The sequence below is a fragment of the Amblyomma americanum genome, chromosome 4 (assembly GCF_052857255.1).
Source record: "Amblyomma americanum isolate KBUSLIRL-KWMA chromosome 4, ASM5285725v1, whole genome shotgun sequence".
Taxonomy (NCBI): Eukaryota; Metazoa; Arthropoda; class Arachnida; order Ixodida; family Ixodidae; genus Amblyomma; species Amblyomma americanum.
This window is the reverse complement of record NC_135500.1, coordinates 4,092,125-4,164,213: the sequence shown is the minus strand read 5'-3', so window position 1 is coordinate 4,164,213 and position 72,089 is coordinate 4,092,125. Positions and strand designations below refer to the sequence as shown.

Below are 72,089 nucleotides of genomic sequence, written 5' to 3'. Positions count from 1 at the left end.
CCCTCTCGGCTCATACCGCCAGCATAAGTGTCTTTCTGCTAGAGAAAGCCTTAAATCAAGGAAGCGTAGTGACCCACTCTCAGGTGTCTCATGTGTCAACATGAGAGGTGACAGGCACTGCTCAAAGGAGGAGAGAACACGAGAAACAGTACATGGAAAGGAGCAAACATTGTCAGCAAGTAATACTAAGTAATCGTCTACAAATCTAAAAACTTTTGTGACAACTGAAGGGAGTCGTTAGCAAATTGTTAGTGCCCTGCTTTTTGCTCCCTAGTTTCATTCCTCGCCTTGTACTGCGGTTTAAGGCCCTTTGGCTCTTGTTTTTGTGTTTTTGTTGCAAAATGCCGGTGCCTTGTCTTATCGTTCATCATTGACTTGCACGGCGTAGTTGTTTGTTATTAGCAGTCATCCTTGTGCGCTGTTGCAGCCTCTTCTTTTCGCCTGTAAATATCTTATCCCGCGTATCAATTCCAGCAGTAGCGGCATCATGCGTTCCCTTCCATTTCCTGTATAAATATCCCCTTTCCGCAATAAAAATTCAGTTGAAGTCAGCGCTGTGGTGTCTTGTCTCGCTTCGTCCCCGTCTTTATTCGCGCTGTATTGCATTATGTTAAATTATACACCGTCTACCGAGCATTAGTTCCCCTTCTCCAACCCACTGTTCTTTTTTGGTTTCGATTAGGCGGTCATTAACCTGCGTTTCTTAACTGACCAGCCCTTAGTCAAGAACAGATGTTCGTTAGCGGTAAAGGAGTGGATACCATGCGAATGTTGCGTAGCAGGGGGTGGCAGAAACTTAGGCGGGGGGATAATATTAAGAAGTTTGCAGTGATGAGGCGGCCACAGCTGGCAAAGCACAGGGTTAGTTGGCTATATATAAGAGATGCCTTTGTTCTGCAGTGGGCGTAGTCAGGATGATCATTATGATGATTTCACAGTATTTAGTTGACCTTGTTATGATAGACGCCATCCACCTAGCACTTCATGCCATTCCCGAACCCAATTTCTAGCTTTCTTGATTTCGTTTAGCATGTCATTAACCTCCGTTTATTCCCTGGACAACTCTTGCTCAAAAACCGATGATCGTTAACGGTAACGGAGTGGATACCAAGCGAAGGTTTCTTAGCAGGGTGTGGCAGACACTAGGCGGGTGGATAAGATTAAAATGTTGTGGTGAAGAGTTGGCCACATTTGGCAAAAGAAAGGGTTAATTGATGATATATGAGAGAGGTCCTTTTTCTGCAGTCGGCGTAGTCAGGATGATCATAATGATTATTTTACAGTACATAAATAACCTCCTAAGAATAGACGCCATCTACTTGTCATTATATGCCCTTTCCAAACCCACTTTTCCGTCTTGATTTTCATTAGGATGTCATTAACCTGCGTCTGTTTCCTGACCAACGCTTAGTCAAAAACTACTGATAGTAGTTAAAGGTAATGGAGTGAATACCAAGCCGAGGTTTCGTAGCAAGGAGTGGCAGAAACTTACGCGAGCAGATAAGATTAAGAAGTTTGCGGTGATTAGGTGGCCACAGCTGGCAAGGGAGAGGGTTAATTGGAGATATATGAGAGAGGTCTTTGTCCTTCTGTGGGCATAGTCAGGCTGATCATAATGATGATTTTACACCAATTAGATTACCTTGTTAAAATAGACACCGTATACCGAGCATTACTTGCCGTTCATCAACGCATTTTACTTTTTTGATTTTGGTTAGGATGTCATTAACCTGCGTTTGTTAACAGACCAGCTCTTAGTCGAAAACAGAAGGTCGTTAACGGGAAAGCAGTGGATACCAAGCGAAGGTTGCATACCAGGGAGTGGCAGAAACTTTGGCGGGGAGATGAGATTAGGAAGTTTGCAATGCTGAGGTGGCCACATTTGCCTAAAGGCAGCGTTAATTGGACATATATGAGAGAAGCCTTTGTTCTGCAGCGGGTGTAGTCATGCTGATCAAACTGATTATTTTACAGTATTTAGAAGACTTGCTAAGATAGACGCCCTCTACCTAGCATTGTATGCCCTTCCTAAGCCCATTCTTCTTTCCTGATTTTGATTAGGATGTTATTAACCTCCGTTTATTACCTGACCGACTCTTAGTCAAAAACCGATGGCCGTTAACGGTAACGGAGTGGATACACAGTGAAGCTTGCGTTGCAGGTGGTGGCAGAAACTTAGGCGGGCGGATGAGGTTAGGAAGATTGCGGTGTTGAGGTGGCCACATATTGCAAAAGACAGGGTCAAGTAAAGATATATCAGATAGGTCTTTGTCTTGCTGTGGTCGTGGTCAGGCTGATCATAATGATGGTTTTACAGTATTTAGATTACCGTGTTAAAATATACACCGTCTACCGAGCATTACTTGCCCTTCCCCAACCCATTTTTTTTATATCGATTGGGGTGTCATTAATCTGCGTTTGTTAACTGACCAGCTCTTAGTCAAACAGAGATGGTTGTTAACCGTAAAGGAGCGGATACCAAGCGAAAGATCCGTAGCAGGGGATGGCAGAAACTTAGGAAGGCGGATGAAATTAGTAAGTTTGCGGTGATGAGGTGGCCAGATATGGCAAACGACCGGGGCAATTGAATATATATCAGAGAGGTCTTAGTTCTGCAGTGGGCGTAGTCAGGATGATCATAATGATGATTTTCAGTATTTAGATGACCTTGTTTAGACAGGCGCCATCTACCGAGCATTACATGCCATTCGCAAACCAATTTTTCTTTCTTGATTTCGATTAGGATTTAATTAACCTGCGTTTCTTCCCTGAGCAACTCTTAGTCAAAAAGTCATGGTAGTTAACGGTAACGGAATGGATACCAAGAAAAGATTTCGTAGCAGGGGGCGGAAGAAGCATATGCGGGCGGACGAGGTTAAAAATTTTGCGGTGTTTATGTGGCTACATTTCGCAAAAGAAAACGTTAATTGGAGATATATGAGAGAGGCCTTTGTTCTGCAGCGGGTGTAGTCATGCTGACCAACTTTTAGTCAAAAACTGAAGGTCGTTAATGGCAACGGAGTGGATAACAAGCCAAGGTTGCTAGAAGGGGGTGGCAGAAACTTAGGCGGGCGGATGAGGTTGAGAAGTTTGCAGTTATAAGGTGGCCACATTTGGCAAAGGACACGGTCAATTGGAGATGTATGAGACAGGCCTTTGTTCTGCAGTGGGCGTAGTCCGGATGATCATAATGATCATTTTACAGTATTTTGATGACGTGTTAAAATAGGCGCCATGATTTCTTGATTTTGATTAGGATTTTATTAACCTCCGTTTATTACCTGACCAGCTCATACTCAAAGACAGATGGTCGTCAGCGGTAGACGAGTGGATACAAAGCGAAGGTTGCGTAGCAGGGGTTGGCAGAAACTTAGGCGGGCGGATATTATGAAGAAGTTTGCAGTGATGAGGTGGCCACAGCTGGCAAAGAACAGGGTTAATTGGAGGTATATAAAAGAGGCCTTTCTTCTGCAGTGGGCGTACTCAGGATGATCATATTGGCGATTTTACAGTATTTAGATGGCCTTGTTAAGATAGACGTCATCTACCTAGCATTACATGCCCTTCCCAAGCCCATTTCTCGGTCTTGATTTTGGTTCGGATGCCATTCCCCTGTGGTTGTTCCCTCACCAACACTTAGTCAAGAACTGATGGTCGTTAACGGCAACGGAGTGGATACTTGTTTGAACTCATATTTTCTAGCGCTTAGTGAACACAAGGCATAAGAACACAAACACACAGGACGTACGCCAGTCTTCAACTGTCGTTTATTCGAAAAAACATTCGATATAAGACATCTCAATTGCTGATATTCACACACGCGCAGTAGCAACGCCACGTTGCAAGAACAACAATTATTTTTTGATAGATAAACAGATGGGGTGCTGACACATTTTGAACCTTCTTTATCAATGCACTTAGCTTCGAAAATTTCCCATTCCGATTGCGTTTTTAGTGTTCCTTGAATGCTTGTTTCATGCAAGATTGGTGTGCAGGGTACAGGGTCAGGGTCGCCAGGGTACCGTTCGATGAGTCAGCGTTTGCAGTGCACCGCGAGATTCCCCCCCGCCGATATGGATTCTGTTGCCAAGCGGTGCTCTCTCAGCCTGTCATTAACGCATCTTCCTGATTGCCCAATATAAGCCTTGCCACAAGTGAGCGGGATTTTATAGACAACACCGATTTATGCATGGCACGAACTTGCTTTGGTGGTTCGTAGTGCACATTGGCTTCCTTGCCTCGCTGTTCACGAGTGGGCACAAGCGCACTAGTTTCTTCGGGGCAGTCAAAACAAGATCGATGCCACACTTTTTCGCCACCTTTTTTAGACGGTGCGACACGTTGTGAACATACGGCATAGCCACATGCTTAGTCCGCCGCTGGGGATCGTCACGGTTTTGTTGCCTCCCAGTTCTCACTTCCTTCAGCAGCTTTTCCGCAACAGATGTCAGAGTTTCCCCTGGAACCCCGGCGTTCTCTAGGCGAAGCTTTTGCAGTCTCACACTTGGTGTGATGCAATGCTCGCACGACTTATTGAGAGCAGCGCGGAAGACATTCATGGCAATACCCCTTTTTACAAGTTTCGAGTGCGCCGATTGATAACTCAGAATTTCTTTTTTTGTTCTGTGCTGATACATCCAGCAAACACGTGCCTTTTCAAACCTAATGCATATATCAAGGAACAGCAGCCTCTCGTCGTTTGGGATTACTGTTGTAAAGGCTAGACCCAGGCTACAGGAATTAAAAAACATCAATCACACTTTTCACCACATCGTTCGGTTTGTCAGACTGTGTCAGATTCATTACTACAAGGTAGTCATCAACATATCTAAAAATGCGTTTAACTTTGTCAGTGTTAATCCGTGCGGCAATGCGTTGGTCAATGTATGCTAAAAAGACAGAACTAAAAACGGGGGCGATGCAGGACCCGATGCAAATGCCATCCTGTACATATTCTACACCTTCATGATTTATGACAGTCGATGACAGGTAAAGTGAAACAAGGCTTAAAAAAAGCTTTCAATTGACATGCCAGTAGAATTCTGAAATGACAAAGGGTTTCCACTTTCAATGCAGTCGCGCAACGCAATCAAGATTTCCCCCTGCGGCATCGAGTAAAAAAGCTCTTTTACATCTACTGAAAAGGCAAAATTAACGTGCCTAGAATCTACGTGGTTCTTAAGATAGTCCACTACTTCATTAGAATTACTAACCAGAAACGGGTCCTCAATATTCAAGAGACTTAATTTATCTTGCAAGAATCTAGAAAGGACGCCTTGCCATGACCCTTTCTCCGTTACAATTGTCCTCAGTGGCACATCCTCCATATGCGTTTTCGCGGAGAAGAAAACGCTTGATCCCCCTTCCTTACTGGCACCTATCTTTTTGCCTAAATTATCCAGTCCCTTCTCTTTACATAGCCTTAATGCCTGTTTTTTCGCTTTCTGGCTGGTCACCATCGGAGCTACAAAGTTCTTACTTAATGCCATTTTTATCTTTTCATTGTATACACTGTTTGACATGACCACAAATCCTCCCTCCTTATCCGCTACTAGAAGCTTCAGATTGTTAGTTCTTAGATACTGAATAGCATCTTTGACGGGTTCACTCACGCTTTTCTGAGTTCCTTTTTGCCTCATAAGGCAATCGAGGCCTTCGGAAATGCACCATCCCTTGTCATCGTCCTGTGCTTTGCTGGAAATCCTACTCACTTCTGACAGTTGCTCGACAGAAGTCATCTTGGGCTCTGTGCAGAACTTGGTACCGTAGTTTAGGACCTTTTCCACTTCCTTGGGCACCGACGTACCGAGGCACAACACTTGCCCTTGCTGGCATCCCTTCTTTTGTTGGCGTCTCTTCCATTCACATAGTTGTGATACACATTTTCCCCAAAGGTACTCCGTCTTAGTAGATGCTTCACGGTTCCACAATTTGAATGCATCTTCTCTTACTCCAGGGTATAAATCCTTTGTTGTCGCTTGCATTCGTAGTATACCTTGCAGGTGACGTCCTTGCCTCCACAGTTCCCCTCGCACGATCTTCATAATCCTAACAGCATGTCTTCTGGAAGCAGTTGCCGGGTAGAAGAAGGAAGAAACCTCCGGAAGGATAATCCGATTCTTAAGCGCAAACGAGAACATTCTTGCGCGGCACGTTGCTACGGCGATGTAGTTGGTGATCACAGCTGAAAAATTCTGAGTTAGGAGAGGATGAAAGAAAGGGTGCATTGTACTAAAAATGATATTTAGTAAGGCAGAAACTTGGGCTAGTTGGATATTGTTTGAACTCATCTTTTCCAGCGCTTAGTGAACACAATGAACAAGAAGACCCTGTACCCTGCACACCAATCTTGCATGTAACAAGCATTCTAGGAAAACTAAAACGCAATCGGAAAGGGAAATTTTCGAAGCTATGTGCATTGATAAAGTAGGTTCAGAATGTGTCAGCACCCCATCTGTTTATCTATCAAAAAACAATTGTTGTTCTTGAAACGTGGCGTTGCTACTGCGCGTGTGTGAATATCAGCAATTGAGATGTCTTATATTGAATGTTTTTTCGAATAAACGACTGTTGAAGACTAGCGTACGTCCTGTGTATTTGTGGTCTTGTCCCTTGTGATCACTAAGCGCTAGAAAATATGAGTTAAAACAATATCCATCTAGCCCAAGTCTCTGCCTTACTAAAGAGTGGATACTAAACGAAGGTTGCCTAGCACGGGGTTACAGAAACTTAGGCGGACGCATGAGATTAAGAAGTTTGCGGTGATGAGGTGGCCACACTTGGAAAGGACACTGTTAATTGGAGATATATGAGAGAGGAATTTCTTCTGCAGTGAGCGCTGTCAGGATGATCACAATGATGATTTTACAGGCTTTAGCTGATCTTGTTAAGATAGATGCCATCTACTGAGTTTTACATGCCGTTCCCAAACCCATTTTTCGGTCTTGATTTCGATTAGGATGTCATGAACCGCGTTGGTTCCCTGACCAAATCTTAGTCAAAAGCGGATGCTCGTTAACGGTAACGGAGTTGACACCAAGAGAAGGTTTCCCAGCTGAGGGGGCAGAAACTTAGGCAGGTGGATGAGCTTAAGAAATTTGCACTGATGAGGTGGCCACAGCCGGCAATGGACATGCTTAATTGGAGATTTACGAGAGAGGCCTTCGTTCTACAGCTGGCGTAGTGACGATGATCATAATGACGATTTTCAGTATTCAACTGACGAATGGATTTATTGATTGTTTCATTGATTCATTGATTGATTGATTGATTGATTGATTGATTACTGATTGATTGATGGATGGATGGATGGATTTACGGATGATTGAACGGACGGACGGACGGATGGATGGATGGATGGATGGATGGATGGATGGATGGATGGATGGATGGATGGATGGATGGATGGATGGATGGATGGATGGATGGATGGATGGATGGATGGATGGATGGATGGATGGATGGATGGATGGATGGATGGATGGATGGATGGATGGATGGATGGATGGATGGATGGATGGATGGATGGATGGATGGATGGATGGATGGATGGATGGATGGATGGATGGATGGATGGATGGATGGATGGAATGCCTCGTGCGGAATGCTGATGCCGGTCCAAGAAGAAGGCCTCCCATTTTGAAGACGGCAAAGGCGATTCAGCGTAGCGGTGTCACCGTACTCCAGGCTTAGAAGGAAGGGGGATTTGTCTAGATGCCTGAATCGCTTTTCAAAGACAAAGCGCAAGCAGCATTAAGTAAGAATTTTAAGCAACTAGAGTTTCAACCGAAGAAACAGAAGTCCACTGCTGTGCAGATGCTACAGGCACTCTCCCTCGACAGGATGAAAAGAGAAATAGAAAACTCAAAGAAGAACTTCTTGGAAGTATTCTTTTCTGGTAAAACCCATAAACCTGATTGTCCCCTAAGGACTATTGTTTCTGAAAGAGGGACCTGACAGGCAAGTAAGCAAGTATATACAGCAACAACTCAAGCGCCTGACCCTCGAGGATCCTTTTCTAGTAAAAAGTTCCACAGAGGCCATCACTGCTTTTCAAGGCCTTCACTCTGCCACCTCAGCGTTTTTCATAGACGTCGAGGATCTATATTACTCCGTTCTACATAAAAACCTTCTAGAAATGGTTTGGGAGAAGATTTCAGCACCGATGAGATAAGTTTTCAAAATTCCACTGGAAACAGTACGGAAAACTTCATCACCTCGCTGTAATTCTGCCTGCAATCGACAGCCATCTCCTTAGTAGATAAATTTTATGTGCAGAAATATGGCATTTGTATAGGCTCTGCAGTCGCACCGGTGCTCTGTGACATATACCTATCTGCCGTGGACAACCGTATCAAGAAAACCTGACAGGGACGGCCGTACTCAAAATTATGAGGTTTGTGGACGATTACCTGGTCATACTGAACGCTCCGTCAGAAAGCAGCATTGAAGGTTTGGTGCCAGATATTGTTAAGCTGTTCACCACTGAGTCTAGAGGCTTGAAGTTCACCTGGAAATTCCCTCAAGGCAACTGTATCTAGTCTTTAGATCTGCAGATCAAGTTTGATCAACCTGATTGCAATCTGTGTTACATGTACAACCCACGTACGAGAAAAATTCTGCTTCCTTATGAAAGCGCCCATTCTAAACTGATAAAACGTGGGATTTTAGGAACACTTTTTCAAGCAGCGCTCAACAAAAGCTGCCCGCACTTCATGGAACACATTTTTGGAAACCAAAATTGCCCGTCTCGAGAAAGCAGGATATCCCACTGACGTTATCAGCAGTGTCACCGTCAGTCTTTTACAAAACGTAAAAGAAGGCAACAAGAAGACTTCGAGCCCCCAATCCCTAGACAAAGCATGAAGGTCATACCACACATCCATAGAATGTCCCACAACTTGAAGATAGGCCATAGATATGACTTAAAGGTTTTTTTTCCGCCCCCAGTAAGCTTTCTAGTATTTTTACTGCCCTGTCCAAGAAGCGAGAGTCATGTGAAAAGAAGCACGATAATCATTACGTCCAATGCGCCACCAACGTCGTGTAGCGGATTCCGTTAACCTGTAGTAGCGTATATATCGGACAAACGGGAAAGTGCGTCAACGAGAGACTACGGGAGCACGAGAGGGCAATAAAAAACAATGAAAGACGCCGCCTACCAGAGCATACTGTGGATCATGGATGCAAGCCAATCTTTACCAATACCACGATTCTGGCCCATGCTAAGACTAAACTTCGGACAGAAATAATTGAGGTTTTTCATATTGCGAACACCGGTGACGAATGCGTTAGTACTGCTTCAGTTGTTCTGCTCGACAAAGAGATAACATTCTTAGATGGACATGTGTAAATTCGATGCCCTCTAGGTTGCTTTACGTCGGTAAAACTCGGTGCTGTTATTTCTGTGGCTTAGTGTTTTAGCGTTTGACACTCACTTTATTGACACTGCTTTTGCAACAAGGATAGTTTACCCGTTGACAGGTATCACTATCATATTTGACACTGCTTTGCTAAGATATGTCATATCCCCTGCTTTTATTGTTCACCTCATGAAGCTTCAGTTTCTTTTTTGGTATTTTGTTTTGATTGTTATGTCTGGAGTATCATATCAGTTGGACAGAATGATATCTGGTTTTACCCCTGGCGGCGGTATGCTGGTATGAACTGCGCACGTGGCATATCTTTCTTTTGGTTTTGTAATCTTTCTGTTGGCCAACACTGGTATATAATCAAGCTGCGTGCTCTTAATGAACTAGTTGGAAGTTGCGCTCTGTGCTTGTCGTATGTGTTACTTTGTTGTGTCGTGTGTTCGTTGCGCAAGTACGTTTTTTTCATACCTATTGTAATTCTACAGTGCCCTATTTTTCATGACAGCTGCATTCCTGCTATCTTTATTCATTACATATTTTTCATGCTCTGTCAAATACTCAACACTGTTAAATACCCACACCCCAAGATGCTAGTACTCATCCACTACTTCTAGCGTAAACTCCTGTATTCTATGCTCGCCGCCCTCATCATTAAATGTCATGACTGCAGAGTTTTCCTTTCTAAACTTGAAACCTACTCTATCTCCCTCTGTACTACATATGTCTATCAACTTCTGCAAATCTTCCTTGATGTCAGCCATTAATTAGTACTATATCATCCGTGTACATTAGTCCCGGTAATGACTGTTTAATCCTTACCCTTTGCTTGAAAAAAGAAAGGTTGAAGCCTAGTCCGCTCCTCTCTAGCTTGGTCTCTAACCCTTGCAGTGACAACATGAACAGCAAAGGAGACAGAGGACATCCTTGCCTAATCCCCCGCTGTATATCTACAGGCCCTGATACATTTTTTCCCATTTTATTAGCACTCTAGTACTTTTAAATATATCTTTTAAAAGATTTATTGCACCATCTTCCACATCCAATGTGCCCAGTATGCCCCACAGATACTCTTGAATAACGTTGTCGTAGGCTTCCTTAGTATCCAGAAATTTTAGCCATGGGGGCCTGTGTTCCTTTTCAGCAATCTCTATACACTGCGTCAATGAAAACAGATTGTCCTTCAACCTCCTTTGTTTCCGGAACTCATTTTGTAGCTCCCCAGCACCCCCTCGTTCTCCACCCAAGTCTGCAATCTGTCCTTTATAATCTGCATCACCGCCCTGTAAAACACAAACGCCACTGTTACGGGACGGTAGTTAGTTACAACAGCTTTGTCCCCCTTTCCCTTATATATCATGTTCATTCTACTTTATCGCTATTCATCGGACACTTTCTCATATACTGTCATTTTATTCACCAGGTCTATTAATGTGTGCTTGGATTTTGTTCCTAGCTTCTTTATTAACATAATCGGAATACCATCTGGTCCTGCTGACGTGCCACTGGGAACCTTCTTTCCTTGTTCCCACTCTCTTTGCTGAAGTGCAGCAATTGCAGTAACCAGTCTATCCTCTTTCGATAAGTTATGTGCAACATTTCGTTCTTAAAATTTTTCTGTCATCTTTGTTCCTATGTGTTTCATTGCTTCATCTCCTTCTAGTGCAATACCCAGATTTGTAAAAATAAACCTTTGCTCTAGCCCAGTCTTATTACTCTTGCATTTAGATGTTTCCAGATTTTTTGAGCTGCTTTTCTATCCTTTTTATTTACTTTTGACATCCATTTGGCACCATTTCTTCTAATTTTCTCATTAATCAAATAGGATGATTCCCTTCTACACTTCATGAAAGTATCCCATTTTCTGTCTACTTCAACTTCTTGTTCCCCCTATTTTTGAATATCTGTGTTCCCTGGACGCTTCCTGACGTTTCTCTGTCGTCCTCTCGACCTCCTCATCCCACCAACTCTTGGGCTTGCATCTTTTCCCTTTTGGTTTTACTCGCACCTTAGCTAGATCTATCTCAAGTAATCGAGTTAATTTGGTATAAGTCAATTCTGTTCCATTATCCTCAGAAATCACTTCCTCAATTTGTTTGGCTGCTGCTTCCAATTTCTTTTCTGAGTAAAATTCCCCCCTCACTGTTCATCTCGCTTCAGTCCTACATTGGTTTCTCTTCTGAAATTCAAATTGATATGCTTGTGGTCGCTATCTAGACTTCTGGAACCATATTATTCTATGGTCATTTCCCCTAATCTATTATATATCCTCTGTGACATTAGTGCATGATCTATCGTCGAGTAAAGACTCCCTGCCTCACATGTTATGAGCCCTTCACACTTCTCGGTACCGTTGCATACAACGAAATCATGCCTGTCACACATATCCTGCAGCATGCTTCCTATCGAATCTGTGTACACAACCATGTCTTCTATATGTGCGTTCATGTCGCGTAATATAATTATCTCGCCTTGTCCTCTTAGCTCATCAATGTCGCTTGCAATACATTCTAACATTTTCCTTATTTCCTCTTTGACATTAGCTCCTGTCCACAGCTATACAAACCCAAGGAGTGTTTGCTCCCCTGCCCCTTTTCCTTTTAGCCATAAATGTTCCTTGCATCCCAGTTTAACCCTCTGAAAATGCATACTTTTATGAATCAATGCCCTAATTCCACCCCTATTTCTACAACTCTCTGTTCTATTGCAATATTCCCATGAGTAGTCTAGGTTACAGGGTGGTTGCTCCATGTCTCTAAGATGCGTTTGCACTAAACAATATACCATTAATTCCTCCTGTCTTAACTGTTCTTCTATTTCTTTCCATTTCAGTCTATTTCTGCCACCTTGCATGCTAATGAACCTATGTCTGAATTAACTTGGCCTTGGAGCTTGCATCTATTTCTTCTCCTATAGTTCTATCATCCCTTTGATCTTGGTTCTTCCTTCTCTACACTGGTTCCCTCAGAGCTCTGGGTCCCCCCTAAAAAACTGCTGCCTGGCGACCTATCCTACTACCCACCCTCTTGCCAGTGGCACCACCGTAGTGAATGCCATCCTGTGCAATAGGGTGAGGCCTGACCTCGTACACTTCGCTGTTAACTTCCTTTACACCGTATCCTAATCGTCGACACATTAATCTAATTACACGGTTAGTCTCAACAACCCTCCTTTCCGTTTTGCTAGCCTGCCTCTGGACCTCTGGTATTGTCCATATGCTCATATGCACACTCTCAGAGGCCTCTGTAAGCCTACGCATCCCTACTTCTAACTTCTCGAGATTCTGGCTCCTCCCCTTCCGCACATTGTTGAGACCAGCATGGATAACGACAAGGTGTTCGCCATCCATGTTGTCCCGTACCACCTCCTGGGCTTCGGCCATTGCATCTGCTATGCACTTCCCTGACCGGGCCTCCACCAGCACCCGCCTATCCGCCTCCACTGCCGTCAAAACGCCTCCCCCAACCCTCACTACGTTCGAGTCACCGACTACGAGAACCCTCCTGCGCTCGAACAGTTCGGTTCCTAAATGCGACTGTTGCCATCCGGATCGCACTAGCTGTCTCTCCCGCCGCCATACGCTAGTGTCGCGTGTCTCCACGCCCGTTTTTACCTCGCTATCATCCCCACTGAAAGCTTGATGCGCTACAGCACTGTAGGATCTACGAGCCTCGTTCCCCACCTCACACTGCTCCGAACCAAAGTGCCCTGCCAGCCGCGACCGGAGCGCTTCTACCTGCTCTTCTAGCTGGGCCCGCTTTTCCCGCTCCTCTTTCAGCTCGCCCACAATTAGCTCCGACAGGTCGGCATTAGCCTCCTCCCTCTTAAGCGACTCGCCGACCTAAGTTCCTAGCTTAATCCGTTTCTCTTGCTCCACCTTCAGGTCCCCTTTGAGTTTTTCAACCCTAGCTGCCCATTCCCCTTTCAATGTCTGAACGGCGTCCTCAAAACGCTTACATATCTTGCACGCGAAGCTAGCCCATCTGCCTCGGCTAATCTCCTGAACTTCGTCTCGTCTAAATAGCACCAATGGTCGCACTTCTGGCACTGCACAAACTCCCCGTCCCCGTCCACCTTGACTTTCCTAGCTTGCCGACCCATCGTCCGGTCGACTACGCAGTAAAAGCCCGCCAAAATTCCAATGGGAAAACCTTCGGCACTACGCAACGTAAAAAAACGCCAAAATTCCTACACCAAAAACCGTCGGCACTACGCAACGTAAAAGCCCGCCAAAATTCCTATGCAAAAACCTTCGGCACTACGCAACGTAAAACCCCGCCAAAATTCCTGCACAAAAACCTTCCGCACTACGCAAAGTAAAAGCCCGCCAAAATTCCTATACAAAAGCCTTCGGCACTACGCAACGTAAAAGCACGCCAAAATTCCTACAGAAATACCTTCGGCAAAACACAACGTAAAAGCCCGCCAATATTCCTACACAAAAACCTTGGGCACTACGCAACGTAAAAACCCGCCAAAAATTGCTACACAGAAACCTTCGGCACTACGCAACGTAATAAGCCGCCAAAATTCCTACACCAAAAACCTTCGGCACTACGCAACGTTAAAGCCCGCCAAAATTCTTACACAAAAACCTTCGGCACACACACTTCCACTAGCCTTCCTACCCTTAACAGGGTTTAAAACTACCGCCCCTACAGCATTTACAGATGCAAAAACCAAAAAAGCACTTAGCTTCGGACGTAGTCGATGGATCTCCGAAAAAAGCGTCCTCCTCCGACGGCGCCACGAGCCAAAAGCCAATAGTTAAAATAGACGCCTTCTTCCGAGCGTTACATGCCCTTCCCAAACCCATTATTATTTCTTCATTTCGATTACTTTGTCATTAACCTGCATTGTTCCCTGACCAACTCGCAGTCAAAGACCGATGGTCGTTAACGGTAACGGAGTGGATACCAAGCGAAGGTTGCGTAGCAAGGGGTGGCAGAGGCGGGCGAATGAGATTAAGAAGTTTGCGGTGACGAGGCGGCCAGCGCTGAGAAAGGACAGGGTTAATTGGACACATGAGAGAGTCCTTTGTTCTGCGGTGGGCGTAGTCACGATGCCCATTATGCTGATTTCACAGCATGACCTTGTTAATAAAGACTACATATACCGAGCATTACATGCCCTCCCCAAACCCATTTTTATTTCTCGATTTCGATTAGGATGTCATTAACCTGCATTTGTTACCTGACCAACTTTTAGTCAAAAACCGATGGTCGTTAAGAGTAACGAAGTGGATACCAATACTGGGTTGCGCAGCAGGGAGTTGCAGAAACTTAGGTCGGCGGATGAGATAAAGACGTTTGCGGGGTTAGAGTGGCCGCAGCTGGCAAAGGACAGGGTTAATTCCAGAGATTTTCTGGCAGCAGTGGCAATGGCAGAGGGACGTCACCTGATTCTTCGACTGTTTCTACCATTTGCAATCTATCCCTGCCGCTGATAACTTTTTTTTGGTCCTGCGTAACCCCAGCCTGGATTTCTGCCGCATTTTGCTTTCTTCAGCCTGACGCACCGATAGGCGTATCAAAATTTTCCATACTACGCCACCGATATTCACCGCCCCTCGGCGTTATCGACAGAATCCCCTGAAAGGGAACTGTTGGACGTGTTCTGCCACGGAAAATTTCATTTCTGGAGGCTGTGGCAGCAATATAGAGACGTGGCCTGATACTTCGTCCATTTTTACCTTTTTACAGGTTCTTCATATTGTTTTTGGCACATTTCGAGCAGTGCTTGGAAAGTAGACTTCGCAGATAGTAGAGTTCGCCGATAGAAATAATTTACATATCATGAACACCTTCTTCGCAAAAGAGAGAACAGGAAATGGACCAGGAAAGCCTTAATGGTGAGACTTAAAATAAAATCGGCTTCCTACTATGCGCTCAACCTGACATCGTTCAGGATGTGGACGTGCATTGTATCGAACACATAATGGTAAGGTCTCTAATTAGCTTAGACTTGAAGAGGAAACGGAAGAAGCTAACGAAGAGGAAGTCCATTAACGAGCTAACGATAAGAGGTAAAATAGAGGTATTCAGGATATCGCTGCAGGAGAGATACTCTGCTTTAACTGAGGATTGTTGTTGTTGTTGAAAACTTTTATTGTCCAACAGAGAAAGGCCACACCACCTGGGCCGCTCTGTCTCACCCCCCTTTACAGGGGAGAGGACTTAGGAGCGGCCCAGCCGCACGGGATGGTCGCATTCGATACTGGCCGGGTTGGTTTCGCCGGCGGCCTCTTCTGCCAGTTGGACGGCGGTGATTTGGAGCTCAGGGTCCGAGCTCCGCAACAAGGTTTCCCAGGCTTCCCTACTGCTAATGTTTTGCGCCCTGCCTGGGGAGTAAGCGCACTCCCAAATTATATGGTAGAGGGTTCCTCTCGCCCCACACTTTTTACATTTATCATCCTCGCAGTCCGATCGGAAATGTTTGTTTAGTACTGGGTTTGGGTATACTCCAGTCTGCAGGCGTCTCCACGCCGTCGCCTGACTCCTATTTAACGCCGTGTTTGGTGGGGGAAAACACCTCCGGCATTGCTTGTAGTGTTCTGTAATCTCTTGATACGAGATTAATCGCCCTCCTCTATCATGTTCGGCCTGAGCCGACCCATCCTGTACAGCACGGAGGTAGAGATCTCAAGCTGCACTGTGGGCCGCCTCGTTACCGCTGACAGATTCGTGCGCCGGGGTCCAGATGATGTTGATCGTCCTATCAATCACTCCTTGTGTTAAAATTTTGGTGGTGAGGGGGTTTATCCTCCCTCTGCTGAAATTTTGGATTGCAGTCTTACTGTCGCTAATAATATATCTAGCTTTGGTGCCAGCGCAAGCGATCGCTATCGCGGCTTCCTCCGCTATCTCGGTTTCTTTCCCTAGTATGGTGGTCGCCGTGATGAGGGTGCCCTCCCCATCTACCGCCACTATGGTCATGTATCGACTGTGTCTGTCCCCTGCCGCATCTACGTAGGCGACTTCATTTCGGGGTTTACCCCGATATATTCTTTCAATCGCTTCCGCCCTTTTCTGTCTCCTTTCCTTATTAAACTCAGGGTGCATATTCTTCGGTAGGGGAGGGATTCTTAGGTGCGCCCTGATATCCCTGTCAATGTCGACCCTTTCCTTTTGCCCCCTGTCTGTGGCCATTCCAAGATTACTTAGCGTAGCTCTTCCCACTCGCGTCGTGCTGAGTCTTTCAAGTTGCGAGGTTTTAACCGCTTCCGCGATTTCTGCAATCGTATTATGCAGTCTTAGGGCCAGTAGCTTCTCCGTCGATGTACAGATTGGGAGCCCTAGTTCCTTTTTTACGCATTTCCTGATGAGCGCGTCTATCTGGCTCCTCTCATCTGCCTTTAGGTTCAGATATGGCGTGGCGTAGCCCACTCTACTAATGATGAAGGCCTGTACCAATCTTAGGAGGTTGTTTTCCTTGAGGCCGCCTCCCTTACGTGAGACCCTCCTGATGAGGTTTAATGTCTGGGTCGCGTGGTTTTCTAATTTGTGAATTGTGATCGTGTTCCTCCCATGTGTTTGTAAGTGGAGGCCCAATATTCGTATTGTCTCTACCTTTGGTATTTCCCTTCCTTCCACGTACACCTGTGGGTCAGAGGGAGGTTTGTTCCTGAGTGCCTTGTCATTATACACGAAGATTTCTGATTTTTCAGGCGAACATTTAAGTCCTCTGTCCTCCGCGTACTTTGAGATGACGTCTGCTGCCGCCTGCAGCGTTTGATTGATCTCTGCGTCGCTCCCTCTGTTGATCTAGAGGTTGATGTCGTCCGCGTACAGGCTGTAGTTTAAGTTGTAGTTCCCAATTTTTCGCAATTCCTTCGGGAGCCCTCTCATGGCCATGTTGAAAAGAGTGGGTGACAGTACCGATCCCTGAGGTGTCCCCCTGTTACCCAGCCTGATCACGCCGGATTGTATTTCCTGGAAAGTTATAACCGCCGTGCGGTCCGTTAAAAAATTTCGGATATAACGATAGGTTTTTAGCCCTATTCCTGCCTGCTGGAGCCCCTCCAGAATGACTTCGTGCTTGACGTTGTCGAAGGCCTTTTTTAGGTCTAGTCCCATAATGACTTTGGCGTCTTTGGTTCTGGAATGAATTATGTCGTGCTGCAGCCGCAGCATGACGTCCTGTGTGCTCAGATGGGGCCTGAAGCCATACATCTCGTGTGGCCATTTCTCTGTTTCCTCCATATAATTTGAAATTCTGGTCTGAATGATGTGTTCCATTAACTTTCCGACACATGACGTGAGTGATATAGGCCGGAGGTTTTCCAACTGCGGTTGCTTCCCGGGTTTTGGAATCAGGATCACGGTAGCCTCTTTCCACAGCGGTGGGATCTCCCCTTTTTCCCAGCAATCCTGCATGTAGCTGGTAAGGGCCTCTATCGAGTTGTCATCTAAGTTCCTGAGCATCTTATTCGTGACTCCATCTGGCCCTGGAGCCGACTTGGTTTTGAGTTTCGCTATCTCCGCCCTTACTTCAGCTGTCGTGATGGGCGCGTCTAACTTCTCATTTGGAATCCCGTGGTAGTCGGGTAGCTCTCTAATTTCCGTGTCGCCTATGTATGTCTCGACGAGTTTTTTCATGAATATGTTGTCGTCCTGTTCTTCGCATGCGTGTCGAACTTTAGCCATTTTGACTCGTGCTTGTGTTTTGGACGTGTCAGGGTCTAATAAATGTCTTAGGATATTCCACGTCTGAGGGAGATTCATATTCCTTTCCATGTCACTACATTTGTTAGTCCAATTTTGTTCACACAGCTTAAAGGCGTAATCTTCTATTTCTTTGTTATGACGCGCCAACCTTCTTCTGAGGTTTTTGTTGTTTCTACCTTGCCTTTTAAGTCGACGTTCCATGCCCTGTTTGGCCTCCCACATGTGTAAGAGTCGGGCATCCTTAATGTTCATACTATGACCTTAATGTTCATAATATGAATGATAATCTGACAGCCATCATTATGGAGTGCGCAGTAGAAGTAGACAGTAGGACGGTTCGACAGGACACCAGCAAGGTATCACAAGGGGACGAAAGATCTGATTAAGAAATGTCAGCGCATGAGGGCGTCTACCCTACGGACAGAATATAACTAGCAGAGCTATCAAAGTTAATGAATAAGCGCAAGGTAGCCGATATAAGGAAGTTTAATATGGAGAGAATCGAGCATGCTCTAAAGATTGGAGGTAGCCTAAAAGCGGTGAAGAGTAAACTAGGCATAGGTAAAAACCAGATGTATGCGTTAAGAGAGAAGGAGGGCACTGCCATTAGAAACATGGATAAGATAGTTAATGTAGCCGAAGAGTTGTACACAAATTCATACAGAAGCCAATGTAATCAGAACGTTAATGATAGAGACAGTACCGCACAGCAATGCGTCATCCCGCCAGTAACGAAAGAGGAAGTAAAGAAAGCCTTAGAAGCAATGCAAAGGGGAAAAGCAGGTAGTGATGATCAGGTAACAGCAGATCTGTTGAAGGACGGTGGGGAGATTGTGTTACAAAAACTAGCCAACTTCTATATGCAATGCCTCATGCCCTCGACCGTACCGGAAGCTTGGAAGCACGCAAATATGATCCTAATTCAAAATAAAGGCGACGCCAAGGACTTGAAAAATCACAGACCGATCATCTAACTGTCCGCTTCAGACAAGGTATTTACCTAGGTAATCTCTAGTAGAGTCAATTTCACAGTAGATCATATTCACACTATCAATCAGGTTACAGAGAAATGCGCAGAATATAACCAACCTCTGTATATAGCCTTAATTGTTTACGAGAAAGCATTAGACTCAGTGGAAACCTGAGCAGTCAGACAGGCATTGCGGAATGAGCTGTCGAAGAGCCTAATGTCAAAATACTGGAAGATCTATATAGGAACTGCTAAGCTACCATAATCCTCCATAAAGAAAGAATAAATTCTCAATAAGGAAGTGCGTCAGGCAAGGCGACGCGGTCTCGCTAATGATATTCACCGCCTGTTTACAGGAGGTATTCCGGGGCCTAAATTGGGGACAGTTGGGGATATGAGTTAATGGAGAATGCCTAAATAATCTGCGATTCGCTGATGACATTGCCTTGCCGAGTCACTCACGAGATGAACTGCAAATCAAGATCAATGAGTTAGACAGACAGAGCAGAACGGTGGGTTAAAAAATTAACATGCAGGAAACGAAAGTAATGTTCAACAGCCTTGGAAAGGAACAACAGTTTACATCTGGCAGCGGGGTGCTGGAAGTGGTAAGGGAATACGTCTACTTAAGGCCGGCAGTGGCCGCAGGTCTAAATCACGAGTGCGATATAACAAATAACAAGAATGGGGTGGAGCGCAAATGGCAGGTTCTCTCAAATCATGAATGGCAGGTTACCAAAATCCCTTAAAAGCAAAGTGTGCAACAGCAGTATCTTACCTGTACTCACCTAGGGGCCAGAAACATGGAGTCTATTGAAAAGGATTCAGCTTAAGTTGAGGACAACACCGCGAGCCATGGAAAGGAAAATGATAGGTGTAACGTTAAGAGGCCGGAAGTGGGCCGACGGGGTGAGGGAGCAAACGTGTGTTAATGTCATCCTAGTCGAAATCAGCAGGAAGAAATGGGCTTGGGCAGGGCATGTAATTTGAATGCAAGATAGCCGCTGGTCACTAAGGGTAACGGAGTGGATTCCAAGAGAAGGCAAGCGTATATATAGTAGGGGGCGGCAGAAGGTTAGATGGGCGGATGTGATTAGGAAGTTTGCATGCATAGGGTGGGCGCATCTGGCAAAGGACAGGCTTAATTGGAGAGACATGGGAGAGGCATTTGCCCTTCTGTGGGTGTAGTGAGGCCGATGATATTGATGATGAGCAATGCTCGCTTGTCTTTTTCTCCCCTCTGCTGCGAATTCGCTGCCAGTGTATTTTTACTTTCTTCTGTTGACTTGTTGAACACTGTTTTGAAAGGGACCGCTCCAATATGGTCCACTGAAAATGATTAAGAATGCCTGGCCTGCAATGTCCTTTCAGAGACCGGGTTTCTAAATTGGACAGAGTGTAATCAAGTCATCGCACTGGAAAAAATCTGGCGTGACCCAGGCGACGTTTAAGTCGAAAAATGTTTCCCCAAATGATTGGTGGAAGTGTCACACTTGTAGTACAGCAAGACTGCGCGGTGGCATTGCAAAGAAATGAAGCTGGAGTCTTGAAGTTCAAGCTGCCCTTGCTATCATTATCACTACGCTTGAGTACCTGGGACTCCTGTCGCGGAAGGTTAACAATACTGAATCTTCTATTGCCCTGATATCTTCCAAATACGATGGAATTCTCGCAACCATGAGAGGCAGGACCAAGACCGTAAGCAACTTAATAACGAGGTGAACAAACAGCGAGGAACCGCATTAGTGGAGATATTGCTGATCTTTGTGCAACTGTTGACGAGCTGGAAAGGCGAGGAAGGTGCATGAACCTAGATATTCATGGGCACCTTAAAATTGATGGCGAGAATGAGGACTTAATAAGTCAGGTAAATAATGTTGCTAAGGTGATTAAGTGCCTGAACTGACTGCTACTCGCATAGGGGCACTGCACAGGTTTCCTACGAAGGAAGGGAAGGGGGCGAGTGTTAACCTCCCTTTTCTGAATCAGTCAAAGCGTGAAAACTGGATTTCCAAATAAAAATTCTCGCGGAAAAGGAGTGTTCTGTGTTCATGACCGAGAACTTGTGGAATTCAACCAGAAAGCTACTCTTTGCTACCAAACAGTGGGCAAAACAAAATGGTTATAAGTAGGCCTGGTGAAGAAAGGCAAGGTTTCTACTGGTTAATAAATTGCCTGTGTCGCCTCTTACATTTGTGCATTTGAATATGCATTCAGCGCAGTACAAATACGATGAATTTTGTGTTTTATAGAAAACATGAATAGTGGATTCACATCCATTACGTGACCGAGACATGGTTTGCAAATTATGGGGATGCGTTTCATCTCGAAGGATATTTTTCTTAAATAGGAAAACAAAAATTGTTGGTGGTGTTTGCTTATATTTGAAAGAAGGGATAAGTTATGAATACGTTGAATAATTTTCTCATTCCGAGCCTGATTTAGAAATGGTTTGTGTGAAATAAGGAAGAATCATTCTTGTTGTCCTTTACACGCCCCCTGATGGTAGCGTTGAAAGTGTTTTATTGCTGCTAGATGAACCTTTTTGATTTGTCTCGACCCATAACTATACATTAGTGCTTGGTGGAGACATCAGTATTTATAGGATATCTTAAGATTGTCAATTTATTTAACTATACCGTCAGGATGGATGCCTACAGGGTACATTGGGATGAAGTTGTTATGAGCCAGTTGAGGGAAATCCGTAATTACACCACTTGAAAAAAAGCTCGAACATACATCAATCAGTACATTTGCACAAGCAGTACCAGATATAGGTTCGTCACTTGAATTCGTTGGTATTATGCTAGAAGTTTCAGAGGGGTTAATGACGCTCCAAAATTTTCTTGGTTTATTGAGCGACATACCCGGTAGAGAGCTTATTCCGGTAATTTGCTTTAGCGTTCTTGACCGCAGAATTGTAAAGGTAAGCTGCAGAGCGATAACGGGACCAATGATGTTCAGTGCGTGGTTCTTTAGCTGAACGGAAGAAGCGTTTCTTACGCATAGACAAGGGCTTCAGATGCGCGTTATATTATGGCGCAGGCAGGTGATAAGATATCACGCGAGTGGGTATGAAACAGCTGGTGAGATCATAGAGTTTGTTCTTGAATAAGAGCCAGTTTGCGTTCACCGATCGCGAATCGAATTCGTCGCAAAAGGTGGACGGGAAAGGACCTAGTTCATTATTAACTTTTTTGAAATCAGCGCGATGATACACGCGTATTATATTAGTGTGACTTGCAGATTGTTGTATGGAAATGTTCACAGAAAAATTTAGCAAAGAATGGTCGCTTAACTGGGGCATGTAGGTTATTTCTGAACACAGTTCTGGGCATGTTGTTAGTACGTGGTCTAATGTACTTGTAACTTCAGTAATTCTTGTAGGCTGAGTAACAATTCGGGTAAGATTAAACAGTGAGCATAAATTAGTGAATGCCCTGCATAGAGCCGAAGAGGAAGATGGTTGCACCGAGGGCCAGTCGATGCCTGGAAAGTTGAAATCGCCCAATAGAAAGATAGATGACGAACGTTAACGCGTTACTATGACACTAATGGTATCATGAAGCTCTGCAACAAATGTAGGAGGTGCGTTAGGCTGTCGATAGCATGCGCCTAGGATTACTCTGCGGTGGCCTAGCTGAAGAGGTGCCCATATAATTTCGATGATTCATGTTATGTGAAGAGAATATGACAATTTTTTTTACTGACTGCTGTTAGTACGCCACCACCTTGCCAACATTTCCTGTCACAATGATAGAAGTGGAAATGATTTCATGAATCGAATATCTCGGAATCACGTATGTATTCATGCAGCCAAGTTTCACTTAGGACGACGATCTCAGCGGAGCACGCATTTATGGCAAAGGAGAGTTCCGTACGTCTTTTAGTGTTACTTCGGATATTAGTAAATAAAAGTGATGTTTGAGCTGCGCTTAGACAACGGTCACTGCCACTCGGTAACCGTTAGGCATATTTACAGGAACGAAATGCAGCGGGGAGAGCCGAAGGCGCATCCTGGGTTATCGGCTTGATGCGTTCTGCGGTAATCTCAAATGTTTTATTGTTTACAGGGTCATACATGTAGTATCTGTCGTTCACGACCTACGTACTGTATTTTAGCTTAAAATATGGGGAGCCGGGCAGTGATTTGGCGATGCCAATAAGTTTTTTGCGTGCTTGGCGTGTGGCAAAGGAATTATCATCTGTCACTTGAATGACTTCTTCATTTGTGCCTTTTTTACACTTCAGAATTTTTTCTGTGGTTTTGAAGGTTTTGAAATTCACAATCACCGGACGGCATCCAGAATCAGAATACCGCCCTAATCGACGAGCCCTATCTATGGCATTCGGCGAGAGTTCGGGGTCAACGTATTTGGACATGACGTTTAGAAATATTTTTTCGTTCCATCCAATGTTTCATGGTCATTCTCATCAGCGATACCATGAAAAACTAAATTATTTCTACGACTCTGGTCTTCTAATTCATGAATTCTTGTCTGTAGCAGTTGATTTTGTTTCCGAATATCAAGAGCAGTGCATTCGAAATCCTGCTTTACTTCTTTAATCTTTTCAAGTGAGTGTTCAGCTGTCGTAAGCCTTGAATTCATATTGGCGAGGGCTGAATTAATACTCTGCTGTCAGCTCCGTTGTTCTTCCTTGGTTTTCTTTATATCTTCGTTACTGGCTGAAAGCGCTACTGACTGTGCCTGCAATTCCTAGGAGATACAAAGTATTTCCACCCGCCGCGGTGGCTCAGTGGTTAGGGCGCTGAGCTACTGATCCGGAGTTCCCAGGTTCGAAACCGACTGCAGCGGCTACGTTTTTAAGGAGGCAAAACGCTGAAGCGCCCGAGTGCTGTGCGATGTCAATGCACGTTAAAGATCCCCAGGGTCAAAATTATTCCGGAGCCCTCCACTGCGGCACCTCTTTCTTCCTTTCTTATTTCACTCCCCCTTTATTTCTTCCGAAACGGCACGGTTCAGGTGTCCAACGATATACCAGACAAATACAGCGCCATCTTCTTTTCTCAAAAACCGATTATTATTATTATTATTATTATACGAAGTATTTCCATGTTTTGCTTCAATTTTGTTAATATGACATTAGAGCCAGGGTTACTATCCGCGCTCGAGGTGCCTGTGCTCGAATCACCACCGATAATTTTGGAATGCGTGCGAAAGGTACCTGGACTTACACATCTCCCGACAATAACAAACGAAGAAAGCTGCTGAAGCATTCAGTCAACACACTCAAAAACACCTGTGGGCATGGGAGCAGCAGTAAGCATCGAATGTCACCTTTCTTAGCATACAAAGGAATGCAGTTACGCACCTGGATACAAACAAAGGTCGGCTGTTAGCCATTGTCGCTGCAACGCTGCTCTCGTGCCCACTGAAGCGGTCCCACGGACCCCAACGCTTAATTACTGGCGTTGAACTTCCTCTCGATGACCATGCCGCAGCCCTAGAGTGATAAGGACTGTTCACAAATCTTGAGGGCGCCGCCTGATTAACGAACGGAGGTAATTGACAGGAAGCAAACTACGTCACTTGGTGCAGAGAAGCATTGTCACGGGTAGGATGACAGATATTGTAGATGCTGTGCGCCACAAGTGAAAGCAGCACCTGGACGGCAAACAAAGGTGGTCTGTTAGCAATTGTCGCTGCAACGCTGCTCTCGTGTCCACTGAAGCGGTCCCACGGACACCGGCGCTTTAATGCTGGCGTTGAACTTGCTGTCGATGACCGTACCGCTGCCCTGGAGTTATAAGGACTGTTCACAAATTTTGAGGGCGTCGCCTGATGAACGAACGGAGGCACATGACAAGAAGCAAACTGCGTCACTTGGTGCAGAGAAGCACTGTCACGGGCAGGATGGCAGATATTGTAGATGCTGTGCGCCACAAGTGAAAGCAGCACCTGGACGGCAAAGTAGCACGGTAGATTGGGCTAGTTGGTTGCTATTCATAATGCAGACAAGTTTCGCAGCATGAATAAAACGCACACAGAAGACAAGAAACAAACAAGCGCACTGTCCTGCAGCACAGTCCTGTCTTGTTTATTCCTTGTCTTCTGTGTGCGTTTTATTCATGCTGGGAAACCTGTCTGCATTATGAATGGCAGACAAAGGCGGTCTGTTAGCCACTGTCGCTGCAACGCTGCTCTCGTGCTCTCGTTTCAAGGGCAAGCTCTGAAACGGTGCACAAAGTAGCGGCTAGGCGGCTCATCATTTACCGCATAGGTTTCTACAGTGCTCATTTTTAAGAACAAGGGGTCCGCAAGAAAAGCTGGGCGAAAGACAAGGTCCAATACTGCTGCATCATTATGTGCTGTAAACAAAAAGTGATGTTAAAATGCAGTAGCATGAGAAGAGACATAACAATGTTAGTGCGGCTATTGTGTGAGGAACCTTGTGTTCTAACAAATGATTTGGTTTGCGGGGCGGCTGCAGAGAGTAGAAAAGCCTGCAGCTTCTGCATGAATCGAATAAATTTCGAAGTTTAACATTAGTGCTGTGACACGAGCGCTTCAAGAATAGTCACAGAATAAACAAGCAGCGTTGTTTTGAGCTGATCCCAGGACATCAGCACACTTAGACTTTAGTCACATAAGGTACTAACACACCCCGGCTGAGTTTGTGCCTGAGTTTTGCAATCGAGTAACTTAGTAGGTGATGCTCAAAAGATTTACAGCGTAACTATCCTAGACTGTGCATGTTTTCTTTTCAAAACCAACAGTTATTGTAGCCGAGGAAAGCATAGGAATGGTCAATATTTTTTTCCTGAAAAGAAATGCTCCCCTATGCTCTTCTCTGCTCCACTGATAGTTGCTTTATTCATGTATGTGTTGTCATGAGCAGCATAATTTCCTACCCTTCTCTACTAATTAGATTATAAGTGGTCGTACACAGATTACTATGCTCAAACCATATTACATGGTAAAATCAATGGCTGAGTACTCAAGCAAGTATGCAAGTATCTTCGGATCAATAGCGCAAACAGGACGAGGGACCCAGAACGAGTAGTCACAGACAGCGCTAACTTCCAACAACTTTTTTGGAAAAAAGTACAACAATTTATACATGCAAATATTGCCGTGTCATCACAATGCATGCGTAAAACTTAAGGCGAATGTAGGTATGCAATTTCTTTTTTTTTTTAGAGTCTGACAGAAGGAGTGCTTACACAACCACTTCTTACTCTGGCTTTTTTTTTTTCTGCTTCAATAATCTCTCAAGTGCGCTTGTCCTTACTTTTCCGAACTAAAAAACACTTGTCGAGTAACGGCCTGCACTTTGCACATGCGTTGCTATGTTTCACAAGTTTTCATGTGTAAGTTCTCATGTGCAACGCATGTGTAAAGTGCAGGACGCTACTCGACAAGTGTTTTTTAATTCGGAAATGTAAGGACACGCGCCCTCGAGAGATTATTGAAGCAGAAAAGATAGCCAGATTAGGAAGTGCTTGTGTAAGCACTCCTTCTGTCAGACTGTCAAAAAAACAAATTGCATTCCTACGTTCGCACTGAGTTTTGCGCATGCATTGTGATGACATGGCAGTAATTGCATGAGTAAAATGTCGTGCTTTTTTCCAATAAACTTGTCAGAAGTTAGCGCTGCGTGTGTCTACTCGTTCTTGGTACCTTGTCCTGTTTGCGCTATTGCTCCGAAGTATGAACCAACAAGCCCGAATTTCAACGTTGCTTATGCAAGTATCCTTTTTTCGGAAATGCTTTATAGATAGGCTAAATATAGCTATGCTGACAGCAAAACTATTTGTGCAGTCCTACTAATGTTGGCAAATAGGTCATTCTTGTGCATGCACACGGTTGTTCTGCAGGATTGCAGACCACATAACAATCAATGAAAACTTGGTAAATGAAACCATGAAAGGAAGGTGATCAGTGCATGTAAGAAAAAGGGACGGCCCAAGGACAATACATCTTGGGTTTGTCTGAAATTCTAAACATGAGAGGCAGGATAAGTAAGAATTAGCATGGGCCAACTGCTGACAGCCGTCTAGGATCCCTTGGATTCAGTTCACAATAGTACAATGCAAGTTAAAACGTGAGAAATGTTTTTCAAAAACAATGCCAATTTAAAATAAACAATTTAATGGGCCACATGTTTTGAATGATTAAAACACATACGTACTAGTCATAGAACTGGCACTGCAGTCGATGTGTGCTGACTGGCATAATGCACAAATTTACTACGTACGTCAGGTGGTTAAACAACAATCCTTTTGTACTTGTGACGTTATCAGAACCGCAATTTACCACATATCCTGTATACAGCCACGTAATATCCACCCTGTAATATGATGACTCGAATTATGGACTGTTTTTCTGGGTACGAAATTTTTTTCAAAGCACCTACGCCCTGTTAACATAGCAACTTGGTGTTTGGGCAATGAAGAGGTTGAAAATGCACGAAACCTACTGGAACCTGCATATTTCTGTCGTGTAATTTGGGTAGCAATGTGTACAACATATCAGCTGGGGTAACCAGATACTAATACAGAGAGCAATTACTGTTAGAATTATTTATATTTCAGAAGATAAACCAAATACAGACGGAATCACATGGCTGTTGCACCTTGGAATTGCCATCATACCACATGTAGAGCAGCATGCAGTTTTTTGTTAAACCGTGAACTATCAGCTACGCCGACACTCTCCGCTCACACTTTCTGATAGATAAAGCACTTCTCTTTCTGGTGTCAAAGTCACTGGTAATAAAATGTTCGGCGACTTATTTCCTGGCGCACATTGCTCAGTGCAGAAGTTTAATTAAACCGCCCGCTTACACTATAAACATTTTTATAATTTCGCATATGTCTACTTGAAACACTAAATAAAGTTCTCTTTTAAACAGAGCACACGGCAAGAAGAAAAAACTATTTGAGTTCAAAGCATGTCAAGCAGGAGAACTCAGCCCCGGTACAAAGCAAGGAACCTGCTGATGTGATCTGAGCAATAATGAAATCGGTACAAATAAAACGTCCTCCCAGCCTTGACAGGTCAATAGCTACACGGACACTGCAGAACTTTCAAAAACGGCTGAACGTCAGCAGTGCAAGCCAACCACCGTGAAATAGGGCGTGTTGCATCTGGGTTGCAAGCCCCAAGGGTAGCGTTGGCCTGGCGGCCTGGGGCAAAGCAGGAAACATCCGAAGGTCCCGGCAAAGGATGACTCGACTGGCAACAGAACAACTTGTTTATTCTGGCATCTCAAAAGAGCAGCCGGTCAGGGCGACCACGTTACTCGAAGGGCGAAATCGAAGTCTCTCGTTGGCGTCCGGGGCAGCTCTCTTTATATACCCTCGGAGTCGAGGGCAAGAAGGAGCGGCTTGGGATGAGTCGCACAAGACGGCGACGCATGAACATGTTCAGGCGTGACGGGCGCGTCCGCCAGGCCGGCGCCGGTCAGACCTCCTCGCCTCCCAGTTGGAGAGCTCCTCTCCCCGGCTGCCGCGCTTTGACAAGCGTGGGCAAAACATGCACACACACACACACGCACGCACGACGACACGTGGCACTGAAACCTGCCTGGACGCGCTTGGCGGGAGGCGTTGCGGCCGCGATGAACGAAGCCGCGGCGTCCGTTGCATCCGCGCCGGCTATACCGCGCGTCGAAGGCGAGACGTAACAGACCGCCCCGCCGGGAGAAGGAGATCCCGATGGTCAGGGGACTGCATCCGCTGTCCAGAGGGATGTCGCTCGATGATGCTCGTAATCGAAACCGATCGTCCCTCGACGTTGCTTGAGCGCAGCGCACAGAGAAGGCCTCGTTCTCGGGTTCAGGATCACATAGGACACTGCAAAGTCACTTCGGGAGAGTTGCCATTTTTGTGCTCGTTCCCAGCAAGCGTTAGAACTACGCCGAAACGCAACCGCTCAGTCAGCAAGCACGAGACAACCCTCACTAAGCTCTGCCAGGCTCTTTCCCCTTTTATACTACTGCCTAGTTCCTTACAGTAGTCAAGCAGCACTCAGAACGCGTCCACAAATTGGAAAATTGCACTAGAAAGCACATAATCACTTTGAAACACTAAACAAAAGCAATATGTTAAAAATCCTGCCTCAGGAAGAAAACATCAGTAACCAACAACTTTGAGGCGGATTCCTACGTTAGGGGCTTCGACTTAAGCCATCGGCGTTACCGTTGAGACTCCCCTTTTTGTAACGCACCTCAAAGGAATATTGTTGCAAAGCGAGGCTCCAGCGCAGGAGGCGGCCATTTTTGGGAGATATGGTCTGCAGCCATTGGAGAGGGCAGTGATCCGTCTCAATGATAAACCTCGAGCCGGCTAGGTAGCATGACAATTTCTGAACGGCCCACACGAGACACGCACACTCTTTCTCGGTGGCGCTGTACGCCTGCTCACGACAGGTCAGCTTACGACTAGCATACAGGACGGGGTGTTCCACTTCTCCATTGTCCCTTTGGCACAGTACAACGCCCATGCCTCGCTCACTAGCATCGCACTGAACAACGAACCTTTTTGTGTAGTCTGGCGATCGTAGCACAGGCTGGCTTGTTAGGGCGCTCTTTAGGGCGCTAAAAGCTCTTTCCTTTGTCTCGCTCCAGACGACTGTTTGGGGCTCTGTTTTTCTTAGAGCATCCGTCAGGGGAGCCGCGATATCGGAGTACCTGGGGATGTACCTCTGATAGTAGCCGGCGACACCTAAGAACGACCGAATATCGGTCTTCGTGCGCGGTTGCGGGAAGTCTCGCACAGCGGCCACCTTTATTTCAGAGGGGCGGCGACGACCTTGTCCAATCACGTGACCGAGGTAGACAACCTCGGCCTGTGCTAAATGGCACTTGGGAGCCTTGACTGTCAAGCCCGCTTCGCGCAGGCGGGTTAGCACTGCCCGCAAGTGTGCCATATGCTCAGACCAGGATGCGGAGAATATCGCTACGTCGTCTAAATACGGTAAAGCGAATTCTTCCTGTCCTCGCAACACTTTGTCCATGAGGCTTGAAAAGCAGTATGGCGCGTTCTTCAAACCAAAACTCAAAACTTTAGGACGGAATGTTCCCATTGGTGAAATGAACGCCGCATACCTACTAGCCTCTTCTGTAAGTGGAACCTGCCAATAACCCCTGACAAGATCTAGGGTGGAAATAAACTGAGCGCTACTAACTTTCTCAAGGCGCTCCTCGATGTTAGGGATCGGATAAATTTGATCCTTAGTGATGGAATTAAGCCTGCGGTAGTCGACGCAAGGACGAGGTTCCTTGCCCGGTACCTCAACTAAAATCAAAGGGGAGGTATAATCACTCTCACCCGCCTCAATAACACCGAGCTGTAGCATTTTCTTTACCTCCGCCTCCATAATATCGCGCTGGCGGGGTGACACCCGGTACGCCTTGGATCGTACTGGCTCTGGGGAGGTAAGTTCTATATCATGAGTAAGGACAGAAGTCCTACCAGGCCTCTCAGAGAACTGACCTTGAAACTCTTGTAAGAGTTGGTGTAGTTCGGTTTTCTGCTCAGGCGACAGCGGTGCTTTAATGATTAAGTCACTAATGACCTGATCAGTGTCTTCCCTGTTCGTCACTGAGCTTAGTCCCGGAAGCTCGACCGGAAGCTCTTCTAACTTTCCCGTGTCGTGCATTTCATCTCCAGTACCTGGTGCATTCAACGCTACAGGCTCAATTTTATCCAGTTCTGACGTGCTCGGAATATCAGCTTGCTGCGCCTCCGACCCTTTTTCATTGTTCGACAACGTCGGCCCCGCAACTACCGCCTTTGCAGCGAGCTCCTGAACTCTCGGTCTGGTTAAGGCCTGAACGCTAGCCTCACCAAACAAAAGCCCCTTCTCGCGCAGGAGGTGATCGGACCTGTTCGAAAATAGGTACGGGTACTGGGGGGGCAGCCTAGATGACACTACGGCCTCCGTCTCAATTGCTCCGAAAGGTCCTTCAATAACCACTTTTGCTACGGGCAGACACACGCTGTGAGCTTCCACTGCTTGCTTGATCCATGCGCACTCGCCCGTGAACATATCGGGTTCTACGTAAGAGGGGTGAACTACATCCATTGTAGCTGCGGAATCACGAAGCACTCGGCACTCTTTCCCGTTCACGAGGAAGTCTCGCATGTAAGGCTCGAGAAGCTTCATGTTCTCGTCAGTGCTACATAATGACAAACACACGACTTCTCTTTTTGTTTCTGGACACTGCGCCGAAAAGTGACCCGGCTTCTGGCACGTATAACACACGCGCGCTTGCCTCCTCTCGAACCGCTTTCTGCGTTCGGCTTCGGCTGCCGCCGTCTCCTTACGTTCGGTCGGACTGCTTTCACTCGCATCCGCACTACGCGTGTCCCCCCTTGCTCTCATGGGTGTGAACTTCGGCCTCTCAGACTTGGAGCCAAATTCACCCTTTTGACCGTCCTTAGCTCCGCGAGCCCGACGCGTCACAAACTCCTCGGCTAGCTCGGCGGCTTTAGCCACTGTACTAACGTCTGGCCTATCCAAGACCCAGTACCGCACGTTCTCAGGTAACCGACTATAAAACTGTTCCAGCCCGAAACACTGCAGAATTTTCTCGTGGTCACCAAACGCTTTCTCTTCTTTGAGCCACTCCTGCATGTTTGACATAAGCCTGTAGGCAAACTCTGTATATGACTCATTTCTGCCTTTTTCATTTTCCCGAAACTTCCGACGGAACGCCTCCGCTGACAGCCTGTACTTTTTTAGCAGACTCGATTTCACTTGGTCGAAATCCTCTGCCTCCTCTCTCTTCAAGCGAGCGACTACGTCGGCCGCCTCGCCGGGTAACAAAGTGAGCAAGCGCTGTGGCCACGTTTCCCGAGAGAACCCCTGCTTCTCGCACGTTCGCTCAAAGTTAACCAGGAACAAACCAATGTCCTCTCCAAGCTTAAACGGCCGCATCAGGTCAGTCATTTTGAACGATACCCGTTCTCCTGCACCGTGTGCCTGACTTCCATTACGAGCGCGTTCCATCTCTACCTCGAGACGCTTCATTTCCAAAGCGTGTTGACGGTCGCGCTCTTCTTTCTCTTTATCTTTTTGCTCTTTACGTTCGCGCTCCTCTTTCTCTTTTTGTTCTTTACGTTCGCGCTCGTTTTTCTCTTTTTCTTCCCTCTCCTCAATCGTCTCAAGGCATTCCGACAGCTCGTCATCATCAGCCTCCAACTCAAGAATAGCCCTTAGCAGTTCTGGTTTTCTGAGTTTGTCTGAGACATCCAGACCCAACTCTCTTGCAAGCTCCAGCAATTTCGGTTTGCGCAACGACTTCAAATCCATGGCTGCTCCGAATGCTGCTTTCTCTACTGCCTACTATTGTCTTGCCGCAAACTAACCCGGCAGCAACGACAACCACAATTACCAGCTCTGTTTCTGACACTAACAAAAGCCTGGCAAAACTCAGAAGAAGAAAGTCCCGCACTCACCAAACCTCGCAGCCAAGAATTCAGCGCAGTCGTTCCGCTGCAGGCAACCAGTCATCACACAGGGCTCGTTGCACTGCTCCCGGATGGTCGTTGTGCTGCTCAGCATACAGTTGAACGCATATCTTCGCTGCTGGCCTCCGTTGTCGGGATCCCACCGCTGGCAACCAGTTGTTGCATCTGGGTTGCAAGCCCCAAGGGTAGCGTTGGCCTGGCGGCCTGGGGCAAAGCAGGAAACATCCGAAGGTCCCGGCAAAGGATGACTCGACTGGCAACAGAACAACTTGTTTATTCTGGCATCTCAAAAGAGCAGCCGGTCAGGGCGACCACGTTACTCGAAGGGCGAAATCGAAGTCTCTCGTTGGCGTCCGGGGCAGCTCTCTTTATATACCCTCGGAGTCGAGGGCAAGAAGGAGCGGCTTGGGATGAGTCGCACAAGACGGCGACGCATGAACATGTTCAGGCGTGACGGGCGCGTCCGCCAGGCCGGCGCCGGTCAGACCTCCTCGCCTCCCAGTTGGAGAGCTCCTCTCCCCGGCTGCCGCGCTTTGACAAGCGTGGGCAAAACATGCACACACACACACACGCACGCACGACGACACGTGGCACTGAAACCTGCCTGGACGCGCTTGGCGGGAGGCGTTGCGGCCGCGATGAACGAAGCCGCGGCGTCCGTTGCATCCGCGCCGGCTATACCGCGCGTCGAAGGCGAGACGTAACAGGCGTAACCAATTTTGAAAAATTGACCAAATAAACCTCTTTAACGTCGTTTGGCAAAATGCACCAAAGTGATCCTGTCGCGGCCATACGACAATTATGCGCAGTTAAGTCTTCCAAGAAACCTATAGCTGATCATGGTGGAGCATGCAAGTAAGCATCTACGCTCAAGCAAATCAAATTAGGCGTGCAGCAAATGCGAGCAGGTCTATGGAAATCTAGGAAGCACTCTACATTTCTGACAAATGCAATCTCCTCATAGGCCCAACATCGACTTCACGCAGCAGGCAAATAATGTGCATTGCAGGCAGTCGCAGGTAAATGACCACAGCAGATGATCGTGTGCATGTGCATTGACGACATACGCTTCTAAAGGCTTCGAGAATCTCTCGAACAACGTGGTGCAGCTAACAGCTATTCGACATCAATAAAATTGAGTTGTCGAGCAGCTCGGTGACAGTAGTGTAGCGACAAAAACAACACATATGGCGTCAGATGCTGATCAACGAGTACAGTTTCTACCCCGGCTGTGATGGCTCATGAAGCCTTCAAGGAGGAGGAGGAGGAGGACTTTAATGGAACAGGAAAGGTCTGCCTGGCTGTCGTCCTGGCATGCTACTCCAGGGAACCTTCAAGATTACTGCATTTTACGAATTACCATGGCAACAACCATAATTAATTTAATATTGCGAAACATTTCCTTAAAATACAGCTTCACTCCATGCTGTTCAAAATAAATTTAATCTCAGCAGTTAATCTAGCAGTTTTCTGCGAATATGTTTCTTCGTTTTTAGCCACGATTCGCTATTACGGAAAACTAGGTCTATGTACAGATTTGATCCGGAACTGGTTTTCATGTTAATAAGGCACAACTGTACAACCGGCGACAAAATAAGTCGGGGCACGCGACAGGCGACCGGAATCAGATGGATGGATGGATGGATACGGCTGAACCCTTTACATCGGGCGGTGGCTCAAGCCACCTAGCCATGTCTTGTGAAATTTTACTCCTGTCTTGCTTTTAGCCACCAATCAGATAACCTTCGCTTGGTTACTTCTAACCTCTTAAAATCCACTTTCCCTTCACTATCCCTAAACCCCAATGCCTTGGGTAAGTCAGCCCCGCTGCCTTCCACTGTAGGGCGAAGCCCTTTACAGAAAAGTATCAAGTGTTCAGCCGTTTCCTCCTCCTCTCCGCACGCAATGCACAAAGTGTCTATATCCTGGTACCTGACTCTATACGTCTTAGTCCGCAAAACTCCAGTCCTGGCCTCAAACAACAAAGAACTTCCCCTACAATTATCATAGAAATTTTCTCTGACAATTTCCTGTTTAAAGGTTCGGTATGTTTCTAGTGCCGATTTCGTCAGCATCCCTGTTTTCCACAAAGCTCTCTCTGTTCCTTTAACCTTTTTCTTAACCGATAATTGCTGATTTGCCCCCTTACTGCTGTCCAGATATTTGCTTGTCAATTTTCTAGTTCGCTTTCTCCATTTCGTGTCAACATTCTTTATATACAGGTATCTGAAAACTTTCCTAGCCCACCGCTTTTCCTCCATCCTTCTCAATCGTTCCTCAAATGCTATCTTACTGCTAGCCTCTCTGCTCTCGAAAGACGCCCATCCCATATCACCCTGTACCCCCTGATTTGGTGTATTGCCATGTGCTCCCAAAGCTAACCTCCCTACTCCCCGTTGCCTAATTTCCAGCCTTGCTTGAACATCTGGCCTCATACACAGGACCGCATTCCCGAAGGTCAGGCTAGGGACCATCACCCCTTTCCAGATCCCTCTTACCACCTCATACCTATTGTAATTCCACAGTGCCCTATTTTTCATGACAGCTGCATTCCTACTAGCTTTATTCATTACATATTTTCATGCTCTGTCAGATACTCAACACTGTTATTTATCCACACCCCAAGATACTTGTACTCATTCACTACCTTTAGCACGAACTCCTGTATTCTATGCTTGCCGCCCTCTTCATTAAATGTCATGACTGCAGATTTTTCCTTACTATACTTGAAGCCTAATCTATCTCCCTCTGTACTGCATATGTCTAACAACTTCTGCAGGTCTTCCTTGTTGTCAGCCATTATCACTGTATCACTGTATCCAAACCTTGCAGGTACAACATGAACAACAAAGGGGACAGAGGACATCCTTGTCTAAGCCCCCGCTGTATCTCTACAAGCCCTGATACATTTTTTTCCCATTTTATGAGCACTCTGTTACCTCTATATATATCTTTTAAAAGATTAATTACTCCATTTTCCACATCCAATGTGCCCAATATGTCCCACAAATGCTCCTGAGCAACGTTGTCATAGGCTCCCCTAATATCCAGAAATGCTAGCAATAAGGGCCTATGTTCCTTTTCCGCAATTTCTATACACTGTGTCAATGAAAATAGATTGTCCTCCAACCTCCTTTGTTTCCGGAACCCATTCTGTAGTTCCCCTAGCACCCCCTCGTTCTCCACCCAAGCCTGCAGTCTATCCTTTATAATTTGCATCACCACCCTGTAAACCACAGACGTCACTGTTATGGGGCGATAGTTACTTACGTCTGCTTTGTCCCCCTTTCCCTTATATATCATGTTCATTCTACTTAATCGCCATTCATCGGGGACTTTCTCATCCACTATCGTTTTGTTCACTACCTGTATTAATGTTTGCTTGGACTTTGGTCCTAACTTCTTTATCAACATAATCGGGATACCATCTGGTCCTGTTGATGTGCCACTAGGAACCTTCTTCTCTGCCCTTTCCCACTCTCCTTGCTCAAGTGAAGCTATTGCTGTAACCGGTCTATCCTCCTTCGATAAATTATGTACCACGTGCTTTGCTGAAAATTTTTCCGTCATCCTTGTTCCTATGTGTTTTATTGCTTCATCCCCTTCTAGTCGAATACCCTCATCTGTAACAATAAACCTTTGTTCTAGCCTAGTTTTATTACTCATTGCATTTAGATGTTTCCAGAATTTTTGGGCTGCTTTTCTATCCTTTTTATTTACTTTTGACATCCATTGGGCACCCTTTCTTCTAATTTTCTCATTAATCAAATAGGAAGCGTCCCTTCTACACTTTATGAAGGTATCCCATTTTCTGTCTACTTCGGGTTTTGGTTCCCCCCTCTTCTTGGAATATCTGTGTTCCCTGGATGCTTCCTTGCGCTTTCCTATTGCCCTCTTGACCTCCTCATCCCACCAACTCTTGGGTTTGCATCTTTTCCCTTTTAGCTTTACTCCCACCTTAGCTAGCTCTAGCTCCAGTAATCGAGTTAATTTGGTATAAGTCCATTCTGTTTCACTATCCTCAAAAATTACTTTCTCGATTTGTTTGGCTGCTACTTCCAATTGCTTTTCTGAGTAAAAATTTCCCCCTGACTGTTTATCTTGATTCAGTCCTACATTGCTTTTTCTTCTGAAGCTCAACTTGATACGCTTGTGGTCACTACCTAGACTTCTGGAACCATCTTCATCTATGCTCATTACCCCTAATCTGTTATACATCCTCTGTGACATTAGTGCATAATCTATTGTCGAGTGCAGACTCCCCGCCTCCCATGTTATGAGCCCTTCACACTTCTCGGTGCTGTTGCATACAACTAAATCATGCCTGTCACACATGTCCTGCAGCATGCTTCCTGTCGAATCCGTGTACCCATCCAGGTCTTCTATGTGTGCATTCATGTCGCCTAATATAATTATCTCGCCCTGTCCTCCTAGCTCATCAATGTCGCTTGCAATACATTCTAACATTTTCCTGTTTTCCTCTTTGGCATTAACCCCTGTCCACAGGTATACAAAGCCAAGGAGTGTTTGCTTGCCTTCCACTGTTCCTTTTAGCCATAAATGTTCCCTGCATCCCAGTCTAACCCTTTGAAAATTCATACTTTTATGAATGAATGCCCCAATTCCACCTCCCTTTCTGCTGCCCTCTGTTCTATTGCAATATTCCCATGCGTAGTCTGGGTTACAGGGTGGTTGCTCCATGTCTCTAAGATGTGTTTCCGCTAAACCATATACCATTAATTCCTCCTGTCTTAACTGTTCTTCTATTTCCTCCCATTTCAGTCTATTCCTGCCACCTTGCATGTTAATGAAACCTATATCTGAATTAACTTGGCCCTGGCGCTTGCGTCTCTTTCTTCCCCTATGGTTCCATTGTCCGTTTGATCTTAATTCTTCCTTCTCTACACTGGTTCCTTCAGAGCTCTGGGTCCCCCCAAAAAAGCTGTTGCCTGGCGACCTATCCTACTACCCACCTTCTTGCCAGTGGCACCACCGTAGTGGATGCCATCCTGTGCAAAAGGGTGGGGCCTAACCTCGTACACTTCCCTGTTGACCTCCATCACCTCGTATCTTAGTCGTCGACTCAATAGCCTAATTACCCGATTAGTCTCCACGACCCTCCTTTCCGTTTCGCGAGCCTGCCTCTGGACCTCTGGGATTGTGCATATGGTCACATGCACACTCTCAGAGGCCTCTCTAAGCCTACGCATCCCCACCTCCAACTGCGTCTCAAGATTCTGGCTCCTCCCCTGCAGTACATCATTGAGACCAGCATGGATGACCACAAGGTGTTCGCCATCCATGCTACCCACCACCACCTCCCGGGCTCTGGCCATTGCATCCACCATGCACTTTCCCGACTGAGCCTCCACCTGCACCCGCCTGTCTGCCTTCACTGCCGTCAGAACGCCTCCCTCAACCCTCGCTACATTCGAGTCCCCGACCACCAGAACTCTCCTGTGCCCCAAACGTTCGCTTCCTAATTCCATCTGTTGGCCTCCGGATCGCTCTAGCTGACTCTCCTGCCGCTGTACGCTATTGTCGCGAGTTTCCATGCCCGCTTTAACCTTTTTCATTTCGTTCGCATTTTTCTCACTCAAAACTGCATCGCCGCGCCATCTGACGTGGCACTTCTGGTGTCGAGACATCGCAGTGGCCGTTCGCCTCCTTTCATGCTCACAGCCCTGTCTTTTGTTCTCGCCTGCAGGGGACTATCTGATTACACCCACTTTTTGGCGTTAGGCATCGCTTTCTTCATTCACAGCGTGACGTTCGCAGTTCGGCGTGCGCACGGCGAGGGAGAAGCGTGTGCTGCCCTACTTTGGCCGGATAACATATCTTAACGTTTCTGGCTGACAAACCGGTACCTCACACAGGATTACTCCGCTTCTTTGCATTTTTGCGCGAAAGCATTTTTCCGATGGGCGCTAACCCCTAGGAAGATTTTGCGGTCTTTGTGTGTGCCAAGGCAACAGCAACTGCGTCATAGTAACGCTATAACATAAGTGTGCGGCGATTCAACTTTAGAAAAGGGCAACACCGCGCTCAGTTCGATGGCCATCACCAAAGAATCCCCGGCCACCCCCAAAATTTGGCCCTAGTTACCTGAATATTGACGTCGGCCAAATTGATATCTAGTTATAATTAACCGCGCTCAGTTCGATGGTGGCACCCAAATTTGGCCTGGGCCACTCGAAAGTTTACCAATATAAATGCACCGAGTGAACCATGCTTCCGCTCGAGTTACCGGTGTATGCACGTTCAGCCGCTGCGATTTTTCTTTTTTGGTTTAAACATTCTGTGGTGTGTCGAAATAGGAACGAGCGCGCACAAACCGAAGAGTGAGCCGAAAAATCGTTTCATTTATTGCCATCAAATGAAACGGGATAGGCAGGTCACTTTGCACATAGAATAAAATGAGTAAGTAGACGAGTAATAAATGCCAGGAGGTATCGCCGTAGCCATAAGTTCGACGTGAGAGAACAAAAATAAATTAAGGCAGAAGTCAAGCAAAAAAAAATGCATCGCCGCTAAATGTGTCCTTTGTGTCCCCTGGTCATTATACAGACTTAGTAGCGGGTGAAGTTACCGTCCGCTGAAATGATTTCCGCCATCCGCCTTGGCATCGAGTCGCACAATGAGACAACATATTCGCGATCAGTTCGAAGAACTTCCCACTCTTCGTGAATGGCGTTCCACAGCACATCTGCTGTTGCTCTGGACAAGTTTCGTGTGGACAGGCACGACTTCATGCGCGCCCACACATTTTCAATGGGATTTGCGTCCGCGCCATTCGGAGGCCACATCAACGTGCGCACGCCAAGGTCTTCGAGAAGGGCTGTCACCTGACGAGCCATGTGCACGGGGCTTTTGTCCTGCAGGAACAAGAAGCACCCGTCAGGAAAGGGCCCATCCAGCAAATAAGGAAGCATGGTATCCTGTAGTACAGCACTGTAAAAGGAGGCCGTGAACCTCCCATCAATGCGCACAAGAGGCCCTAGCCCATCTTTGCTCATGGCCCCCCACACGGAGACTGCACACCGGCCACTTGAACGAACACTCTGTGTAGAGCCAGGGCGGTATCTGCAGTTGTAAAAGAAGCACAATGGACAGGTAAAGATGTAGAAAAGTCATTGTGCGAACGGTAAATTAGTCTTCAATGCGTCTTTTTTTTTGCTTATACATCATTGCATCGTGCAAAATCCTTCAAGTATGTGTATTCGACCTGGTGCTAATAAGAAGTTATTGATGCACATTGCTCTGACTTCTAGTGCACTTAGTTCTTTATTAAGGTTTTCAGATAAATACACTGATGTTAATATTTTAATAATTCCTGAAATATCAGATACCCAAAAGCTTTCGGCTTATGCAAAAGCAGAAAATTAGCCAATGTCACCAAAATGTGAAGGCAGTGGTTACCTGGAATTCAAGGGCCGCCACACACGCCTGTGTTGATCCCACCTTGTGCAAAATATGGACTCATCCGAAAGAATAACATTGTGCCATTCATCCAGGGTCCAGTGCCGACGCTCCTGTGCGAAGCTCAGGCGTTGCTGGCGCTGTCGTTGAGTCAGGAAAGGCTTTTGTGCAGCTGCACAATTTAAAATCCCAGCTTCTTTCAAACGGCGGCGTACGGCAGCAGAAATATCCAGTGACAGCTCGTCGCGGATTTCTTTAGCGTTCATGAAAGGGTCAACGACAGCTGCGGCAACAATCAATATGTCGTCATCATGGTTCGTGACTCTTGGACGGCCAGACCGCTTCGCATCCGCAAGTGTCCCCTCATCTCGAAACGCGGATAATCCTGCTCACCGACGTCTTCGACCTACCAGTTCTTCGGCATATCTCACGCTGCGGTACACCCTCCACAAAAAGCCTGGCGATTAATCTTCGGTCTTCAATTGGAACACGTGGTGCCATTTCGGTAGAAGGCGTATTTTTGTTCGGCCTTACACGCTTTTATACCTTTAAGAGGTATCACTGGCCAATGAGAAGTCCGAATACATGACGAGGGGAAAAGGTAAAGGAATGGCGTGACAGCCGCATTCTAGTAAGACCAGTGAAAACTAGCTCGGTCACTGCGTAGATGAATTTTTATGCTGCTTCGGTGCCCTTCTTGAGAGCCTTTATATGTTTTGTGTTTTTTTTGTTCAGCTGCTATGCGCTGTCTGTTTCATGAGGGCAACGCGAGCAGGGAACGCTTCACCCTTTCCATGCGCCCGCCGAAGTGCAAGCGTGACGTAGGGAAAAAGGAATCGACGCCTAACACCAAAAGGTGGATGCAATCAGATAGTCCCCTGCAGGCAAGAAAAAAAGACAGGGCTGTGAGCATGAAAGGAGGCGAACGGCCACTGCGATGTCTCGACACCAGAAGTGCCACGTCAGAAGCCGCGGCGATGCAGTTTTATCTGATTCCGGTCGCCGGTCGCGTGCCCCAACATATTTTGTCGCCGGTTGTACAGTACATACGGTACTACCTTTGAGGAGCGTAAGCGATTGTTTGCGGCATTTTTTGGCATAACATGAATTGATATTTTCATTAAAAAAGCTCGACGAGTCGGCGCATATTAGAGATTTTTGCATTGTGAAACACTCGTGGTTTCAGTTGTTTTGTTCCCACATAAGAGTTCCGGAGCTGGCGACAATATGTATCTCAGGTACTCGTAAGTGACGCGAGTTTAATTATAACATGATTACAAGTTACTGGCCGACTCGGCCGTGGGTTACATAGAACACGATTGAGCAAATGCCGGCTGGGCGGTGGTGCCAAAGGGTAGTGCAGCCATTCTAATGGTGATAGCGATAGCTCCAGCCACGGTTGCCCATTAACAAACACTACCCGCCCCCCTCCCGGTAAGTGACATAGACGAGAAATCTTAGTGGGGATCATCGTCTTTGGCGCTGCGGTCGATGTGAAGTCACCACTGTTCCGCATTCGCTAAAAGACGACGTATCGGTCGGACGGTCGGTGTTCAGCGTATTCATGGTACCACTAAAGCTTTCAATAATTCATTTTTGCCAACTGTTATATCCGGGTGGAATGTACTCCCTGACGATATTGTCAATGAAACCAACTCAGTAAAATTGAAACCCTTATTGACTGCTTATTTCTCTCCTCAATTCCTGTAGAATGCCTTTTATTTACCTATTTATTGTCTTGGTAATTTCAGTGCGTTTACTGTGTTTATTTGTGCTTGCCATTTATATTTGTGTTCTATCTTTGTGACCCGTTATTACCATTTGTCCCCCCCCTCCCCCTTATGTAATGCCCCATTGGGGCCTTTAAGAGAAAATAAATGATGATGATGATGACTGCGTCCAGCTGGCTCAGAGGTACGGTGGGCTGGAGCTATCGCCATTGCCATGAATATGGCTATACAGCCCTTTGGCATCGCCGCCCAGCCGTCAGTTGCTCACTCTTGCTCTAGGTAACCCACAGCCGAGTCGGAGGTATTACGCGAAGTCGCGGGACCAAGCCAACCAAGTGGCAGCGAAAGTGAGTTGAGGGGCTGGGAACTACGCCGAACAACAAGCAAAGCATCGGAAGCAGGAACAAACGTCATCATGGGTCGGTTGGGTAACCTTGAAGAGCTTATTTTTTTAACTCAAACCGTACCGAGGCCTCTCCGGTATATCTGGAGCGGCTCCAGTTCTATTGTACGGTGAACGGCGTGGTCAAAGAGCCAGAGCGGGCAGTGTTGTGCAACGCTTTCGCGCCTGCTACATACGCTAATATGCGCGCACTCCGAAATCGCCGACAGGGACGTGCTGCGCCGACATCGATTCCAATTTGACCACCCACTTCACGCCGAAGCCCTCCGTGGTAGTTCAACGTTTTGCGTTCTATAAGCGATTACAGTGGCTGGGGGAGACTTTCACGACATTTGTCGCCGATCTGCGCCGACTGTCGCGAGCACTGCGACTTAGGCGACACGCTGCAAGATATGCTCCGACACCGTCTTGTAAGCGCTGTTCATGAAGATGCGCTACCGCTTTCATTTTTATTTACGAACATGACGCTTATCCTACAAAAATGGATATTTATTAATTGATATTGTTAGAACATAATCTTGATGAGTCATCACAAATTATTCACAAAGGCCACATATGTTGTGTTTTCGCATCAGCCCGACATCATAAATCTTTAACAAGTTTTTGCACTAACTTTTGAACCTGACTGACATCATAAATTCTCGACGAATTTTCGCATTAACTATATGGATCAGACTGACAGCATAAATTACTTATGTGTTTTTGCGTGAACTTTTCTGATGAAATAAGCATTCATTCTGATGCGTGAAGACATCAGAGCAGTATCTTTTTCAAGCACCATCTCAAACACTTTTTTCTAATTTCGCGTGCAGCAATCTGACACATCTGCTAACAGAACTACGCGGTTAAATCTTCATTTGTACCTGCCGGATATTGCGTATATGATGCCAAAACTATCTTAGAAAACAACTCATTAACAGCTGCTTCCTAACACTTGTTAGGGGTTATCGTATTGACAGTATAGAAGCATGAGACCTTGCTATGAAGAAGTACAGATCAGGTAAGCGTACCGGTGTGGCGTGTACTTCCAGAGAGTGCGATGTCCTATTCTCGATCTTGTTACTAGCTCCTTTCATAAGGTTGATGGAAGCTGTTTGCGGATACGATATTAGTAAGTCGCATCGGCCAAAATAATGATGGAATGACGTTTTGGCTCCCACACGAGAGCCTTGTTCACAATGAGGCATACACTTGTGGTGGTGCCTCTTATATACGGAGTATATATAATCCCAGGCATCTCGCGTAGATAGCTGGGAAATTCCCGTCATTGAGATTGATAGTATGCGCTGTGATTTGAATAATCAGCGACTCAAGAGAGAGCCGTGATTTCTTGTCTTTCTCTTTGGCGACCACACGTGCCTTTGCCCAGTTGATATTGTGGCTGGCAGATAATGTATGCTCAGCAAGCGCATTTTGTTCTGCGTGCCGGTTCTTCACATCATTCATACGTTCACCTAATCTGCATGCATTATCTCCTGCTTCGCCGACGTATACTGATGGCCAGTCGGCACATGGAACCTTATATGGAACCTCATACACAACGGTTGGGAATTTTTCTTTCTTCAGTCCGTTCTTGACATTGAGAAGCTGGCTCCTCAGTTTTTGAGATGGTACATGAACAGTGTGCACACCATAGGAGCATAATATATGCGCAAGTGCATCACTGGTGCCTGGGACGTATGGAAGTGCCTATCACTTTTCAGTGCTTTCAGTTGGCTGCATCCAAGGGTGGTCAAGTTTTCGCTGCATGGAGTCGATCATGTGCGCCGGGTAACCACAGGTCGTCAAATCACGTCATTTGTGCTTCGATTCATCCGCTTTGTCTTCCCGCCTGGAGCTCACTTTCATTCGTTGGAGGGGTGATGGACAACCGAACCTTCTTCGCAAAATAGGTGAACTGATCCGTAACTGAGGTAATGGCTGGTATGTATGGGCTTCCGGTAAACGCTGAAATTTAATCTTGAGGACTCTCTTATGACAAGCAGATCAAAAAAGAGAGACGGCCATCAATTTCTTCTTCCACGGTGAATTTTAGGGCTGGCTCTATGCTGTTCAGTTGTACAATAAGATATTTCAATGCTTCTTTCTGCAACACGCAAAATCAGTCATCAACATACGTTAGGAAAATTTTGGGGGCAGGCGTGAATGCAGTACGCGCGCGGTCTTCGATTTTTTCCATGGTGAGGTTTGCGACCGTGACGGAGATGGAAGCTCCCATTGCAGCACCGTGACTCTTGTAAGGGACTTTCTCAAAGATGGAATAGGTGTTTGTCAGGCGAAAACGGGGAAGTCGAGTCAGGTGTGGAACGTCGATAGGGGTCCTTTCTAGTAGCTTTGGGTCGGCTTCAAGGGCAGCGGTGCGTGCAGACCTTCACGACAAGGTCTACTGGAACAATTTTGAAAAGAGATTTTACGTTAAATGAAAGCATTAATTCGCCGGTTTGCACTTTAAGGTGTCGACCTTTTTCCATGAAGTCCTGGGTGTTGTGTATGTATGTAGATTTTTTGCCTCCGAGAGGAGAGAAAACGCGGTGCAAAGACTTTTATAAATTCTGAAGAGGCGAACAGGTGAAGTCTACAATAGGACTCAACGGGACATCAGGCTTATGAATCCTCGGCAGCCTGTAGATCGCAGGGGGTGAACCGTTGTGGCATAGCAGGTAGTAATAGAGGGAATGTTGCTGCGGGGAAACCATCTGAAAGACATCGGAAAGAAGTTTTAGCAGTTCCTTCTGAGCTTTTGCCGTGGGATCCCGAGCAAGTTGGGCGTAAGCGCCTTCTTCCAAGAGAAACAGCATTTTTTCCTTCTATTTACTTCTATCGAGCACCACAGTTGCATTCCCCTTGTCGGCCGGGACGAGTACCATGATGTCTCGATTATTGCGAAGGCTCGTGAGCGCTTTTTTTTACGTGTCAGTGACGAAGTCGCGAGATGCGAAGGTAACTTAGAGCGCCAACAACTCGTGTACGCGCTTCCTCTCGGCGCGACGGCTCAACCTGGGTGAGAGAATTTTCCGCCGCACATATAATCTGTCTTTTGTCGAGGGCCGGTCCAATGTTGAAAGTTAGGCCCAGGCTCAAGACGGATATTACCACCTGGTTCGGTTGGTAAGAAGACAGGTTCCTCACAAACCTAATTGCGGTGTCCAGAGACCTGTCTCTTCGGCGTAGCGTTAGCCTTCCCAGTTTGTTTTCATGAGCATCCTCAGCTTTTCGTGAACGGAGGCCAGCTTGTAAGTTCGCGTGGAATTGAATGCGGGTGAAATCCTCGAGACAGCTGAATTCCACTCGTCGCCCTGCGAAGAATGCGTCATTTTACAGATTCTTGATTGTGTCCTTAAACTAAAAAATTCTGGCCTGTAGAAGCTGTCGCTTCGCCTTCGAGACTACAGATAGTCCGAACCTTGTGTAAAGCGGCCTGTGGAGCGTCAATGAACGAGAAATTAAGCTTCGGGCTTTGCAGGCGGGGCTGAACTTGAGGTGCCTCTTGAATGCAGCAATCCGAGTAGTCAACGAAACGAAGCGTCGTGTCTCAGTGATGATGGGTTGATCATACGTCTGGTGAAAATGCTTGTAGTGAAGGGTCTGACGGAATCCTCTCTGGTCGATATGGTACATGATATCAGAAAGTTGCGCAGACCAGAAATAATGATGGAATGACGTTTCGGCTCCCACACGGTAGCCTTGTTCCCATCTTCAGGAAGTAGTCAAGCAGCCAACCTAAAATGTTTGTCGCCACACGCCTCTAAACGTAGCCAATTTGGAGGGAAGCCACAAAACCTGGCAACCCTGTAGGGCAGTGTGACAACTTTAGAACACTCTAGTGACAACCGCTCTAAGGCCCTAGGTTGGCTGACCGCACCTCAAATACAAGGGAGTGACGGAGGCACCCAAGCGCAGAGGGCGCTACCGGCAACAGGAAGGCTACAAGGAAGCAAATCTGGTAATAATCTGTTGAACAGATTAGTCTCAAAGCTTGCTGTGCAACGACTACCGGGTTTAATGTATGCGGACGATATTGTACTGCTAGCAGATAGCCAGGAGGATATTCAAACTCTGATTAATTGTTATGGAGACGAAGGAGAAAGTCTACGTTTCAGTTTAGCATAAATAAGTCAGGTGTTATGATTTTCAACCATAAAACTGATCAGAATCTTACAATACAAGGCTATGAAATATTCCGAATGACCGAATAAAAATATTTAGGGATATAGGTAAACGAAGGGCAGATGCACACGGAAAAGCACGAACAGCCTCTCATAGCAAAAGGGTGAAGAGATGCCGGGATAATAAACATAGAGCATTGTGGGAGTACAACTGATATGAAGCACTCAGAGGTATTTGGAAAGGAATAATGGTGCCGGGGCTTACTTTCGGGAATGCGGTTCTTTGCTTAAGGGCAGAAGTTCAGTCGAGATTAGAAGTAAATCAGAGAGCTGTTGGAAGATTAGCACTAGGTGCCCACGGGAAAACCACAAACGAGACAGTACAGGAGGATATGGGCTGGGCATCGTTCGAAGCACGGGAAGCTCAGAGTAAAATAGTAAATGAAGAACGACTGACGAAATTGGATGACAAAAACTGGGCAGCTAAGAACTAGGAAGCTGACCAGTACTTATGCCAGACACGCGGACAGAGAAAAAAAGAGCATCAAACGACAGGTTAAAAATGTGGAAGGTAAGAATTGCATAATGCAATAAAAAATAAGCATAGTGTAGAACTATATCAATGCTGGAAAAGGAAGATCAGGAAGAAAGGTTTTCCAGCATCGATTTAATTCTACACTCTGCTTCTTTTTCCATTGAATTTATCCAATTTTTACCTTCCGGGTTTTTAACCTGTCGTTTGATGCTCTTTCTTTCTTCGTCCGCGTGTCTGGCATAATTACTGGTTACCTTCCTAGTTCTTTTCCACCATTGTGAGTCAACGCTCTTTCTGTGTAGGTGTTTATTTACCTATTACCTTAGCTGACCACTTTTTATCGTCCAGTTTCCTCAGATGTTCTTCATATACTATGATAACTCAAGAGTCAGTTCCCTACTCTTTGAAGCTAGGTCAGGATGTCTTAGAACGCGCCGCTCCAAAAAGAAGTTTAACGAAGAAGAGGACTCATGTGCTGTGTGTGGTAAATCGGTAGGAACAACAGAACCGCTCATAGTAATATGTGATGGTATCCATCCCGATGTCGATGCAGGCACAGTCACTGTTTCTGAGGATCTAGGGTTTACAGATAACAATAGTCATGTAAATGAATATGCGGTGGAAATTAGAAAAAAGTGATTGGAAGATCGGTGGCTCAAAATGAGAGAGGTGACATATAATTAAAAGTGTAGGAAGACGTATTTAAAGCAAACGGCGAATTTTAATAACTCACAACATGGTTAAACAAAAATAAAAGAGAAAAAAGCTGAGCATGGCGGCAACTGCCATCACCCCGTTTCAAAGGGGACGTTCCGTCCGTCCGTCCGTCCGTCCGTCCGTCCGTCCGTCCGTCCGTCCGTCCGTCCGTCCATCCATCCATCCATCCATCCATCCATCCATCCATCCATCCATCCATCCATCCATGACAGCCGGATGAACGTCGCCGTGAGCGTGCAGCGCATGCGGGGTAGGTACCGCTGGCTCTCCGCTGATGTTACCATTTATTACTTGCGACACCTTGTAATAAATGTAAAGGTTAGCTGTGCGCCCTGTGGCTTATGCACATCGACTTTTTTTTTCTTTCCGGGCCATCAACACAGCGCGGGAACGCAAAATCGCAGTTAGGAGTTGAGCGCCGGAGAAAACCGCTTGCCAAGAGGCATCCGATGAGACACGTATAACGAGCCTGGGCGCCAACAGCTGACGCTCATGCAGCGAACTATTCGTGCATTGAACTGCGGTGGCAGAGCATCCTTACCTTTGACGATGTATTTTCCGCCCCGGAAATGCGCAGGAAGTCCACTGATACAGGCGCTGGCCTGCTTCGGATCAAGACTCAGACGCTGACTTCCACCGCGAATGCACCCGTGTCGTCAGGGTAACTCGTCTACAATACGTTTACGCGCGGCGAAACAAGAAAGTGAGATCGATTTTGGGCTCGCTCGGTGGCCGTCACACCACAGCAGCGGTCGTTGGCCGCCGCCGCCCCGCGTTACGCTCTGCGCGGGTTCCGTTGGGAAAAGCGATCGCCTCGTGGATGCTTTTCGGCATGCTTCGCAACAAAATATAGGCGTGTTTGAAGAAGTCAGTGCATGAGAATAATTTTCTTGTTTGTAAAATTACTCCGTCACGCGCAAGCAACTAGATAGACGTACGTATCGCCTTCAGCACGCTTAACTGGAATGCTTGGCTTCAACTGGCGCCAGCGTCGCGAATCCTTGGCCGCTGAGCCGAGACAATAAAGATATTTAGCATACCATGTTATCGCTAGCATTACTAGAGTACCGGGAGCATGTCCGCCGCCACTGCGTATGCGCAGATCGCTTTGAGGGCATCAGATGGCGGCAGGCACCCAGCAAATGCACGTTTACAGAAGCTCCCTATTGAAAACATTGACATCTTTGAGATGTCTCCATGTAATCATAGAAAGATGTCCAACCAGTATTCAAGACATTCTAAATGAAGCTTGATACCGTTTTTAAGCGTTAGCATGATGTCTTGACAAGGAGTCTAATTAATAGCTCGCAAGATATTTCTACCTATCTTTCAGGCACTCTGTAAATGTCTCCAGCTAACCTAATGCTCCGCCTAGCTGAACTAGAAGTTTTTACTGGACGTTTCGTAGCTAGCTCAAAGATAACTTGGGAATCTTGCAGATCTCTACAAGGCTGCTGCCAGGAATATCAAGTTTGCTTTGAAGTTTCTTAAAGCTGTCAGTTCTGTTTTGATCTACATGTCTTGGAATGTCTTATGCACGCCAGTTTAAGACTGCTCCTAGACAATGAAATGTTGTTACAAATGTCAACTCACTTAATAGGGATCGCTCGCTGCCCTCTGCGCTGCATGGTCTTGTCATGCGGCAGTGTTCTCTTCGATTAGAATGCAGGCGCAAGCAGTGCGGTTCCATACACTGGCAGACACTGTTAGAAGTATACGTACACCCTTACATCGAGTGATGTTATAAATCGTAATGTTAATACATGGCAGTGACTAAACCCACTACTTGAGAGCTGTAAAACTTTAAATCTCATGAATTATGGCATACAACTGCATCTGCACAAAAAGCCAGTAGAGAAAGGCTTTTTGAGGTCAAGATTGTGTTTATATAGATATATAAAATATAAAACCTAAAATGTCTAACTGCGACCAGGAAACATCAGGAATATCACATACAATAAAAATTAAAATGTCCATACTTGATTAGAAAACGCGACAAGGCTATGCAGCATTCAGGATGCCGAGGGGGCACATTGAGGGCTGATGAGCTGCTTCCTGCTTGACTAGAAAGCGAGACCAGGTTTTGCAGCAGTCAGTAGGCCGAGGTGGCATATTAAGGGCTGATGGGTTGCTTCCTGCAAGGAGTATAGACAATCTTCCTCAATGAATAACAAATTTGATGCAATCCAGCTTCAACACCAGCGCAAGGTTTTAATAAAAATACATCTCAAATTTAGTTTTCTTCGGGCTAGTCATGTCTTGCACTGGTGGAACATTAAGGCATGTAGCAAGTAGCCTAGTTCAATAGAGTACAGAAAATAAGCCAAGAGGTGATTAAACCAAGAAATGGGAATGCAAAAGGCGCCCGTGTGCAATGCGATGTCAGTGCACGTTAAAGATCCCCAGGTGGTCGAAATTATTCCGGAGGCCTCCACTGCGGCACCTCTGCCTCTCTTTCTTCTTACACTTTTTCCTTCCTCCCATCCCGTGCGGCGCAGTTCAGGAGTCCGCCGACATATGTGAGGAAATTACTGCGCCATTTTCCTTTCCTCAATAACCAGATTTCATTTTAAGTTTCTCATTGTTTCATTGAAGTGGGGGGAAGACAAGTACTGATTAAAGTAAAATTTGGGTAATCATTTTAAACCATTCCTTATAAAGAAGAATATGTTTGAAGCTGGTAAAGTCCAAGCCCACGACTACTGCTTGCCGTGTATGATTCTGAGTCTGGTCAACAGTGCTACATCCTGTGTCCTGTTGTACCAAAATACGAATGAAGACGGAAGCCCTAGCTGCGTGGAAACCGTTTTGTCCTCCCTGTGGCATCAAGATTTATATGAAGCTCTGACTGTGCTGTGAGCAGACAAGAAACTGAGGTGATGGAGTTGTTTAGATATGTTTTAAAAACAAATCAGTGGTCCTGGTTTCAACTTAATTTCCAAATAGAGGAACGTGCAATGCATTCAATAAGCAACTAAATGTTCAGCAGCTTTAAAACGCTCCAAAACCTGAACCTATAAATAAAACTTCTACAACGCCAGCACATCTCTTTATATCATTACATCTTCAAACGCTACCATAGCACTCTTTGACTCGCACATTTTCCCTGAATCACATCTCTCTCCATACTTGCCTCCCACTGATAGCATTTTACTTATTTCCAGATAGTACTTTTCAAAATTGATTAATACACTTTCTGGACCTTGGGCACAACATGAATAATCCTTATAAGCCCATTCCCCGCTTCTTGTCGTTTATTCACGCACAATAAATTTCCAGATAGTACTTTTCAAAATTGATTAATACACTTTCTGGACCTTGGGCACAACATGAATAATCCTTATAAGCCCATTCCCCGCTTCTTGTCGTTTATTCACGCACAATAAATTTATGCAGGTGAAACGCAGAAGGCTCCCACGACAGCTAGACTCGAGCAGACGTGAACTGGTGTTTCATGGAAAATATAAGATATCCATCTTATCAGGAACAGGGATTATTAACACCATTCTCAGACTTCGGGATGTGAAAGGGCCCGGAAGAGGCTAGCCAACCTGCGTGTACTGTTGGAAACACTTAGTCTGGGCGTGCGATATGCGGAGGAGTTTTCACAGGTTCGTTGTCGTGGTGACCGGCAAAGTATGAAAGCACGAAAGTCGGCTCCAGAAGTGGTGTTCAACTCACAGGAGTCAACTTCGCTCGGGAAAACTTCATTGCATCAACACTGCCTGGCCGCATCTGGAGCCAAGACAGCTTATGAGGGACCCTTTTTACATGCAGCTATGCCAGCTAACTCTTTTTGATCAGCCCCCGCAGGGGGGCGTCTGCAGCTTGCAGGCGTTGGTGAGGGGCGACACCACTTGTCCCGAGCATCCGCAGGGACACGCAAAGGGATAATGGTGAACAGTGCATAACCACGGACCCGAGCACCCGCTCCTAGCCGTGCGTGGCATCGCCGTGTCTGGGGAAAAGTGGATCCTGGTGGTTGAGCCGATGCCGAGCATTTGGTCATTTAAGGCCCTAGGCGGAGGCAACACACCACTTTGGCCCCAGCTTCCTGTAGACGGCACCTCCGGCCTGACCCGACTGGGGGAAATCGGCCGCCGCCTGTTCCTCTCCTCGCCACTATCTTTCACTTTCCTACCCTTTTCTCACAACTATCCTGTCTCTTACTCACTTCTTCGTTTTTCCTTTTTTCCTGGCGGTGAGGGTTAACCTTGTGGGGCCAACCACCCTTATACCCTAGTTACACGGCCGACTTACCCGCGGTTAAGTTTGCCTCAGTTAATATTAACCACAGTTGTGCGCTGTTAGACGGAGAGCCTAATCGCAGTTATGCCACTAACCATGGTTATCGGTAACTGAGGTTGGCTACCTCAGTCAAGCGGCTGACAAAATGGCTGCCACCATGTCGGCTGAGCTCGCGATGCCCGCTGCCACATCAAGTGAGCAGAAGCGTGTGAACTGGTCTGTTGCCACGACAGAAGCACTCATACGCACCTGGGAGGACAACCTCTCGGCTCTGCGGTCAAATACGCGCAATGCGATACTCCCTGAACGCAGGCCTGCCGGTAGGCGAAGGGCCGTATTCAGCAAAACAGATCCGGCAGAAGCTGGAAAATCTCAATAAGCACTACCGGTAAGTACGAAAGCCATTTCATATAATGGTGTAGTTTACAGGCTATTTTAGTGCTTTTTAACGCTGGTATCCGGTGCGCTGCACGTACGCACAAACATTCGCCGTGCTGCACGGTGCTTCGTCCGGCATGACAGCTACTTTGCTGTAGAATACATCTCTTTTTCTGGCTGACCTGTGATGTGCGCGGATCGTTACTGCCCTGAACTCGGCTCATTTGAACTGACCACTTGTATGTCTACTAACGGTAACCGCGTCAAGTGCATTGTTTTTCGGCAGCGTCTCCTGAATTGACTACTATATCACCCAAAGTGATGTGCGCCAGCAGCACGCAGGTGTTTCGTTCTTGATGCTCTTTGGAGCGCATAGCATCGCATGCACCCGCCTGGCAGTGCGAACGTCGCTGACGTAGTTTGCACGCGCAGTATATTGACGATAAACGGGGTTAATGGTGAGAGTTCGCGCAACAGTACAAGGTCCTGCCTCGAGCTAGCTTAGCTTGCTACGTTTTTCACAGCCTGTCGGCGGTCGCGCGGTATTAGTCAATGCTCGGAGGCTGTATAGAACTGGTATTCACTTTATATTTTCCGTCCCAAATTAACCGTAGCGACAGCAAAGTAATCTCGACGTTAAATCAGGTACCTGCGCTAGCACGGTTGACAATGGAGATGCACTACTTTACCTGCTGAATGTGCTGACCAGCATGCTTGTCCTCCGATTCTGCAGCCTTTCAGTCTATACAAAGACAGGCGGGATATGTACTTCTTCCATATGGGTATAGCTGATTATTGCCTGTTTGTCTTTAAATGAAACACTACCTGCCTATAAATTTTCTGATGCAAAGTTTCATGGAATAAAACTACCTTTGTTTCTAGGAAGCTGAGGTCTAGCTCACGCACTGGATCAAAAGGCATTGAATGGCCATTTTACTGGCTGCTTCACTCTTTTCATGGAGCGCTGCCAGTGCACGACAGTAGCCTGGAGCAAGAAAGTGTAGAGGTAAGTAATCACTGCTTCAGAAAAACTCAATCCGACTGCATGCAAGCATGTGTATTTTCTTCACAAGTATTGTAATTCATCATGACTAGCAACGCTGCAACAAGGAAATGGTTTTTTTGCCTCGGCAAGATGACGTGTTATAGCCGTCACAGCTATGTAGTTCGAAAACACTACACAACACAAATCAAGTGACTAAAACATTCAAAGGACATGTCTCATTCACTTTGTTTTATTACAGACAACAGAATAAACTCATCTTAATATGTATGCACTTTGCTCCAAAGCAGGCAGTGAACAGAGAACATGAAAGAATTTAAACATGTTCAAGAGGCAACAAGCAAAGAAAACCTGTGGGAAACGACAAAGTGAACAAGATGGAGTGATGCATAGCTCTGTGAAGTGTTTCCAATAAGATGCACATGATTTGATTGTGTTTGAATGTCATCACACAAAACACAATTACAACGCACTGCACTGTGCGCTGTGAAAGATCTTTGCTGTCAGATTGTACTGATACTCTCCAAGACGAACAAATTGCGGTACAAGAAATGCATTGCATAATGGGACTGCATAACATTTTCTGCACCCCGGTTTAATCCTAAATCTGCCCTTGTGTCCTATTTTCAGAAGCTGGCCGCAGTTAAAGGAATAGGTTGCGAGTATTTTTATTTTCCGAAACATGTGGCAACCCTATTATATGTGGCAACCCTGTGGCAACCCTATTATTACATGTGGCAACCCTATTATACGCTCCTCTGCCACAATGGATCTGCCCCTGTTTTATATGGCCTCCCGAAGATCCACAAGCCAGGCGTTCCAATGCGACCAATAGTGGATTTTACCCGCTCTCCCTTGTACCGGCTTTCAGGCTACTTGCACAAAGTTTTTTCGCCACTCGTTGGCAAGAGACCGACTTTCGTACGCAACTCCTTTGATTTTACTGAAAAAATACGCGAAATCACGATTGACAGCGACGAGATAATGGTGTCATTTGACGTCAGATCACTGTTTACCAGCGTCCCCGTGGATCTGGCGGTGGAGGTATGCCGTTCAGCGCTTCGAGACGACGACGGACTGAGTGCTAGGACACCCATCGATCCATCGGACCTGTTGAAGCTTCTGCAGTTTTGCTTGAAGAACACGTACTTCATCTTTCGGGGCACTGTCTACAAGCAGGTTCATGGCACTGCCATGGGAGCATCTATCTCGGTCACAACCGCAAACCTCACAATGGAAGCACTGGAAAGCCGCGCTTTGGCTTCGTTCGAGCCGCGCCCGAAGGTCTTCCTGCGGTACATTGATGACTGCTTTTGCATAATCAAAAAGAATGCCTTGGCTGCTTTCACGAACCATTTGAACAGCATGGAAGATTCCATCCAGTTTACCGTCGAGGAGGAGATTTCTGGCCGTCTTCCTTTTCTGGACGTCATGGTGGAGCGACGTGATGACCGCCTATCATTCAAGGTGTACAGAAAGGACACGCACACAGGCCAATGCCTTCACTTTAATTCAGTCCATCCTACGTGCCATAAGCGCTCCGTCGTTTCTACCCTCGTCTGTCGTGCGGAAAGAATATGCTCGAAACCCGAAGAAAAAGCCTCTGACATACGCCAAGTGCGACGCGAGCTCAACAATTGTGGCTACCCACAGCACTTCGTGAACGCTGTAATACAGCAGACAACGAGACCAGCTCAGCCCGTTCGCCTACCTTGCCGTGCCCGAGCTGCAATACCCTATGTGCCAGGCGTGAGCGAGTCATTAGCCCGCATTTTTCGCACCTACGATGTGCATATAGCTCACGTGCCTGCGTGCAAGCTTCGTCACGAGTTGGTGTCCGTAAAGGACAAGCTAAAAAAGGAAAAGTTTCCCGGAGTAATTTATAAAATCCCCTGCTCAGACTGCGATCACTCCTACATAGGTGAAGGCGGAAACTTTGAAAGACGGCTGAATGAGCACAAGAATGATGTCAAGAAAAAGAAGGCTTGTTCCAACGCACTGGCTGAACACGTTGAAAACACGAAGCATGATATCGCTTGGGAAGAAGCGGCAATTATCGGCCGTGAGAAAAACTGGATGTCACGCCAATATCTGGAGTCTCTGTTTATCCAGACAACAGATCAGACGCTCAACCGTAACATCGGCAATCTACCGCCCTCGTACGCTAGATGCCTGCGACGATTAGCACAACGTACTTAAGCTTTGTGTGCGAAATTTTTCCATCAGTGAACAAGACTTCCGTGTGGAAGTCGAAACGTCCTTCCATCTTGACAACACCTTTTGGTCGGCGCTTCATTATTTTCGCCAATGTATTCACCCGACCAGACGAGATTTCGTCGAACCTTATATTTCATCATGCTACGACGGTCGTATGGCCAGAATTTCATCACTCAAGTGCGCCAGTTCGTTTCGCTAACCGTCCGGCTTTCTGCGTTCGAGGCTCATCTAGAATTCAACCTCATATGCAAAGCCAGGAACCTAACCCCGCGGTCCCTCCGCTTGCTACGACCGGTCGATACGCCCTTCGGTCATAGCGTGGTGTCAAGAGCAGAACGACAGTTGCTTCAAGCCAGAATCCTGGAGTGCAAGGACTCAATAAGGCACCTTCAGAACCAAGCCTTTTTTGCCCGTCGCCGCCTTGAACCCCAGTGTCCGAACGAGTTCGTCAGCATCCAGTTGCACGCGAACTTCGTAGCTAGTCTACAGTCTGGTCAGCGTGGGCGCACACAAAAAGAGAAGCTAATCAGACTGCTACCTGGCCGTAAAGGGAGTCCGGCCAACAGACCTACCCCCACCGTCCACAATCTGTCTTCGTATAGGCCTACTCGAACAGAGCTCGCCGTTCTGGAGCTTGGTTTGAACTTCAATACGAGAGCGGCTCCGGACGCAAGAAAAATCATCTGTGCCGTGGAACAGGCTGTGGAACGTGTGGAAAACAATCGCCGAGAAGAAGCTCGTACCCGTGCGATCAGCATACTCGCCAAGCTGCCACATCGGCACCCCACCCCACTCCTTGCTCAGGAGCGTGATGCAGTCAGGAGCCTGCGGAGCAATACGGATATCGTAATCCTACCTGCTGACAAGGGCAACGCCACCGTCATCCTAAACCACAGCGACTACGTTGAGAAAATGACGAAGCTTCTGGAGGATGATGGCACGTACATTCGACTCAAGCGGGACCCTACACTCAAGGTAGAGCGAGAGTTGCAAAGGCTTTTGACAGACGTCTTCCAGTTTGTTCCACCACAGCACAGGTCGTTATACTTCGCGCTCCTCTGCCACAATGGATCTGCCCCTGCTTTATATGGCTTCCCGAAGATCCACAAGCCAGGCGTTCCAATGCGACCAATAGTGGATTTTACCCGCTCTCCCTTGTACCGGCTTTCAGGCTACTTGCACAAAGTTTTTTTCGCCACTCGTTGGCAAGAGACCGACTTTCGTACGCAACTCCTTTGATTTTACTGAAAAAATACGCGAAATCACGATTGACAGCGACGAGATAATGGTGTCATTTGACGTCAGATCACTGTTTACCAGCGTCCCCGTGGATCTGGCGGTGGAGATATGCCGTTCAGCGCTTCGAGACGACGACGGACTGAGTGCTAGGACACCCATCGATCCGTCGGACCTGTTGAAGCTTCTGCAGTTTTGCTTGAAGAACACGTACTTCATCTTTCGGGGCACTGTCTACAAGCAGGTTCATGGCACTGCCATGGGAGCATCTATCTCGGTCACAACCGCAAACCTCACAATGGAAACACTGGAAAGCCGCGCTTTGGCTTCGTTCGAGCCGCGCCCGAAGGTCTTCCTGCGGTACATTGATGACTGCTTTTGCATAATCAAAAAGAATGCCTTGGCTGCTTTCACGAACCATTTGAACAGCATGGAAGATTCCATCCAGTTTACCGTCGAGGAGGAGATTTCTGGCCGTCTTCCTTTTCTGGACGTCATGGTGGAGTGACGTGGTAACCGCCTATCATTCAAGGTGTACAGAAAGGACACGCACACAGGCCAATACCTTCACTTTCAGTCCATCCTACGTGCCATAAGCGCTCCGTCGTTTCTACCCTCGTCCGTCGTGCGGAAAGAATATGCTCGAAACCCGAAGAAAAAGCCTCTGACATACGCCAAGTGCGACGCGAGCTCAACAATTGTGGCTACCCACAGCACTTCGTGAACGCTGTAATACAGCAGACAACGAGACCAGCTCAGCCCGTTCGCCTACCTTGCCGTGCCCGAGCTGCAATACCCTATGTGCCAGGCGTGAGCGAGTCATTGGCCCGCATTTTTCGCACCTACGATGTGCATATAGCTCACGTGCCTGCATGCAAGCTTCGTCATGAGTTGGTGTCCGTAAAGGACAAGCTAAAAAAGGAAAAGTTTCCCGGAGTAATTTATAAAATCCCCTGCTCAGACTGCGATCACTCCTACATAGGTGAAAGCGGAAACTTTGAAAGACGGCTGAATGAGCACAAGAATGATGTCAAGAAAAAGAAGGCTTGTTCCAACGCACTGGCTGAACACGTTGAAAACACGAAGCATGATATCGCTTGGGAAGAAGCGGCAATTATCGGCCGTGAGAAAAACTGGATGTCAGGCCAATATCTGGAGTCTCTGTTTATCCAGACAACAAATCAGACGCTCAACCGTAACATCGGCAATCTACCGCCCTCGTATGCTAGATGCCTGCGACGATTAGCACAACGTACTTAAGCTTTGTGTGCGAAATTTTTCCATCAGTGAACAAGACTTCCGTGTGGAAGTCGAAACGTCCTTCCATCTTGACAACACCTTTTGGTCGGCGCTTCATTATTTTCACCAATAGGTGTTCCTTAATAGGATTTTAGTCTAATCAAGTATAATGTCAAATATTTCATAAAAGGAAGAATCCACATCGCATTTCCCATCATAAAATGACTTGCGAGTTGGAAGTCGTCATTTCTACCTTTTTTATCCTGCTCATTTCTCTTTGCTTTCTTGATAAGTTATCAAAAATCTGTATTTTGGGCCTTGCCTAGCAGCTAGGTTTCATATCCTGCGGCTATGTGGCATACATATTTATAGTTTTTAACTTTTGCTTGGTATTGGCAGGTTTTGCAGGAGCTGCTGACAATGCAGCAGCAAGCCGATGACCGGGCAGCCAAGGCCGCCAGAGAATGTACCGAGCTGAGAAAGCAGCTCTTGGAACTGGAGAAGGAAAGCAACGAGATTCAAAAAGGAATGCTTGATGTCATGAAATCTAACTTCACAGCAAATAAAAATCAGGAATGAAATAATCTGTCCCCTCCGAAATAAGTGATGTATTACCAACTGCGACAGAAAGTGCAGCATGGTCAAATGCTTAAGCCGAATATTTTTTAACTACTACCGTCTAATTTGTCCGCATCAATAATGATACAGCACTCACTTAAATATTTTAAACTTAAGAATGCTTATCACTGTCCTTTTATCCTGCAACAATTAAACAAGCCTTTGCCCAACATGAAACAAAATATTTTGTGCCAACATTGGTAATAATATATACATGCTATACGACAAGCTATCAAAATATAAAATGGGTAGGCAACTGAACAAGGTCCAAGTTGTAAACCTCCAGAACCCTACAATGCCATTTTGCACAACATGACACAATGGTAGCACTGAATGAAACAGATACACATACATGCTGCAAGCATTAAGCTGCGGCCATCTCTCAATACTTTATGCGGTGTAATGAATAGGTATACTATGAAGTAGGCAGGTGCTTTGATTGATGGGTGTACCGTCACAATTGCATGATAAACTCTGCTGCAAAAGACACTACTTTTCATTATGCTATACAACTTGAGAAAGCACACATGAAGGTCCAGTGGGCGGCACGTCCTCTCTAAAGGCTGGCTTCAAGCAGTCGATTGAAAGGGTGTCAGTGTGCCCATGAATGTCGACAATGAAGAACTTTGATGTTCTTTTGAGTACATGGAAGGGGCCGTCGTAGGGGCGCTGAAGCGGCATGCGGACAGAGTCTCGGCGAACAAAGATGTGCGTGCAAGTCGCGAGTTCGGATGGAACATGTGAGGATCGTCGAGACTGGCGTCGGAGATGTGTCATCCTGAGATGGCGGCAAAAATAGCGGAGCTGTGTCAGGTGATCGGTAGGGTCTGGACTTGTATACGAACCGGTAGATTCGAAAAATTCACCAGGGTGAGCTGAAGACAAGTTCTGCCGGAGTGCAACGACGATCTTGTTTCAGCGTAGCACGGAGGCTGAGCAGAACCAGTGGTAAGGAGGCGGTGCAGTGGGTGGTGTCGAGTTGGGCTTTGAGGGAAGTTTTTAGCGAACGATGGAAGCGTTCGATCATGCCGATCATGCTGCTGCTACACATGCAAGACCGTTCACTGTGGAGCAAGGTGCTTTGCCAGGGCATTTCTCACTGCCACCCCCGAAGGGTCCTCTTGACTGCTTGTGCAGGAAGGCTGTGGTCGTCGTCCATCCTCTAGACGGACCACATCCAGCCAGTTGGCGTCGCATCTGTCAGTCATTTCCTCACAAATATTGTGGAGTACGCAGCGGCAGCGAATGACTTTGTTCACATTGACAATGGCATTCAAGGCCCTTAAACAGTATGCGAAAACGTGTCTTGAGCCGCCCGAAGGCATTTTCTACCACACGCCTGGCACTTGAAAGATGAATGTTAAATGCCTGCGTAGCAGAATCAGTAGTCCCAAAATGCGGGTATGGCTTCATGATGCTTTTTTGGAGTGAGAAGGCTTGATCAGCCAGCAGCAGAGGTGAAACGTGCACTCCTTCGATGGTTTTGGCTTCCATCTTAAACAATTCTCTGCTCAGAAACTTTGGCAGTTTCGATTCTGCAAACACGCCTGCGTCATGGTTCCTCCCAGGAGATCCGCTGTTTGTGTAAAGGAATTTGTACCTGTGGTCAGCAACAGCCAAATGTATTACACTATACCACCCCTTATAGTTATGGTAGTCCACTGCATGCTCAGAAAGGTGGAGAGACTTCGATGTGGCAGCCGTCTAGAGCTCCAACAGCTTGAGGGAAGCCTGCAACTGCAGAAAACTGCTGCAGGTGTTCGGCCAGTTCGTGCGTCCTCGGCATTCTCACGTACCGAGGTTCGAGAAGTTGCATAACATCGCAGAACTCTTTAACAATGATGTTAACTGAGGAGCGACTGACTCCAAACACGTTTGCCACAGTTCTTTCTTCCTCGCAAGTCGCAAGACGATATACGGCAATTGCCACACGTTTATGCAGCGGTATTGCTTTCCGCATATTTCTGTCCAGCCTCCTCATGCGGTGTAACACATTTAAAATGTATTTAAATGTGCCTCTTGTCATTCTAAAGTTCTCCCTAAACCCAGCCTCTGGCAAGTGCGGAAGCGTTGCTTCGTACCGTGAAGCTTCGCGCGGATACGCCCACACACTCCACTCGCGAGAGCACAGAACTTGCAGCCAGAACTTGGCGGCGCCGGCACGTATGCTCGGCTCGTTCTTGCTCGGCTTGCTTGTCTTCAAGTTCGCCAAGAATGGCGAGCTGTCGCAGACGTAGCTGCTGCATTTCCATTTGATAAGCGGCGAGCACAGCGAGGAACTTGCTCTCTTCCTCGCCGCCCGGCACAGGCTTGCTCTGAGCCATCGCTATATGCACAACTTCCCGCCGACGCACAGCACTGTCAACACTTCATGTAGTAAAATACACTTCAAATACGAAGAAAAGGATGGACTAGAATTGAAAATGTACTTAAAACAGCAAAGTGCACTTATTATGACAAGAGAAACAATCTGAAATTGAATAAAACGAAAACAGTGAGAAGAAAACGAAATAGCTCAAAGTGCCGAGGCGATGGCAAGCAGCCAAGGAGGATTGCCTTGGCTTTAACATCGGCTACGGTGTCGACTGCGCCCCATGTTGAAAGACTACCTTCATGTTTTTTCTGAATTCGAACAACCTCGGGTAACAAGTTTAGATGCACAGGCGATACCAAGCTTAGTTCACAAAAAGAACTTCTTATCACAGTGTTTTGTTAAATGTTTTGTATATCACGGGAATAAAATGGGCCTTATAATTGTGTCTGGAGCAGCAGTCACGTGACCAGCGCCAAACACGCCCATGGGACAAGTTTTCGCGTGTAACGCCGCCAAACTGAGGTTAGCGATAACCAAGGTTATCTCCTCCTAACCATGGTTACGGTTAACCGCGGTTAAGTCGGCCGTGTAACTAGGGTATTAGTTGCGCCATATTTGGTTATAGGTAGGGTGTACAGCTGGCGTGGGCAGGCCTTGCTTGCAAGTTCCTGTCCCGTCACCTAGTTGGGCTCCGTGGTGGGTGGCTGGCACCATGACCGAAAAACTAAAATTTTTTTATGGCTCCACTTCTTTCTAAACCAGATCGCTCTCTCAGAAGAGAGCCGAACGAGGCAGCAGATTTTTTGCAAAAAAAATAAAAAAATAAACCGACATTCACCATGATTCATGTAATGCACAATCAAAGTGATGAAAAACAAGCCAGAATATTATCTCTATTCCTTGTGTCTAAATGCTCAACCGATACCTTGGCCATGGCTATAATGGTCTCAAAAATGGCCAGCGGCAACCAGCTCCTTGAACTGCGCGAAAGAATCCAACGCTCGAAACTCTCAAACATTGCATCTATAGGGGACATTTCGGTCTCCATAACAGCACATTGATCCCTCAACACTATCCGTGGCGTCATCTCAGAAAATGCTTTCATACATCTAACCGAAAAAGAAATGCTAGAAGGGCTGACCGACCAAAATATCACAGATGTGTACCGAATTAAAATCCGCAAGAACAACAAAGAAATCTGTACTAGACCCCTGGTCCTCACATTTAGACAACCACATTACCCGAAACTATCGAAGTCGGATACCTTAAAGTAAATGTCAGGAACTACATCGCGAACCCACGTAGATAGTTCAATTGTCAGAGATTTGGCCACGGCTCGCAGAGTTGCCGCGGTCACAAAACTTGCGCGAAGTGCGCTTCGAAGGACCACAATTCTGAGGAATGTGACGCAGCCCTGCGCTGAGCAAACTGCGAAGGAGACCACGCTGCATACTCCAGGGCGTGTCCGTCCTGGAAAAAGAAAAAAGGAAATAATCACCATAAAGACCAAAGAAATTATTTAATTTAAAGAAGCGAGGAGGCGATTTCCCCTAACCAATACATTCTCCTTCACAGTGAAACCCAACTTCGCTGATGTGGTGCGCAGGGGCGTAGCACAACACAGCACTCCGGCACCTGCCGAGGCCGCTTTCACAGAGCCTATGGCAGGGCCATCCACGCCCCAGGCAGGGTCAGCGAAAGCTGCCCTGCCGTTGTCAAAGCAGGGAGCGCCGGTTCATGGGTCTGCACCTCGCAGGACTTACACCGCCGGGGGAGGCCTGAAACTAAAACAACCGCGGCGTCACCGTGATCCTCCAGCACCTCTGGCTAGATTATGGATGTAACCCCGAACCCACCCGCTTTGCAGCGGCGGAACAGCTCTCTTTAGCGAAAAAAAGAAAGAGCCCTCATAACGGGCCCAACACAGCGCTGTGTGTGTCTACTCGTCTTGGTCCCTTGTCCTGTTTGTGCTATTGCCACGAAATATGAACCAACAAGCCCGAATTTCCACGTTGCTCCACCACATAAGTACATCGCTTTTCATTCCATCTCAAAGACATAAACTTGGCTTTCTTAATTCGGTGGAATTGTACAGGACTTATGCAGAATTACTGTGACATATCACATATTTTAGTGCCCATGTTACCCATAGTTTTATTTCTTCAGGACACCAATCTTAGAGCACAACATGTGCATATCCTGAATATTTTTGAAAATTTTTAAACGCGATCGTGAGCAGGAAAATCGACTCTCGGGAGGCGTCGCGATTGTCGTTAAAAGCGGCGTCCCTGCTCAAGAAATAAAATTCAAAACAAACCTTGAGGCGGTTGCCGTCTGCACCGTCAGCTACAAAACACTATGTTCTGTATACATTCCTCCACATTTTACATTCACACTCCATTATGTACAAGAAATGATAGAGGTGAACTTGCAGAGTAGTATCTGGTAGTTGGGGATTTTAACACTCACTCCCCTTTTTGGGGAAGCGAGCGCTGCGACTCTAGGGGACAAACAGTTGCCGATTTTATTCTCACAAATAATATGTGTCTTTTAAACACGGAAAAGGCCACATACTGCTCTCCAGCCTCGGCAAAATGAGCTGTTTAGATTTGTCTTTTAGTTCACCATCTGTTTTAAAGATTTTAAATGGGACGTCATTGACAACCCATATGGCAGCGATCGCCTTCCTGTATTAATCAGTTTGAAATCTCCACCAGAAATCATCCCAACTAAACCGCGACTTTGGAAGTTGCATTTAGGAGACTGGGAAATTTTTACAGCTCAAGCCAATTTTGAAAATATAATTTCAGAAAACCTTATCATCGATGAAATAGACGAAATGCTCACGAATTGTATAATTACTGCCGCACACGTAGCTATTCCTCAGTCTTCAGGAGTGGTGCGCCAAAACACAAAGTGTGGTGGACAAAAGAAAGCAAGGAAGCAAAACAACAACAAAACAAAGCTTGGGGCAAATTTCGCAGGTACCTTACACATGAGCACCTCGTACGTTTTAGAAGGCAAGAGCAAAAACTCGGTACGTCCGTCGCAGTGCCGAGAAAGCTTCATGGCAGAGTTACATTTCATCTATAAGTTGTCAAATAACATAAAAAATGTGAGAACAGGCTCGGAAATTAAATGGCAACTTCTCACCGTTCACGATTACTCATTTGACAACACCTGGCGTATAAACAAGCATTTAGAACAGGCAGACAGTTTGTGGGAGCACTTCTCTGCAGTTTCTAGTTCATCTCACTATACGCAGTCATTCCTGAAATACAAAACTATTGCCGAAAAACAAAGACTTCCAATAAGTTGAGGTGCAAACCAACAATACAAGAATTTAATCACTCTAAAAAAAATCGCTGCACTGTCTGCCGGCAAAAAAAAACTGCTCTAGGACCCGACCAGATACACTATCAAATGCTTGCTGATCTTTCCCAGCCTGCCATACAGACACTCTCAAATTTCTTTAACAAAATATTCACAGAAAGAAAAATACCTAAGGAGTGGAAGAAAGCCGTCATAGCGCCATTCCTGAAACCTGGAAAACCACCAACTTCCCTAAGTACCTATAGGCCGATAGCCGTCACAAGCTGTCTCGCGAAATCTTTTGAAAGTATCCTTAATATAAGATTAACATTTGTGAATCCCGCGAACTTTTCGATGTCCATCGATGCGGTTATAAAAAGGAATGCTCAACAACGGACCATTTAGTTCGTTCGAGAACATAATAAGTGAAGCTTTTATACACAAACAGCGCTGTCTTGCCGTTTTCTTCGATATAGAGAAAGCGTGTGATACAACCTGGAGGTTTGGGATCCTCCGCGACTTATGGGATTTAGGTATCCCAGGCAGGATGTAGAACTGCTTGAATGACTTCCTTTCCGAGCGCTCATTTCAGCACGCCTAAGATCAACCCTGTCCAGGAGCTTCGTTCAAGAGAACGGGGTTCCTCAGGGGTGTATTTTAAGCACGACATTGTTTATTGTAAAAACGAATTCTATAAGTAAATACTCCCAGAGTCCATCCTGTATCCAGTGTACGTTGATGATCTTCAATAGCCTGCACATCCTCAAACGTAGCAACATGCGAGAGACAAATACAATTGACAATGAATTAAATAGTGGCATGCGCAGATCAGAACGGTTTCCAGTTTTGCACACAGAAAATAGTAGCCGTTCTTTTCTCACTGAAACGAGGCATACAAGCCGACCCATTCATACACCTGAAGGAAACACAGATACCCGTCAAAAATGAGCACATATTTCTACAGATAACCTTTGACAAAAAAACTCACTTTCTTGCCTCATATAAGCGCACTGGAAAAGAAAGACGCCGGATCCCTAAATTATTCATAACAAGGTTAAGATTAGCTTACCTGAATTTTGTGTAATTTCCACAGACCAACGCTCCAGACACAGGCACAGTTTATACATACAGCCACCGGTTACACGCAATACTTTCAAATACAGCTCTTTCCCAAGGGCGATTAGAGAATGGAATGAACTACCGGATTCAGTTGCCATATCAACATCTCTCTGTGCATTTACAGCTGGGTTAGAGGGTCTCATCTTCCCTGACAAGATTGCGTCTATGTAGATTCTGTTTCCGATGCGTATAATACGAGCGTCTTTTTTCCCTCACTTGTTCACTGTGTGCCACTTTTTTTCATTTACTACCTCTGCTTTGCATTGTCGTTGTCTTTTTGTTGTTGACTTGGAGCGGGACTTTCATTTTCTTTGTTGTATATATTTTTGTTATCCACTCCTGTAAAAGCCCTTCTTGGGATGACAGTATCAATAAACAAACAAACAAACAAACAGCAAAGTTCTGTCACGTAAACGTTGGGGAGCTGACAGGACATGTCTTTTACAAATTTATCGCTCCGTGGTACGCTCTACCTTAGATTACGGATGTATAGTTTACGGGCCAGCGAAACCTTCGTATCTGAAACGACTGGATCCAATACATAATTTAGGTTTGCGTCTTTCCTCTGGTGCTTACAGGACGTCGCCCATAAATAGTCTTTATGTAGAAATCAACGAACCGTCACTTACAGACAGAAGAACCATGCTCACATGCTCATACATTATAAAATCCGTTCGCTGCCCAAACATCTATGTTACCCCATAGTCCCAAAGTGCCCATCAAGAACACTGTTTAACAACAAACCGCTAGCTATGAGGCCACTGCTCCTCCGTTTCATAGAGATGTGCCAAAACCTCGGCGTACTAGATACATTACCTGAGATTGCTCGGAGGCGAGATCCACTGCCTCAACGGTACAATTTTTCTGCAATCTGTGATCTCAATCTTACACAGTTTCATAAAAAAACAAACTCCACAACAACATATAGTACAAGAATTCCTTGCATTCGAATAAAAACACAGTACTTTTACGCAGTTTTATACAGAAAGTTCAAAAACGGACGTTTACGTTGGCAGCGCAGTGGTCGGAGGGAAGTCGGAGAAAACAGTGTGACTTCATAAGTGCTCATCCTCTTCACTACAAAATGTTACGCAGTCTGTGTGGCCGTAGAAAAAAAAGGAAAAGGAAACCTCATCAACAGTATTAATTACACAGATTCCCTCAGTATACTTGCAGTTCTGCACTCTAGAAATGCAGTCACTCCGATTCTTGGTGACATCATACGCAAGATACTAACAGCCACAGCTCGAGGACAAAACATAAAATTCTGCTGGGTTCCCAGTCATGTCGGAATAAAAGGCAACGAGAGGGCCGATTTCTGCGCTGCTAAAGCTCCTGACAAGGAAATATAAAAAAAGTAAATATGCTTTTAAACCATTGCATAAACTTAGTAAAGCGTAAATTAAGAGAAAAATGACAGTTTTCATGGAACGCTGAAGTGAATAATAAACTACACTGGGTAAAGCCGGTATTGGGTGAATTTAAATGATTTGTGCACCAGGAACGTTTTAAGGAAGTGATTTTATGCCGTCTCCGGATAGGACACACACACCTTATGCACAACTTCCTGCTAACAGAAGATGACAAACCTGTTTGCGAATGCGGGGATGATCTTACGACTAATCCCATTTTAATTACATGTGTGAAACTGGAAAAACTAAGAAGAAAATACTTCACTTAATTTTATAATGAATGCATTCCTTTTCATCTAGCTGCTCTTAGATGATAATGCCATTGTTAATATACCTTCCGTTTTTAGCTTTTTAAAAGAAGCAGGGGTACTTGAAAACAAAATTTGGACCATTGGTTCGCTTTATTACATGATACACCTGAGCCACTTTCTCATTCCTGAGAAGAAGGCTCAGGCTTTTTATTTCATTGGTTGGGAGCATCAGGATCCTTGCCCCGCCAAAGATAGCCGCTGAGGCTGCCTGACCTACTCTGGGGCTTTTACCATTAGCCATTTCCAGATTTATTCTTCTCTGTTATTACTAGGCAGTACAATCTTTTAAGGCCATCTAAACCATCCACGATTTATGATATTCCGAAACATTCCGCACAAATCTAATTCTATACCCTGAGCTCGGCGCATGATGGCCTTAGCTGCCTATGTGCCACAAGAACCAACACAACCCGACTTTATATTTTTGGTCAGCCGGGTTTCTGTGCCGCGAAATGCCGAACAGTGCTGCATGTGAACCGAACCTGTGGCGCACCTTTTTTAATGCGAAAGCATTCCTGGGCCAAGCTGTGTCCGCAGTACATGTCGGCAAACATGTCCGCAAAATTGATGATTTCCTAGCTCTGTTAGGCCAGGATATACGCAGCGAAAGTGCGGCGACACCTGGTTCGGAAGAGTTAAAATTCCTAGCTCTGTTAGGCCAGGATATACGTAGCGAAAGCGTGGCATCTGGTTCGGAAGTATTAAAGTTGATGATGTCCTTGCTCTCTTAGGCCAGGATATACGTAGCGAAAGTGCGGCGACCTCTGGTTCGGACGCGTTAAAATCGATGATTCCCTAGCTCTGTTAGTCCAGGATATACGCAGCGAAAGTGCGCGAAATCTGGATCGGAAGCGTTAAATTTGATGATGGCCTTGCTCTCTTAGGCCAGGATATACGTAAGCGCGGCGACATCTGGTTCGGAAGAGTTAAAATTAATGATGACGTAGCTCTGTTACTCCAGGATATACGCAGCGAAAACGGGGCGACATCTGGTTCGGAAGCGTTAAAATTGATGATGGGGTTGCTCTCTTAGGCCAAGATATACGTAGCGAAAGAGCGGCGACATCTGGTTCGGAAGAGTTAAATTAATAATGGCCTAGTTTGTTAGGTCAGGATATACGTAGCGAAAGCGCGGCGACAACTAGTTCGGAAGAGTTAAAATTTATGATGGTCTAGGTTTGTTAGGTCAGGATATACCTAGCGAAAGCGTGGCGACATCTGGTTCGGAAGAGTTAAAATTGATGATTGCCTAGCTCTGTTAGTCCAGGATATACGCAGCGAAAGCGCGGCGCCATCTGGTTCGGAAGCGTTAGATTTGATGATGGCCTTGCTCTCTTAGGCCAGGATATACATAAGCGCGGCGACATCTGGTTCGAAGAGTTAAAATTAATGACGACCTAGCTCTGTTAGTCCAGGATATACGCAGCGAAAACGGGGCGACATCTGGTTCGGAAGCGTTAAAATTGATGATGACCTTCCTCTCCTAGGCCAAGGTATACGTAGCGAAAGTGTTAACTGTTCGTTAACAAAAATTTGTCTGTCGTCAAAGAACTTACACAGTCTGATTTTGATCAAATATTCCAGTAGTTTAGAAAACAAAGGGAGTACAGATATAGGTCTGTAGTTGTTTATATTGTCATAAGGGCCACCTTTGGGCAAAACGACCACTCTGGCATACCATCTGGAAAAATACCTTGAACTAACGCGTTGTTACATATATGCTGCAAGGGCAAGCTAATTAGATCGGCAACAGCAGTAATAGGCTCGGCCTTAATTTCATCTGCGCCTGCCGCAGTGGATTTGTCTAGGCTTCTAAGGAATGTGAATACTTCATGTTCACTGCAAGGATTCAAGAATATGGAACTGCCAATTGGAGAGGCGATATACTGAGCAATTTCATGATTTCTATCCTGCTTCTGAGACGATTCGCCAGAGGATAGGAAATGAGCATTAAACTTGTCTGCCAAAGCAGCGCCACTGTATTCAACACCATTGAATGTTAATGTGCTGGGAATATGGGTCGTCGCCCTTCCCATGAGGTCGCTCAAACAATCCCATATTTTCTTAGGGCAATTGGAGACTGCTGAAAATTTATTCTGATAATACTGTTTCATAGCTGTTTTAATATCAGAGCTTAACTTATTTCTAAGTTTTTTATATTCCTTAAGTATGACTGGATATTTTGATTGGATGAATTTGTCAAAAAGCCTGTCACGGGCTTGAATTCGTCAATATAACCCTCTCGTAACCCACGGCTTTCGAGACTTTTTGTTAGTTTTTCCCACTGTCAAAGGAAATGCGGTGTCATATTTGCTTTTTACTAACTGAAGAAAGATATTGTACGCTATACTAGGATTTACCTCATTGTAAACTTCGCTCCAGGGAGTGCTTTCCATCATGGATCTAAACCTAGCTAAGTTTTCTTGATTGAAACGGCGATATACTATCTGGGGAGGTGGTACTTGCTTCCTTTTTCTTATCACTCGAGGAAAAAAACAGAATATAGGCAGATGGTCGCTCAAATCAAATGTAAGCACACCTGATAGCACACTTGCAAACTCATGATTTGTAACACATAAATCTAATAATGAGTCCCTCTCTAAGGTTATTCTTGTTGGTGACTGAATAACATTGGTGCAGAGAAATGCATCAATGGCTTCACAAAAGAGACGTCGCGAGGAGCTATTTGTCAAAAGATCAATTTTAGTCTCCAACCAAAACAACAGGCATATTTATGCTACAAGCATATTCAAGAAGATCACGCACAAATTTGATAAATTCGGCACTTTCACTAGATGGGGGTCGATAAATACAAGCGATCAGTGTACCATGACATTTTATAGCAACCGATTCGTAGTTGGCATCGACAAGAGAAAAATCTGATAAAACATCATAGTCAAGGTTTTCTTAACGTACAATGCGACGCATCCTCCTCTACGGTTTTCTCTGAACACGCCTTCAAACTTGTAGCCACGAAAGAAAATAACATCATTTTGATTTGTGAACCATGTTTCAGTGTACGCTAGTATATCAAATCTATGATTCAGGGAATCCAAAGCTGATTGCATTTCAAAGTGCTTATTTTTTAGACTTCTAATATTCACATGAAAGACTGACATCCTGTCATTTTCGTGAACCAGACAACTGCGCACCGTAGAGTTAAAAGATAAAGCATCGTAGTAAAGAGGCTTTGTTTGTGATGCCATAAAAGAAAAATGATAAAAAAAACTGATCAGTAAGACGAAGTAGAGGCGGTGCCTGCTTAGATGATATTTTCCAGGTCAGCAACACACGCGATCCGTATTGCCGTTTCACCCTGGCACTTGCACACAAAAAGCTTTCCATTACTGTGCCAAGCATATTCGTACTGCTTTTCTGTGGCCCTTGTCTTCATCATCCACATGAGCCTTTTGTTCTGCGCTGTTAAATTGTCAAGAAAGTACACTGGGGATTCAGCTTCCCGCATACTTTGCTTCTTTGCCATCCATTGGTCCTTCGTTACACGTGAGGAAAAGCGAACCAGAACTGCCGTGGTTTTGCCACGTTTAGCGGGCAGTCTATGAAGGCCTTCAACGTCGTGCTCAGTCAACTGAGGAAGCTCTAGGTCCTGGGCTATAGCATTAACAAGTTTTCATTTTTGGTTTGTGCAAGTCCATGTACTTCCAAGTTATTCCGCCTGCTGTATTGTTCCAGACTGTTTATTTGCTGTCGTAGTTCGCAGATTTCCGGGTTAGTGTTCTCTGACTGAATCTGTGCCTCAATCTTTTCAACCCTTTTTGATAAAGTGACAATCTCAGTCGACTGAAGCTGCATTTTGGCCAGCACTTCATCATACTGATCTGAAAGATGCTGAACAGACTTTTCCATACTTTCCACTGTCTCTTTGACCTGGAAAAGGATATCAAACTTCTGTTTGATTTCCGGTAGTTCACAGAGCTTTTTGTTGATCTTCATTAGTATCCTTTCTGTCAGAGACTGCTCATTCTGTACCTTTGTTACAATTTCTGAGCCTCGAGCAGCTAAAACTACGCATGTTGGACACTTACAATTTTTTTATCGATATCTGTCATTGCTTTGTGGGCAGTTTTCGTCGTATTAGAGCAAGCGCCTAGGTGGTACCCGTATCGGCCGTCTGAGCAGGTAAGGGACGAGCCCTCTGCTGGAAGTGACTGATTACAAATCAGGCATATATCACAAACATGGTCACCCATACCACTCGCGATGGAAAAGCATGCGGCACAATAGAAAACAACTACAGCAAAAGCACAGACTCAAGCGGCGGCGGCGTTTGGCAGAAGGTTTCTTATGACTTCAATAAGTGAAAGCACACAAACCTGCAAAGCGAAGGATTTTCAGTTATTCTCTGCCGATGTTGCTTCCGCCACCGCCGCTGAGCAATTATGGGGGGCACAGGTGAGCCTCGTCCTTTTATATGCTCCTGGCTGGCGCTGCTTGCTTCGTTATCTTGCGGGGCCGATCGTCGTCGCTCTTGCCACTTTAGTTCACCAGGTGTATCGCTGTAGGCCTGGCCAAGAACTGCAAAGCGAAGGATTTTCAGTTATTCTTTGCCGATGTTGCTTCCGCCATCGCCGCTCAGCAAGTGTGGGGGGCACAGGTGAGCCTCGTCTTTTTATATGCTCCTGGCTGGCGCTGCTTGTGTCGTTATCTTGCGGGGCCGATCGTCGTCGCTCTTCCCACTTTAGTTCACCAGGTGTATCGCTGTAGGCCTGGCCAAGAACTGCAAAGCGAAGGATTTTCAGTTATTCTTTGCCGATGTTGCTTCTGCCACCACCGCTGAGCAAGTGTGGGGGGCACAGGTGAGCCTCGTCCTTTTATATGCTCCTGGCTGGCGCTGCTTGTGTCGTTATCTTGCGGGGCCGATCGTCGTCGCTCTTGCCACTTTAGTTCACCAGGTGTATCGCTGTAGGCCTGGCCAAGAACTGCAAAGCGAAGGATTTTCAGTTATTCTTTGCCGATGTTGCTTCCGCCACCGCCGCTGAGCAAGCGAAAGCGCGGCGACATCTAGTTCGGAAGAGTTAAATTGATGATGGCCTAGCTCTGTTAGGCCAGGATATACGCAGCGAAAGCGCGGCGATATCTGGTTCAGAAGAATTAAAATTGATGATGGCCTAGCTCTCTTATTCCAGGATATACGCAGCGAAAGCGCGGCAAACATCTGGTTCGGAAGCGTTAAAATTGATGATGGCCTAGCTCTGTTAGGCTAGGATATACGTAGCGAAAACCGGTCGACATCTGGTTCGGAAGTGTTAAAATTGATGTTGGCCTTGCTCTTTTAGGTCAAGATATACGTAGCGAAAGTGCGGCGA

The 72,089-nt window shown here is 46.1% G+C and overlaps 1 pseudogene; it reads right to left on the bottom strand.

Annotated features, from left to right (window-relative positions):
* Positions 1 to 12,318: 12,318 nt before the first annotated feature.
* Positions 12,319 to 60,618, bottom strand: LOC144127722 (uncharacterized; annotated as a pseudogene).
* Between the last annotated feature and the right edge of the window lie 11,471 nt (positions 60,619 to 72,089).